General features: G+C 45.9%; 1 protein-coding gene across 1 annotated transcript; it reads left to right on the plus strand.

Moving 5' to 3' along the window:
- The first annotated feature begins 10,596 nt into the window (after window positions 1-10,596).
- TNFAIP8L3 (TNF alpha induced protein 8 like 3) lies at window positions 10,597-51,796 on the plus strand. The gene is made up of 2 exons (XM_084894646.1): window positions 10,597-10,875; window positions 50,097-51,796. The coding sequence occupies exons 1-2, from the start codon at window positions 10,824-10,826 to the stop codon at window positions 50,657-50,659; spliced, it is 615 nt and encodes a 204-aa protein (XP_084750772.1). The 5' UTR covers window positions 10,597-10,823; the 3' UTR covers window positions 50,660-51,796.
- Window positions 51,797-60,948: the final 9,152 nt, after the last annotated feature.

The raw sequence follows: 60,948 nt of genomic DNA on the forward strand, positions 1-60,948 counted from the left end.
ACTGTGACTGAAATATTGTATTGTAATGATGTTACCCAGAAGAGCTTAAATAAATATAACCACGTACGAATGTCTAGATAACAAATTTGGAAAGATCTAAAAACCAGCTAAGATTGATACTGACAGCCAAAGGAGAAAGTTGGAAACTCCCATGGGACAACATGTGTTAATGGTTTAAACTAAAATAAATGTTTTATTCTATAGAGGATTTCCCATCTCTATATACTGTTTGAGGTGTTATATGCTTACATTCACAGTGGAGAAATATGGGAAATAATAGAGATTGGCACAGGGATGACATTAATTTATGGCTTTTATCAGAGAATGATCAAAAGCTTTTGGCAACCAGAAATCAGATCCAGTGCGTGAAAGATTCCTCCCTGAAAGTGTTGATGGCTTCAACTAGACAGATGAGCTTGGAACACAGAAGAGAGGGATCAATTAAAGAACAATTCCAATCGAGTTCTGGGTGGGAAAGAAAATGTTGGCTAGAGAGGAGAGAGGAATGGAAATTTTGAGAATCCAGACGAGAAGAGGAGGGAGGGATGGGTGGAAGAGAAGGGAGTAGAAGAAAGTCGTTGATGAGATGAAGAAATTGAAAAGAGAGACTGGTTAAGTCCTGCTTTTGATAATTCCATTCGAGGTGAAATGAGTTACTGGAACATTGGTGTGCAGGAGGGGGAAAAAGGAGTGGGGAGGGATATCTATATTGAGGAAAGATATTGGGAGTAGAAGGCAGAAACAGAGTAAAGGGTCCATGAAGAAGCTGGGCAGTATGACGATTGTCCTGAACCAGACCTGGAGAGCCAGGTTCTAGTCTCACTTTTGCCCCTAACTTTTGGCAAGTTGTTCCATCTTTCTGGATTGTTTCTTTCTATCTAAAGTGATGGAGTCAGACTTAGGTAGCCTTGAACAGCCCTCTTCTCTTCTACAGCCCTCAATTCAACATAGATGCTATGAAATCAGAGACTTAGGTAAATGAAAGTTCCAGACAGGAACATGTATTTAGTTTTTCTTAGTAGCAGATGCTTTGAAGAGAGGGAAAAAGGTTCCACTCAACACTTGGCAAGCAGTATTTGTTCTATAAAATAATTAGAAAGTGACATTATTGAACTGGGTTGTCACATAATTCCAAGAGAATTAAATGAGAAAAATCATATAAGAGACTCACTTTTCCGTTTCATAGATAAGAAGAGTGTTTAAGACAAATCACAGGAGGATGGTTAATAAAGATATATGCAGGAGAGAAAAGAGTATTGACATAGGGGTCAGGAACCTTGAGTTTTTGTCCCAACTCTGCCACACTGAGGATTTGAGCATGTGCCCCAACTTCCAAAGGAATCCTACAGATCCTGGACTCTGGCCTCCCACAATATGGTCATCCACCTGTACTCATTAACATATTCCTTCCTCTTTCTATGTGTCTGTACTAATGGGTCCACCTAGGAAAGCAGAAGTTATATTTTTTTCAAAAGTGTAATAAAGAGAACTGGCTGTAGGAAAAAAAAAAAAAAAATAGACCAGAGCTAAGAACAGAGCTCTATGTCACTCCATTGAAGACTTCCCTCCACATTAACTAAATGATGAAAGAGCTGAGAAGCCAAACAGAAGACAGTGTGTCTACCTATTAGCAACAGCAAAAGGCCAATGCCACTCCAGGCTGGAGGGATGAAAGGGAAGAGGTACTGTGACTGGAACACAGAGGCTGTGGTCACCAGATGGATGCTGGAACCACAGTGGGTCCATCTGGTGGGAACTGGAACCTTAGAGGAGACGCAGCCATTGGGGGGGGGGGGAGGGGCAGGGGGGACACAACACTAAGATCTGAGGGACAGAGGATTGAGAATATTCTGACTCTTCTTTCCCCTGTTTTCCAATCTTCTGTCAGTGCCTCACACTGGCTGGATCCAGCTAGAGACCAGCTTCCAGGAGCCTGGCAAATGCAGCCTGCAGGGGTCAGGCCTCTTCCATACAGAGCAGAGAAAGGGAAAGGGATGGACAAGCAGGCCTGGACTGGCACTAGGTCCAAATTCTACTTTCTTATAACAACTACCCATTAGTCGTCCATCGGCCTAGAGTCTAGGTCTTCACACATTCTGTCATGCCTTGTTTTCTTTTTTAACCAGACTGACACTCAAACTTCCTCATACAAAATGCTTTCCAAATCTCCCTCATTATTCTGGTTCCACTCTTCCTGGAGCAACCTGAAACGGCTCCTTAAAATGTGTCACCAGCCCTAGCTGGTTTGACTTAGTGGATAGAGCATCAGCCTGTGGACTGAAGTGTCCCGGGTTCAATTCAAGTCAAAGGCACATTCCCCAGGTTGCAGGCTCGGTCTCCAATGGGGGGCATGCAGGAGGCAGCTGATCAATGATATTTCTATCACATCACTGATATTTCTACTTCTTTTTCCCTCTCCCTTCCCCTCTGAAGTCAATAAAAATAAATATTTTTTTTAAATGTGTCACCAGATGTTCATGAGACCCCAGATGTCCATAATACCAGCCCAAATACAGGATTAGTCCTGCTCTTCTTGGGGCAATGCACTGTTATCCCACTGTTAACTCGTATTGAGCTTATGGACAACAAGGACCTTGAAATTATATCTTCCTGATATAATTACATCTTCCTGATATATCTCCAAGTAATTCCCAGTCTTTCCTAACCTGTCCTAGCAGGGTAATCTACACATGTGATAAGTACAACCAAATCTGTCCTCTAAATCACTGGGGTTTTATATGTGTATGTTTTATATATATATATATTTACTGGTTTTTTAAAAAAATAAAATAGACCAGAGCCAACAATAGAGCTCCATGTCACTCCATTGGAGACTTCCCTCCACATTTACTAAGAATCATGAATCCAGGCTCCCTGGGTAGGGTTGTTCAGTCAGTTCCAAACCCACCTAATAACAAGAGAATTACATAAAACTTCATCAAGTGCTTTATGTACAATCATTTCCCTTCATGTTGTACCTGAAACACAGAGGGTGCTCCACTAATACCTGCTGCATTGAAGTTGAATAAAGTTATCTTGATTTATACACCTATTGATTCTATTTAAAGAAAGCTACCCGGTCATTTTAATGGGACATGATAATAAAGCCATGTTGGCTGCTGGTGATTACCATTTTCTTTTTTTCATGTTTAAAACCTGTTTGCTACAGACTTTTTGCTTGAGAGTGACAAAAATGCTACCAATGTTATGCCTGGAATCCAATCCTTTCTTCCTTTTAAAAGCTGTAGCTATATTGTCCCTATCCAGTCTTTGGATAGTCTCTTTTCTTTTCTTTTTTTTAAATTATTTATTTATTTATTTATTTATTTATTTATTTATTTATTCATTCATTTGTTTATTTATTTATTTATTTTTGCTGTTGTTATTTTTTTATTTAACAGTTTAAGGGAAAAGAGGTCAGTGCCCTGACTAAACAGTCATGTGTTTCATGTTTTAAAAATTCTTGTGGCTGCCAAAACCGGTTTGGCTCAGTGGATAGAGCGTCGGCCTGCGGACTGAAAGGTCCCAGGTTCGATTCCGGTCAAGGGCATGTACCTTGGTTGCGGGCACATCCCCGGTAGTGGGTGTGCAGGAGGCAGCTGGTCGATGTTTCTCTCTCATCGAACTTTCTAGCTCTCTATCCCTCTCTCCTCCTCTCTGTAAAAAATCAATAAAATATATTTTAAAAAAAATAAATAAATAAAAAAAAAAAAAAAAAAATTCTTGTGGCACACTGGTTGAAAATCGCTGCCATATACAGACAATGTATCATATAATTGTACAACTAAAACCTATATAGTTTTATTAACCAATATCACCCCAATAACCTAAATAACCTCTTTTTTCTAACAAACCTTTATTGTTCAGATTATTACATTTGTTCCTCTTCTCCCAATCCCCCCACCCCCACATTGCTCCCCTCCACATCTTTCCAAAAATCAAGACTTTTTAAAAATACCATGGGATGCAGGAAAAATTGTTAAAAATCTGGACTGTCCTGCCAAAAGCGGGACGATCTGGTCACCTTATTCTATGATGAACGAATTTCTGTGCTGGAGACACCCTTATGGGCAGGACTTTCTTCACTGGGGCTTTGGCGCCCCTGAGTGTGTCACTTATGGAAAGAGTTATAGTCTAGAGATGGTCTCTCTCGGACCACTGGGTACACTGGCTCTTGGATCTGCAAGGAGAGAGGCCACCCAGCAGGAGCTATAAAGAAATCTGCAGATTCCTTCTCTTCGTTTGGGGTTTGGGGGTGCCCAAATGAGGCCCAGCTATGAAGTAATGAAAGCTGTTATCGAGTCTTGGGCCTTCTTTTGGCAGGTCTGGGGCTCTCTAACCCAGCTGCAGTATGTTAGGTTTCAGATTGCAGAGGGCCAGGCCACTCATATGCAAAAGCTTCTGCACACAGCTTGGGTGGGGTTGTAAATTGGGTGGGGCAGGGTCTCAGGTTGGAGCAAACAGTAATGGCTGACTGTCAGCCCTGCCTGGAAGAGGTCCCATGTCTCTGTGTCCCATGGCACTGTGCAGGAACAATGATCGCTGCAAGCACCTCTGAGAAAAAAACACCCTCAAGTGCCACCCAATGCCAGACAGTCCAGTTTCTCTCCGTATGAGTCTGGGTCCCCAGAGTCTCACCCAGAACTAGAGTTCAAAGCAGTTGTGAGCTTGTATCTACCCTCCCAACTGAAAAAGACAACAGTGTACTCAGTTTGCCAGCCCTTTCCATGAGCATCTCCGTACCTCTGCACTTCACTTCTGCACCTCCGCACCTCCTCCGAGTCTCAGTGTGCCTTTCTCTTTCCTTCTAGTTGTGTAATTTCCACTCAGCCAGCCTCCCCATGGTTCTGGATGATACCCGTTTTGTCTTTTAGTTGTAGTTTTGAAGTGGTTGTGCAAGGCAGCAAATTCAGGTGTTTACCTATGCCGCCATCTTGGTTTCTCCTCTGGATACTCTTATCTTCCCTAAAAACTTTAGGGACTGTAGTGGTTGCTTAAGCCTCATGGACCTTGACTCCCTCTTCTCCCCAGTAGGAATAATGTTGACCCTTTCCATGTAACAGAGCTGTGTACGGATCCGGGAAGATGGACATAGCTAAAACAGTGGGTCCTTGTAAAACCAGCTCCATTATAGCAGTCTCAGCCCCAGAGTGAATGCCACAGTGGGACCAGGCACCATAAGCAACCAGGGAGTCTCCCAGCAGGACTGAACCTGTTATCCTGGTGCTGCTGTTTAAGAGGCTTCCAAACAACCCCACAGGAAGCTGAGCCAGAGCACATCAGAGACTGGAGCCATAGAGTGTTCTCTCTTCCTCTTTCCCTTCTTCCATCTCAATTTTCCTCTCCCTCTGAATCAGTGCTGTGGAGTCACTATAACTGCATTAGCTTCTCAGGCAGCTAAGGAGGCAGTTAAGGAGGGCAGAAGCGAAGAACCTGTGAGAACAGCTTGATGCCCAATTTGCCAGCCTCCCACAAGGTGTCTGGACTTGGATGGGCTGTGCCGCATATACAGTGCCCACAATAAAAATGTGGAAGGAAATTTTCCACTCATCTTAGAGGAACCCCCTGTAGGCTCAATCAGTGCTCGATAAATGCAAGAATAAACTAAAACAACCCACTCTCTGCTGAGAGGAGATCATGTCCATAAAAATTCTTTATAACCTTAAAGTCTCGGGATATTTACAATGATTACTTTGTTAGCTACCTTAGTGCAATTTTCTGTCTTGTTTCTCTCTCCCAAGACCAAATGCGGTTGGTGAAGGTTCATAGACAGTGATTGCAGATGTGTGCACAGATTTAGACATGATGATGTTCACTGATGCTGTCTTCTATTAACAGAAAATTAGAAACAGCCTATATGCCCAACAAAAGAGGAGTGTTTAAATACATTATGGTATACCCATACATGTGTACAATAGAATACTGTGAAGATATTAAAAATCATGTTGTCAGAGAGTGGATGGAATACTGTTCACAACATATTGTTAAAAGGAAAAAGCAAGTTACAAAAATAGAATGCTATACACCACAAAAAGAGAGATTTTGTTTTGTTTTGTTTTCAAAAAATATGTATGTTATTGTAACCGGTGGAATTATGAATGGATTTTAAATTTTTATTTTTCATTGTTTCTATGTGTTTTCTAGTTTTTCTACCATGTGTGAATTGCATTGGAAATCGGGGCAGGGGCAATAAAACTTATTTTTGCTAGCCGGAAAGAAATAGGAAAAGCCCACACTTTAAAGGCTGCCTTCTGGCACCTTGTTCTGTCAGACAGTAAGAAGCCAGCTCACACCCCACTGCCCAGCTTGCCTAGAGCTCCACGGAGGTGGCCTTGGCTCCGGGCAGAAGCTTCTTTGGTGCCAGCATCCACCTTGAGACACAAGTTATTAAAAATGGAGTTGTCTTGGCCAACCTCTCATCCTGAAGTGCCAAGGGCCACTTCAGCACAGAGACACGCAGTTCCGGAGCCATGTGGGTTTTTAAAGCAGAGCAGCAGCCCTAGCTGGTGAGAGGGACCTCCCTCGCTCCTCCCAGCCGCCTGCCGAAGGTCTGCAGACAGCTCCCTTTCCATCCCACCAGAGGAGACAGGCAGATGAGTCATAGCCCTGGCTAAGATTAAAGAAGTATGATTGTGCTCGCAAAACTTGATCTATTTTATTATCTGTTTCTTGACACCTTACAAATATTGGGTCGGCAGCTAAGTAATTGCGGATTTTTTAAAGAAAATCAAAGACAATTTTTTCATGGAACTAAATAACTTTATTCTTTAATGTATTGCCCATTTTGATCAATGACCTTTTGCCATCTTTCAGGCAGCATCATAATCCCACGTTAAAAAAACTTCTGTTTTTTATTAGCAAAAAACTGAATCAGGTACGATTTGACATCATCATCATTATTGAAATTTTTACCATTGAAGGAGTTTTGTAAAGATCGAAACAAAAAGTAATCAGATGGTGCAAGGTCAGGACTATATGGTGGATGTGGCAAAACATCCCAACCAAGCTCCATTAATTTTTGCCGAGTGACCAAAGATGTGTGTGGCCTTGCATTGTCATGATGGAATACAACACCTTTTCGATTTGTCAATTCGGGCCACTTTTCTTCAACTGCATTGTTTAATTTCATTAGTTGTTCAATGTAGACATCAGAATTGATCGTTCGGTTGGGTGGTAAGAGTTCAAAGTAGACAATTCCTTTGTAATCCCACCAAACTGATAACAAAACCTTCTTTTGATGAATATCAGCTTTTGATGTTGTTTGAGTTGGTTCACCTGGCCTGCTCCACGATCTTTTCCACTTGATATTGTTGTAAACAACCCATTTTTCATTGCCAGTTATCAGTCGTTTTAAAAATGGATCATTTTCATTACGTTTCTTTAGCAAATCGCAGCTGCTAATGCGTTGCGTTAACTGTGATTCTTTCAGTTCGTGAGGAATCCATGTATCGAGTTTTTGAACATAGCCAAGTTGTTTTAAGTGATTTTCAATGCATGTATGTGATACATGAAGCTTCTCTGCAATCTCACGTGTTGTACTGTGACAGTCCGAATTGATTATTGCTTTGATTAGGGCGTCATCAACTTCAACTGGACGACCAGAGCGTCTTTCATCTTTGAGTGAAAAATCACCAGAACGAAATTTGGCAAACCAATTTTGACACTGCCGTTCTTTTAAGGCTTCGTCACCATAAACAGCACATAACTTTTTATGAGCTTGTGATGCGTTTTTCCCTTGCGGAAATAAAAAAGCAAAATATGACGAAAATGTTCCTTTTGATTTTCCATTTTTCAACGAATGCCAAACAAAAACTACAAAACAGATCAAAAAACTTTTTTTACTGATTAACAGCTGAATAGCCAACTATCAAATACAAAATGTGTTTTACATTTGTACTACGTCTGCAAACCTAAAAATTTAACTGAAGCCATATATGTGTGAAACCCGCAATTACTTAGTTGCCGACCCAATAGATATGCTTTTCCCACCAGAGAGGCAAGTTCCTTAAAAAGCCAACAGTTTTCGTTGGGCTGAAGCTAAGACATGACCAATAAGAGCTACAAACTCGTGTCTGAAGAGCAGCCAGGCTGCAAAGATGTAGTGGAAACACTGAGGAAAGTGGTTTATAACCCTCAGATTCTAGATTCAAGTCTGCAAAGTGATGCCATTCTTCTAAAAATATACAGAGGAACTACGGAAACTCTTTCCTCTTTTTCTAAGAGCTTTTTCTCTCTTTCCTCTGGTAAAGAAATACATTAGGGCTGGTTTGTAAAGGAGCTTCACCACCGCAGGTTTCACTGTGTTCATGGCGGTGATGGTCGCGGGATACTATTTTAAGCACTTCCTTCTCTTATACAGATTTTTCCATGCTGGGAGAGGACAGATAAGGTATGTTCCACTAATGTTCCTCATTAAACACACATGCATGCCAGCAGTCGTTTCCTTTTGTCTTGCTATCCCATGACAACAGATTGCATATCGTCGGAAATTGGAATGGGGGCCTTATTTAGTTTGGATCTCTCTTCTCCATTGTTTAATTCCACATTCAATTTTTCACTCTACGTCTGCCTGCTTTGCAGAAATGCACTATGCCTGACTATAGGAACAGGTAAATGGATAATTGCTACTTATTGAAGACTCGCCTCATAGACTTTTCAGAATCACCTTGACCAGCAGCCCCCCAACCTCCACTTTATCTCTAGGCTGAAAAGTGCTAGGTACTTAGTGGGGATCTGATGACTGATGGGCATGCGTGTCATAAGCATGGGCTCCTGGTGCTTTGCTTAGCTCAGCAGTGAGCTTCCTTGTTTCCTTTATTGCTGGGATGCAGAGGTGTTTTGGTGGTATTTAGAGGAAGCTGGATGCCTTTCTCATCCAACATGCTCCGTTCTCTGATGCTATCGTTGTTTTGCCTTAAGACTGCAAAGCTCTGACGGCAAACTTTTGAAACCATCCCAGCTATTTGGTTTTTGAGTATCAACTTTTATCCAAATGCTGCTATGATTTTGTTCTTGTCCCTTAAGAATGTGACTTCAAATATTTGGTTTTCTAAACGGGATCGATTAGATCTAAGAATGAATGTTCTTTCTACCTACCAGACATCAACTGTGTGCCAGGCGTTGGGTAATAGCTTCTTCCACAGTCATTATTTCAGTTACTGCCTTACAGCCACCCTCTGAAGGAGACGCCAGCACAGGAGGACTCTGAGGGAGGTTGTGCCATTTGCCAAAGACCCCACATTTAGGATGGAGCTCTTCCCGCACCTCCATCAAAACCCATGTAACTTTTATCCAAGTCCATGTGATTGCTCACCCAGAAAACACTTTCTGAGAACACAAGGTAGGGCTGTATTTACAATCTGGGAAGCCCATATCTGACTAAAGGAAGCAGCCCACAAGAGGCCAAACCCACTTGTGACACTGAACCCTAAGGAGCTGTCCTGGGCATGGCATAGCCGACTTCAAGTCCCTGCTCACCCACTTACTGGACCTGAGACCACAGGAAAGTTGTCTAATGGAACAGGAGACCTCGTTCCCACATCTATACAATGGAGATGGCAGTATAGATCGAATTCTATAAACTTGTCAACTTGAAACAATTTTTGACTTCCAACAAAGCGTTTTCAAACGGCTTCACCTAAACTTTTCAGTGGATCCTTGTAGGAGTGCGCTTAGGAAGCACTCAATAAATGGTGCTTTTTAGTAGACTGCTCTTCCTGATTTCATTTTGCGCAAATACACTTCGTATGAAGAGAAGATGGCCTGAGGTTACACAGGTGCTGGAGCTGGTCATTCAGGGAGACAAAGAGATTGTGTGGATAGTCAAGAATTAACAACAACCTCCTGAGGCCCTACGGCTCCGTGTATTTTTCCCCTTAGTTTAGTCTTTTAATTACTGAATAAATTTATAAATGCTTTTTTTTTTTTTTTTTTAAGAAACTGGAAAGAGTATTGAGGAAGTTCAGCACACTCTGTGATAAAGACGAAAAAAAATGTTTTAAAATCCATTCTTGCCCGTCGAGCCTTGGCAGGGTGGAACCAGCGTCCCTCCGGCTGGCCACCCGGCCCGCCCACGCCTGAGGTCAGCTTTACCTGCCGGGCGTTGTTTTACTTCCCTCGAACCCTCCCTTGCATTATCCTATTAACTCCCCCAAAACATTCCTGACAAAAGGTTAACTCCTCTTTCCCCTTTCCCAAGTGAGGAAGAAGACCTAAGTTGAGTCACTCCGCCCCAGGGCTTGTAAGCAGCGGAGTCACACCGAACCCGCGCGTCCCGACACCCTCTCACTCCGAACTTCACATTTTCCTATTTGGCACCTTTTCACCTAAGGATCCTCCAAACTTGGCCACACCCAAGAAAAAGGGATCAGCCTCGCCCACCGCGCCCCTGCACGGCGCTCCCGGAGTCGGGACTCCGGGCTCCGGGGCTCGGGGCGCGGGCAGGAGGCGGGGCACCGCCCCCGGGTATTTAACCCCCGGCGGGACCCTGCGAGGCGCCGGCGGCTCCCGCTCCCAACCACTCGCGCCTCCCTCTCCCCTCCCCGCTCCCTCCGGGCGCGCCCCACCCTCCGCCCCGCGCGCCCCACCCTCCGCCCCGCGCTCCCCTCGCGCAGGCACCGGCCGGCGGGGAGCGGGCGGCGGGCATCTCTGCGGAGCCGCCTCCTGGCCGCGGCCGCCGCGCACAGCCCAGCCCGCGCCTCCCGGGCTGCGCCTCTGGGTGACCGCACCGCCCGCGCCGGACAGCCCGGGCCGGGACGCTCGCCGGCTCCCCGCGCCCCGCAGACGGGCAGGAGGCTGTGGACGCCCAGCCCGCAGCCCGCAGCATGGACTCGGATTCCGGCGAGCAGAGTGAGGGCGAGCCCACCGCCGCCGCAGGTACTGACTGAGGGGTCGCCGCAGCCCGGCCGGGGGGCTGGGGCCGGGAGGGGAGAGGCCGGGGCAGGAAATCGCGAGTGTTTCTCGGAGCTGCCAGGCGGGAGGCCAATCCCCAGCCGCTGGGTCCCTTCCAGGCGGGACTGGCCGCTGCTCGGCGCTGCGAGTTTGCTGGGGCTTCTCTCCCCTTTTGCACCCGGGCGCGCCGGAGGCTAAGGGTGCATCTGGGTGTAGCTCCCGGAGCGGCAGGTCTCCTGCAGCGGGCTGGGGTCTCCGGAGCTGGATGGGGTGGGGGAAGGTTTGGGAAATCCAAGACCTGTCTGTAGTTTGCTACGGGGAGGATTGCAACATATCTGCCTCTGAAATAACTTTCCGAGCTCTTGGCCCCGTCCCCGAGTCCGGGGCGACGCGGCCGCTGCGGAGCAGGTGACCCGGGACTCGGAGATGACTGGGGACTCGGGAAAGAAATACCCCGCGGGTGGACGTGCAGGGGTCAAGCCACAGCTAGCGGCTGCCGTGCAAAAGCATTTCTCCCACACACACCCCCACCCCGGCCCCCCGCCTGTCCCGCACGCGCGCAGGGGTTCCCGCGGGGGCGCGCCGGGGCCGGGCCTTGCCTGGAAGAGGCGCCGCCGCCGCCGGCTTTTCACAATCGATAGTTATTGAAGCAGTGGGTGGATGCTTAGGAAAAAATGAATGTCCTCCCCCGCCTCTCCCCGATACTGAGCAACAGGAGGAAACCACCCACAGCCTTGGGTGGACTTACTGCTGGGCTCTGCCCATCTCCTCTGGCTGGCTCTGCCCGCCGCCCTGGCATCCAGGCACCGGAGACAAGAACATCCGAGCCACGTGCCCTTTTTGCGCTCCCCCCTCCCCCCGTGTGACCCTGAAGGCCAGCTCTCGCCAGCAGACCTGCGACCTGAGCGCTGGGACCCACCTGGTATAGACCCGAGGCCCCGGACTAGTCCCCACTCTTCCCAATGTCAGACCAGTGTCCTAAGAATGGGGGGACCAAGTGACAAGAGGGCACCATGAGCCCCAGAGTGGGTGTAGGAAAGGCAGGCTCTGGAACCAGGCAGGACAGCGCCAGGCGCTGTGCCGAGGACCCTACGTGTATCATTCCCCTTCATCCTCACAGCCCCTGGCCAGGTGACCGCCGTAGTTTGCCCACGTCTCACAGCCAGGGAGTAGCCAAGGACAGAGTCCTTTTCCACTGGGTCACACCCCTCAGCCTCTCACAGGACGGCTGTGGCCAGCACCTTCAGGTGAGTGGGAAGAGGCTGCAGCAAGGAAAGGTGGCATCACCGAGATGCCTCTGTGTGAGGATTCCTGTGCGCGCGCCAGGGCTACCTGCTTGTGTAGGTATAGTGAATACACAGGAGCCCTTTGCCCGCCTGTATGTTTCTGTGACTGTGAAACATTAAGGTTTCATTTCACAAGTGATTTGTGGGTCTTCTCACATCATGTAAAAGTTGCAGTGGGTGTTTTGTGTGTATCTAAGTATATTTTCAAAAGTGAATGAGGGGGCCGAAACTGGTTTGGCTCAGTGGATAGAGCCTCGGCCTGTGGACTGAAGGATCCCAGGTTCGATTCCGGTCAAGGGCATGTACCTTGGTTGCGAGCACATACCCAGTGGGGGGTGTGCAAGAGGCAGCTGGTCGATGATTCTCTCTCATCAATGTTTCTAACTCTCTATCCCTCTCTCTTCCTCTCTGTGGAAAAAAAAAAAAAATTAAAAGTGAATGGGGGTGGGGGAGGGCGGTGACACTGACACTTTACTTTCTCAAAATCCCAGGAACTGACAAGCTCTCCAGGCCCACCCTGAGATGCCCTTTGGGGTGATGGGGAGAGGAGGAGAAGGTGGGGAGGAGGGAGACAGTCTAGAAAACTGAGTACTTAGGTAAAAGGGGCAAAAGGTATTCTTTTCTTTTTTTTTTTCTTTTTTTAATATTTTATTGATTTTCCACAGAGAGGAAGGGAGAGAGATAGAGAGCTAGAAACATCGATGAGAGAGAAACATCGACCAGCTGACTCCTGCACGCCCCCTACCGGGGATGTGCCCGCAACTAATGTACATGCCCCGGATTGGAATTGAACCTGGGACCCTTCAGTCCGAAGACCAACGCTCTATCCACTGAGCCAAACCGGTTTCGGTGGCAAAAGGTATTCTTAAGATTCTTAAGCTGTGGCTCCTTCCAGCCTGCCCAGCGCTGAGTACCTGAATGTGCTCACGTCCCTGTCAGAAGGCCTCTGCACAGCTGACAGCAGACATTGCCACGGAAGTCAGGCGGCCAGATGAAGATTGGGCAGCCAGCTCTTGTGAGCTGTCACCATTTGTTTGTGCCTCACTGTTTTCTACAGTCATTCCTTCTTTCTCCATGTGCTTGAATCTCACAAATTGAACATTTATTTGAATGCCATGAGCCATTCTGCTACACGGCATTCTGTCTCACTCACTAGTTATTTTCAGTCTTAAAGTATTCTTTGAGACAAAGCTTCAAAGCTTGATGTTAATTCACCACCTTGCAGTGGCTGCATCTTGTCAAACAGAAACTCTGTTGCAGCTTCAGATACAGGTTAAATGACGGGTATGTTCGCCATAGGGACTGACCTCTGTCCCTCTAAGGAGTGTGGACCGGTATCTGTGCAAGCTGGATGGGTTTTAATTCAGAAGGACAGGAAAACAAGTGGACCTCTTAGATATCTGTGTGTGTGTGTGTGTGTGTGTGTGTATGCACGCACATACCTACTTCATAGGGAGTTGCCATATAAAGGCTCCTTCCTCCTCCATGCCCTGCCCTTCCTGAGCTTGTGAAAAAGCCCTGCCCTAAATGGGCCTTATTAAGGTCAAGAGCCTGGATTGTGGAATCAGGAAGACCTAGATTTCAATCTCTACCTGATAGGCAAGTTACTTAGCCTCTCCAAACACCAGTTTCCCCCTCTGTAAAATGGAGGTTAGCCATAGTACCACAAGGGGCTGTGAGGATAAATAACACATGAAAAGTATTTCTGATAGTCATTCAATACATGGTAGCTGCTATTTTGATTACCACCTGGTTGGATTATATGGCATAAGAACACTGCTAAAGAATGCGCCCCCGTGGTTTGTAAAATGTAACCCATAAGCATTTGTAAGCCAATTAGTATTGTTGTCATTATTATCACATTAATGCAACTATCTGAGGAGATTTTTTTTTTTCTCTCCAAGGTGGTGTGTGTGTGTGTGTGTGTGTGTGTTTGCTTGTTTGTTTTGGGTAGATTATTTTTTTGGGGGGGGTGGTAGATTATTTTTAATTTACCTCTTTTCACCCTCATCTTCCAGCTCAAGGCATGAAGATGGGGATTTTAAATCTGCTTTCACCACCCTTTCTTCCAGCTCTAGGAAAAGTTGTAAAAAGCAGAGAACCCCTTGCCCAATACACCTGGGAACCTGGAGATTAGCCACTTCCATGCCACTTCAAATAGAAGGAGAGGGTGTAACTTCCTTACCCCCCCTCTTACCCATTCACACACACTCACACTCACACACACATACACACACACACATACACACACATATACACACACACACACTCTCTCTCTTCCCTTCAAGGTAGCAGGAGGCACAGGAGGTACTCACCTGATCTCTCTTCCATTTTTGCCCATCTCACCATCACGAATTGGCAGAGGAGTGAGGACACCTCCAAGGTCCACTTACTCTCTACCCCTTTCAAGAGACTTTTCCAAAGATCTCCTCAGCGCCAGCAGATCTCTCCTCTAGCGCCACCATGCATAGAAGGGCCAAGGGGGGTGAGATCTGTCTCAATCTGCATTTTCCGTTTTTCAGGAAGCGCAGGATGATGCTCTGTCGTTCTGCTGCCTGCAGCGCCTCTGCCCTTCTTGTTTTATGGTTCTTTCTATGATTAGGAGAGAAGCAGAGTTTATGGAACACTGGATTCATTCCAGAGACCCAACTTGGCAGTCTGTCCCTTGAAACTCTAGAGCTGGGTCTATTAACTCCGCAATGATTGAGTCTGTCCAAAGATGCAACAAGCGAGTAAACATTAGCTATGTCAGCTTTTTCTTTTTCTGGCTTGTTAAGACCAGGGTAGTCTACCCAGCTGAAGGCAGACAGCTAGCTGGTCCAGGGCAACCAAGCTGACGAGGCATCCTTGCTGCCGGGTAGGTCCTGCAGACAAGCATTTCCGTGCTGTGGAGTGCAGATGTGGAGCAGAACTGGAAGACAATACAGGAAGTGGAAAACAGCAGGCTCCTAACATTTCATCCCCTAGGTCCCAAGCTTGGTCCATGTGAGCAAAGTAGCAGGGAGTGCGTAGGACCGATTGGTGGCCAGGAGGAGAGAAAGTGTTTCCAAAGTCAGACCCCACCGGAGCAAAGGCACACACAAACAGGGAGGAGAGTGGAATGGAGGCAATATGCGAGGGAGTACTGGGGATAAAGTTAGAGGAGTGGAGGAAGGACCTCTTATAAGAGGGTCTTAGTAACTTGGTCCCGATGGTGAAGAGAGAATCCCTCTGGGCTTACTATTGAGCAGAGATGCGACCAACTGGGTGTGCAGAAGCCACATTTGACTGACCCGGGTTTCAGCCTCAGCTCCCAGGGTGTGGGCACAATATCAGAGGGAGTGGCCGTGCTGAGCGCTAAGGCGAGGCAGAGAGTCAGGGTGCAAATGCCATTTCAGAGGAACAAACTGAAGTTGGCAACAGGTTGTACAAAAGCAGTGAAAGGAGACTGCCGTGTTGACAGGGATGAGGGCGGGGAAATGCAGGAGATGCACTCCCAGCCGCTCCTTCCATCAGGAACTTCGTGACATCTGCCTTAAAGGTACTTTCCCCCTGTAGACAGTAAATCATGCCAGAGCATTCATTCTTGGTGAGGTTCTGGAGTTTGTTGATTCTCATTGTTAGGTTCCTGGAGGAGGCTGTACAGTAACCTTTGTCACTGACAGAAGATGATTAATTAACGGACCAGCTGAGGGCAGGGACTCCTGGGGATGACGTACCGCTTGGCTGTTAGTCCCAGTCCCGTGTTTCATTCCCGTTTGTGGACATACTCAGGGGCCTCTGCCTTGTCCTCCCAGTGGGCTGTAGCTGCTTTGAGAGTCAGGACCTTGTCTTGTGCTTTCATGTTCCCGAGATTTTTATGGACATAATAAATAAATGGATCCTGACGAGCCTCCTGAGAACTCTGCACTAAGAGGCCAGATAAACAGCCAGAAACCTGTCCAAGGAAGCGGAACTGCCAATGCTTCCTTCCATGTTTGGTTTTGCCTCATTGCTTTAAGACTCCTCGCACTGTCTAGGACACTGTGTTGGAAAGTAACGGGGAGCCAAGAGAGATAAGGACACAGCCCATCCTGTCCACAGGACTTGAGATCAGGCGGGAGGAGAGGACACATATGCTGATTACCACAAGCTAAGCCAGTGCATGACGACTCCTGATCTCTTTGCCTGGGATTACACCTCAGCCTCATCTCTGTTTATGTTCTTGCTTGACACCAGCCACTTTCCACTGTGCGCTTCATGGTTATTTCTGTATACGTCTCATCTCTTGCCTTGAACTATTCTAAGGCCAAGGTCTGGGTCTTTTTCACCTCTCACCAACCCCACTCAGGTGCCCTAAACACAGCGCTAGCTGGATGGGTAGGTACATATACAGGTGGATAAGTAGACGTTGTAGGTTGGTGCCCCAGGAAGCAGGCTCTGAGATGCAGGTTAAGATGCAGTAGGTTGGGGCGGGGGTAAAAAAAAAAAAAAAAAAAAAGATGCAGTAGGTTTATCTGAGACTGTTCTTGGGATCGATACCTGGGAAGAAAAGAGAAATAGAGGGACACTTGATTGTAACGCAGACCCAACAAGGCGCCATGCTCTGGAGCTGGAACAGCTCTTCGAACTGTTCTGAGTTGGGGTGACGGGCCAGGCCTTTATATATAACTAGAGGCCTGGTGCACGAATTCGTGCATGGCTGGGGTCCCTCGGGGTGGTCAGCAGGGATCAGGCCCCAGCTCTCTCCCTCAAGCTCGCAGCCAGCCCTGAAGCCCCACCTGGCACCCCACTGTGGCCTGGCACTGCCCCCTCACCTGCTCCACCATCCCACCGAGGTCCCGCTCTGGTTGGGGGCCCATCAGGGCTGGCAATACTCCACTGCCACCCGCTGCCAGAACAGCATCTCAGATGCCTGCCATGTTCCACACTGCCCCTTGGTGGTCAGCGCATGTTTGAACAATTTGCATATTAGGCTTTTATCATACTTCTGCTGAGGGCCGTCTGAAGACAGCACTCCAGCAGCTTGTGGAGTGTTTGGGCTCTGCAAGGCCGACGGCATCAGCAATAACTAGAGTATGATTTGGAGCATGGGGCATGGTGTCTGTGGTTCTAGTGGAAAGGCTTCATGGAAGGATGGGCCTTGAGGGTGGGGTCCCCCTGAGAGGCCACCTGGAAGAAGAGGGCTGTCTTCCTCAAAACATAAAACCGGGTGCTGTGCTGGTGGCTGTAGCCAACATGTAAGTTTCTAGAGGTGGTGAAAAAATGTTTATGAGTATGTAAACATAAAGCTCTATTTCCTGTTATATTTCTCTTTAAAAATATGGCACCTGCTTTTTTATTTGTCAACAAAACCAAATTATAGTCACACTTCCCATTAGCACGTTCTCTAACTGGTTATTTTCCTCCAAAGTTACCTTTGGCTCCCGCTTAAATTCACATATAAATCTCTAGAGAAAAAAAAAACAGACACTATATACATAATTGTGTTGTATTTTTCAGTCATTTGGCTTCCAACGCTTTATGTAAAATGCCTGTGTAGGTGGGTGTTTGGGCTATATTTTGTACAAGTATAGAAATAAAAAAGAGAGAAGAATTTTTTTCTTTTAAGTTTCCCCTAGCAACCCAATCCAAGAAAACATCAAAAGAGTGACTACCCTTTGCCCCACAAATATTAAGGCATGCCAAAAATACACATTATTTTTTTTTATACATCAAAAATACTCCTTTTAGGCTACTGCATGGCACAAATTCTGAGGCTGCCTTAGAACAATCTTCCCGTTCATATTGGGTTTCCTAAACATTACTGCCTGGGAATAAATTTGAGGCTGTCCATGGAAAATCTAGTGTGCAGTCTATAAAAAAATGGCAGGCTTGGCGGCACAGAAAGTGCTAGACACACCCTAATAGAAACCAGTATTTTGTAACTCAGTTCTCCAGGAAAAGAAGGACACGCTTTGGCAGTGTCCAAGCATTGGCTTCCACTGTTGAAAAGCTGCAGGAGCAGCCACCACTTCCAGGTTCTCTACTCAGAAGTCAAATACGCTTTCTTTCTGTGAAACCGTTGAAATGAAGCATTCTGGTTATACATAGCTTTATGGTGGCTCCCAGTTTTTTTTTGTTTTGTTTTGTTTTGTTTTGTTTATAGTAGAGGCATCTGATTTTACGTGCAGGAGGGAATTCTGTGAAGGACTGTGCTGGTGAGCACGCACGCCCCCCATTCCTGATCTGGGGCCTGTGATTATGCCGAGAAGATAAACTGATCTTTTCATGTAAAATAGGGGAGAGGGGTGATGGGGCCATCTGCAGGGCAGGCCTCTTTCTGACCACATTGGAGTCTGGTTCCTTGGTTTCCTTGGGATAACAGAAATTCATGGGGGCGGTGGGGGTGGGATTGGGGTTACAGGGTAAGAGAAACTAGGGTGCAAGACGTGGTTAATATCAAAGAAGATGAAAAGCTGTAAGGATAGTCTTCGTCAGCCAGAGTTCAGTTCCAGCGGGCTAGTACTGAGTGTAAAATAATAGTGATGTTTTGGATTTGTACTTATTCTTTTATATTAATTAAGCATGCAGAGTGTAGTTGAAACTGAGTTAACTATTTATATTTAACACTTATACTGGCTTTCTGGGCCCCATTTTATAGACCAGAAAAACTAAGGCACAGAGAGGCTGAGTGACTTGCTCAGGGATGTGCAGCTTGTGGGTGGATATGAAACCCAGGTAGACTATGTAGTTGGGTCAGTGGATGCCATCAGGCTTCTTTGCTTCTCCTACCAGCTCCCTTGAGACCCAGAACCTGACCATTAGGTTCTTTCATTTGGTTCCTTCTGTTTGGTTAGGACCCTATTTTAAGCTGCAGACATTACCTGCATTAACCCAGTAACACAGGGGCAAGGACGTTTGGCACTAGCTCCAGAACAGGGGCTGGTGAGGGGTAGTTTGGGAGGGAAGAAGGGGAGAGCAGCATAAAGCTGTTGCCATGGAAAGAAAGTCCTGGAAGGACCCTGCAGCCACTCTTATCTCTAGAGTGAGGGGAACCTGGTGGATGGTGAATGTGGCAAATGCTGAGGGGAGAGAAGGGTTGAAAAGCAGTCAAGAAAGGTGCTAAAGACAAACCAACATTCTCTTTGCCAGAGTGCATCTTAGCTGGGTCCTAAGCCACTTTTCCCCACTCCAGCATTTAGAATCTTTTCAGATATAACATCCCCAGGGCATGGTAACCAGTTGGATTCAAGAGGGAGAAAAACAAACAAACAAACAAAAAAAAACCTCAAATATGGGACTGAAGCACAGTGACAGGAACTTGAGATTCAGAGCCATACAACTTGGGTTTGGGTTTTCAGCGCTATCTCTTAATTACTGCTTTTTAGTAACATTATTTTCTGACCGAAAGAATGCATGCTCTTGGTAGAATATATGAAAACAATACAAAGACGACAATCCAATAGAGCCCTAAAAATAGATGTGCTTTTCCAAAGGAATGAGTGTAGTTCTAAGGCAGTTTTGAAAAGATGCAAGAGAGCTTTATTTTGGAAAGAAGAGGGCTTTATAAGAGAACTAGAGGCCTGGTGCACAAAATTCGTGCACAGTTAGGATCCCTAGGCCTGGCCAGCGATCCGGACCAATCTGTGGGGTGATCAAGGGACCCCAGCTGGCACCTGCCTTGGCCAGCCTGAGACCTGCCAGTTGGGGGCAGCTCCTATGTTGAGCATCTGCCCCCTGGTGGTCAGTGCATGTCATAGCGATTGGTCTTTCTGCCGTTGGGTCAATTTGCATATTAGGCTTTTGTTATATAGGATTGGAGTCCCCCTTTCTGAAATGTTTACTTGGGGACACTAAAAACATCTGGCTATACTGTCAGACAGTGTCAGAACCAGACCTGGAAGCCAGATCCTCTGGCTCCTCTATTCTTCTTCCAAAGCATATGTAATTTTTTTTTAAAGGAGTCGAGTTATTCTGGGTGTCAGGATATCAAACACATTGATATCCTGTTTCCTTCCAACACTTTCCACCAGGTTCTTGCTGCCCCTTCACTCTTATTCCTCTCCTGAGGCTTCTCCCTTCTGGGCACATCTGCCCAGAGGTCAGGCCACCACAGGCCCCTGCCAGGCCCTTCCCTTTGCCCCGTCCACACCTGTCTCTCAGTCAGAATTGCCCTACATGGAGCACTCGGAAGATTTTTACTCTTTTTTTTCTTTAATACCCAAGAGATATGTGGTAGGTTTTACAGATGCCCAGTGACTATTAATTGCAAAGGTTAACTTACTTTTAGTTTAATAGCTACCAGGCATCAGGAATAGGTTTATTCTTTTAGATTTTATCTTTTAGACTGATTTTTCCTTTTTGTAAAGAAATCTGTTCATTTGTCAGCCTCTCTACCCTTGGAATTTAACTGCATAACTTAGCGATTCAGTCTCAGCCAAACAAGGCAGGCAGGACTAAGTTAATACAGAGTCCGCTTTTAAAGAGCCCAGAGTTGTATCCAATAGGGATTAAACCTTAAATTTTTTTTTCCTGTTGGCCTCTCTGTATAGAATCCTGGTTTCCCTATACCTGTCCTCCATTGCTCCTGCGGCATCCTTCATTATTTTCCCTAAGACCATGCTCTTGGTTTGTTCTTGTCTGACAATACACCTTTATTTGGAAGAGATCATCCAGTCTTATAGCACAAAACTAAGGATTCCCAAAGCTGTGGCCTAGCCCAGTTCTCTCTCCAGAGCAAGAATCCTGCATTTCAGAGGCCTCTGGGCCCCTCCTTACTGTCTAGGGAACACCTCAGCTCGGCAGCTCCTTACCCAGATCATTGTCTTCCCTTCCCCTTTTCCCAGCTCTTCAGGTGGCCTCAACAGCCACCACGTTACACCGCTGTGAAGTCAAAAGAACAATGAAATACCCTATACACATGATCTCGTAGCACAAACAGGACATGGATAAAGCAGGTATTCTTCCTCCCAGCTTACAGATGAAGAAACAGATTCAGAAGTATTAAATTACCAAATCTATAAGAAATGGATGTGTCCATAGTATATAACCTCCCAAGGCTGAGCCAGGAAGAAATACAAAAGCAGAAAGTAAGCGGTGGATTTTTACTCTTTAAAACTCCTCTCCCCCACCCCATTAAAGGGGACAGAAACAAACATAAACATCCAGCCTAAACTATCTCAGTGTTCAGTGAGAGGAGGTCTAAGGTGGCAGCGGCATGGAAAACAGGGACTCTCCCTTCCCGAGCTTCCCTCTGAGCAAACCAAATAGAGAGCAATTACTCCTTGGAGACACCTGAGGGCTGAATGAACAGCTTCTGACAACAAATAAGCGAAGAGACCCAATGGGGAAAGCTGGGAGGCCTCCGGAGCCCTCAGAGAGCTGTGGGAGCACAGGAGCCCAGGATCCGCCTTTGTGTACATTCCCTCCACTTCTATCTGAGTGCTTTGGCCTACCTGCAAATCACCACTGCCCCCAGCTACGTTGGCTGGAGCCTTTTCCCTCTGGAGCAAGCAGGAACAATGGCACTTCACTGCTAAGCCTGCCCTCAGTGTCCAGAGCCTCGGGTGGGAAGCGCCTGTCCAGCTCTAAGCAGCTTCCCAAACCACCTGGCACATATTGCCTACGCTCTGATTACCTCTACACCCAACCACTCTCTGTCTAACAAACCAGGGGGGAGACTGAATAAAGAAGCTGAGGAGCCACGGGAGCTCTTTAAGAACTGTGGGAACGCCAAAACCGGTTTGGCTCAGTGGTAGAGCGTCTGTCTGCGGACTGAGGGGTCCCGGGTTCGATTCCGGTCAAGGACATGTACGTTGGTTGCGGGCACATCCCCGGTGGGGAGTGTGCAGGAGGCGGCTGGTCGATGTTTCTCTCTCATTGACATTTCTAGCTCTCTATCTTTCTTCCTTCCTCTCTGTAAAAAATCAATAAAATATATTCTTAAAAAAAGAACAACAACAAAAAAAAAAGAACTGCGGGAACTCTTTGGGGTTGGAGGGGCTGGTCAGGACCTTTGTTTATGACTCCCTCTGCCTCATATAGTGGGCAGGGGCTCTAGCCAGGTGCTCTGGCCTATCAGCAAGGTCACTGCATTGGGTTTCCAGACTCATTCCAGAGTCCATTTTGGCCCCAAACAAAGGGAGCAAGCAGGATCAATAAGGCATTGCTGTATGTACCAGGTCTCTCTACCCAGAGCCACTCTGGCTCAGTAGGCCAGTGCCCCTGAGGCCTGAGGCACCCATTTGGCTTCTATCAGCCTGCCAAACCATCCAGCACACACAGCTTACACAGAGGCCACTTCTACAAAAGGCCAAAATAGCTAGCAATAGCTATTTTTGCCTAATTCATATAAACAAACATTGAAAGACGAACAAAATGAGACAGAAGAATATCTCTCAAATAAAGGAACGAGAAAAATATTGGGGGGGTGGGACAAACAAGGGAAATGGAGGTAACTCCATTATGACTATTTAAAGAAATGGTCATAAGGATGATGACCAAACTTGAGGGTGGAGCAAAGGAACTTGGGGAGACCTTCAACAAAGAGTTGGAAAGTGTAATAAAGAACCAAGCAGACCTGAAGAATGCAATAACTGAAATGAAAAACACATTAGAAAGAACCAACAGCAAATTGAAAACTCATTAGAATGGATCAGAGACTTGGAAGACAGACTAGTAGAAATCAATCAATCAGAATAGCACAAAGAAAAAAAGGATGAAGAAGAAGAAGAAGAAGAAGAAGAAGAAGAGGAAGAAGAAGAAGAAATAAAAGAAACCAGGAGGAGGAGGAGGAGGAGGAGGAGGAGGAGGAGGAGGAGGAGGAGGAGGAGGAAGAAGAAGAAGAAGAAGAAGAAGAAGAAGAAGAAGAAGAAGAAGAAGAAGAAGAAGAAGGAGAAGAAGAAGAAGAAATAAAAGAAACCAGGATAGTTTAAGAAGAAGAAGAAGAAGAAGAAGAAGAAGAAGAAGAAGAAGAAGAAGAAGAAGAAGAAGAAGAAGAAGAAGAAGAAGAAATAAAAGAAACCAGGATAGTTTAAGGAACCTCTGGGAATAACGTCAAGTACTCAAACATTTGCATTATAGGGATCCCAGGCAGAGAAGAAAGAGAAAAAGGAACAGGAACTTTATTTAAAGAAATAATGGCTGATTTGCATCTCTTGGGTGAATAGTGACTTTGGGCATGTTTTCATAAGTCTATTGGCCTTCTTTATGTCCTCTTTTGTAAAAGGTCTATTTAGGACTTTTGCCCATTTTTTAAAAATATATTTTTATTTATTTCAGAGAGGAAGGGAGAGGGAGATAGAAACATCAATGACGAGACGGAATCACTGATCAGTTGCCTCCTGTATGCCCCCTACTGGGGGATCAAGCCTGAAATCCAGGTATGTGCCGTTGGCTGGAATCAAACCTGGGACCCTTCAGTCACAGGCCAACACTCTTATCTACTGAACCAAACCAGCTAGGCCTGCCAATTGTTTTTATTGGATTGTTTATCTTCCTTTTCTTAAGTTGTGTGGCAATGCAGTACCATCTCACACCTGTCAGAATGGCTATCATCAATAAATCAACAAACGACAAGTGCTGACGAGGATGCGGAGAAAAAGGAGCCCTCATGCACTGCTGGTGGGAATGCAGACTGGTACAGCCACTGTGGAGTTTCCTAAAAAAAATAAAAAATGGATCTTCTATTCGACACAGTGATCCCACTTCTAGGAATTTATCCCAAGAAACCAGAAACATCAGTCAGAAAGGATATACGCACCCCTATGTTCATAGTAGCACAATTTATAATAGCTAAGATTTGGAAACAGCCTAAGTGCCCATCAACAGATGACTGGATTTGAAAATTATGGAACATCTACACAATGGAATACTATGCTGCCATAAAAAAGAAAGAATCTTACCCATTTGCAACAGCATGGAAGGACCTGGAAAGCATTGTGCTAAGCAAAATAAGCCAGTTGGAGAAAGATAAATATCACATGATCTCACTCATTTATGGGATATAATGAACAGCATAAACTGATGAACAAAAATAGATACAGAGACATAGAAGCTTTGAACAAACCATCCAACCTCAGGGAAAGAGAGAGGTGAGGAAGGGGGTAGGTAAGAGAACAACCAAAGGACTTGTATGCATGCATACAAGCATAACCCATGGACAAAGTCAGTCGGGTGATGAGGGCATGTGCTGGGGGTTTGGGAACGAGTGGGGGGGAGGTCAATGGGGGAGAGGGAAGGATTCATATGTAATACTTTAAACAATAAAAAATTTAAAAAAAAAAAAGTATGGCTGAAAACTTCCTTAACCTGGGAAAGGAAACAGAAGGATAGAGTTCCAAACAAGACAAACCCAAAGAGATCCACACCAAGATTTATTATAATTAAAATGACAAAATTTAAAGAGAAGGAGACAATCTTGAAGGAAGCAAGAATGAAACAAGATAAATAAAAAATAACAAAAAAATAAATAAAATTGACAAGTCTTCAACCAAACTTACCAAGAAACAAGGAGAAAGAACCTAAATAAAATTATAAATGAGCCAAAACCGGTTTGGCTCAGTGGTAGAGCGTCGGTCTGCGGACTGAAAGGTCCCAGGTTCGATTCTGGTCAGGGGCATGTACATTGGTTGCAGACACATCCCTGGTAGGGGGTGTGCAAGAGGCAGCTGGTTGGTGTTTCTCTCTCATCGATGTTTCTAGCTCTCTATCTCTCTCCCTTCCTCTCTGTAAAAAATCAATAAAAATATATTTTAAAAAGAATTATAAATGAAAGAAGTTACAACCAACATCACAGAAATATAAAGAATCATTGCAGAATACAATTATATGCCAACAAATTTGACAATCTAGAAGAAATGGATAAATTTCTAGAATTACACAACCTTGCAAGACTGAGCAGGAAGAAATACGAAATCTAACCAGATCTATTACCAGCAATGAAGTAGATTCAGTAGTACAAAAACTTCCAACAAATAAAAGTCCAGAACCAGACTGCTTCACAGATGAATTCTACCATTCAAAGAAGAATTAATACTTATGCGTCTTATACTATTACAAAAAATTCAAGAGGAAAGAATGCTCCCAAACTCATCCTATGAAGCCAGCATTACTCTGATACCACAACCAGACAAAGACATTACAGAAAAAGAAAATTGAAGGCATATATCCTTAATGGACATAGATGCAGAAATTTGCAACAAAATATTAGCAAACTGGATTCAGCAATACAGTAAAAGGATTCTACACCATCATCAAGTGGGATCCATCCTTGTATAATTACCCAGGATGTTTCAACATTCATAAGTCAATCAACATGAAACAAAATAAAGGCTAAAAACCATATAATCATCTCAATAGATGCAGAAGAAGCATTTGATAAAATTCAAAGTCACTTTATGATTAAAAACTCTCAACAAAGTCAGTACAGAAGGAACATATCTCAAGATACTAAAGGCTATGACAAACCCATCGTACGGCTGAAAAGCTGAAAGCCTCTCCTGGAAGATCAGGAACAAGACAAGGATGCCTACTGTCACCACTTCTATTCAGCATAGTATCCGAAGTCCTAGCCACAGCAAACAAGAAAAGGAGAGAAGAGGCATTCAAATTGGAAAGGGAGAAGTATCTCTCTCTCTCTCTCTCTCTCTCTCTCTCTCTCTATATATATATATATATATATATATATATATTATAAATATAAATAAGTTATTAGTTTATTTGATAAAATTCAAAGTCACTTTATGATTAAAGACTCAACAAAGTCAGTACAGAATTTATATATAAGTTATTAGTACTTTATATATATAAGTTATTCTAATAGTTGTGCGTGTGTGTAATATATATATATATATATATATATATATATAGAGAGAGAGAGAGAGAGAGAGAGAGAGAGAGAGGTCAGTGATGGGCTGAGGGCTCATGGGTGGGTGAAGAAGTTAGGTTCCAGCCATCCTTGGGCTTTTGTTTCATTTTTATTAAAAAATAAACTTCTCCACATAAAAATAGCTCTGTCAAATGGTCATAACCCAATGAGAGGAGCTGAAGTCTAAGCAAAGTCTGAAGACAGGTGAAGGCTGCTGGTAATTAGGGGCTGAGACTGTCATATAGGCAGGAGGGAGAGCAGACAAGGATTAAGCACAGCTGGTCAGGTGATCTGGCGGTCAGGTCAGGTGGCAGAGAAGTCAGAGGGGCAGAGGGCTGGCGGACAGGATCATTCTCTTGAGAGTCACTGACCTGCAGCGGGTCTGCCACTCATGGCTGTGCTAGCCTTCTTGGGCCTCTCCACCTGGAAGGTAACTGTTCTTAACCTTAAAGAGGCCAAAACTTAGAAATACTGGCTCCAAAGCAAGCGGCCTACTGACCTCTCACCTCAGCAGCAAGTCCTGACTTCTCCGCTTTTGCCCTGTCTCCCTGGCCCCAGATCTCTGCCTCATCCTTGATGCTCCCTTTCCTTACAGCCCCTCAGACCGGTGCTCCTCTCCATTTATTCTGCCTCTGGCCCCCCACCCACCCACTAGCCCTCCTGGGCAATAGAGAGACTAAGGCAGTGGGAACTCTGAGACCTGTGGCCATGACTGGAGACTAGTCATGAAGCAAAGATCTTAAAAGCTTCCAGAGAGAAAACCAGGCCTTTGGGAATGTTACTAGTTTTCTAAATAGCAACACCAAGAGCTAAACAACAAGTGGCACAGTGCCTTCAAATTCTCCAGGTGAGTGATTTCTGACCGAGTTCTGAGTCCAGTCTAAGCATCAGTCAAGTGTGCGGGAGGAATAGAGACATGTTAGGACTCAACATGTTCCAGTCGTTAGGCAGCTGTGAGGTCAGGAGTCGGCCAGCTGAGGCTACCCCAGGCCAAGTCCAGCCTGCTACCTGTATTTTATAACCCACAAACTAAAGCATTCATACTTTTCTTAATGGTTACATTTTAGATTTCTCTAATAATTAAAGTGTAATATGCTAATTAGACCAGACATCCTTCCGGATGAAGCCGGGGCTTCGAGGGAACCCGGGTCCCAAGTGCCTGCTGGCAGCTGGAGAGAAGCCCGGGTCCCAGGTGCCAGAGGAAAGCTGGTGCCGGCAGCCAGGGGAAGGAAGGCCTACTTTTGCATGAATTTCATGCATCAGGCCTCTAGAAGTTACATGAATACCTTGATCTGTTTTGCTTTTGGCCCTTTATTCTCTAGCCCTTGAAGGTGGTTTGCTGGCACCTGTGTTAGACAAAACGGCCCACTGAAAGGGGGAATATGTGAAGAAAGAGGAAGCCAGGAGAGGTGGACACAGGAGCGGAGGGACAAGTTTGCAGGGAGAGCTGGGAGGACAGCCCGGAGCAGGCTTAGCGGGAAACGCACCCAGACGGGGCCAGGGCAGAGTGGGCCTCCCAGAGGACTCTCCCGGAAAGAAAGGTGAAGTGGGCCATTGGTTCACATTCTGCTAGGAAGTTTGGGAGTGGATTCATGACAGAGAAAACTTACCAAAATAAGGCAGTGTTTAACTCTGGGAAAACAAGATGAAAATGAAAGGAAGTGCAGTCATGGAAGTGATGGGGCATCCGTGACTCAGCTATGAATGGTGTCTAAATGACAGGAAGTTTGATGGAAAATAGAACCAAATGGGAAGGTAGAAACACATGGAGAAGAGATTTAAATCCTCACCTTTCATCACAGGAAGTTAAAAGCAAATAAAATCAGGAGCTAACAGTATCAGTATTAAATATAGAAAGGTAAATGTAGAAAAGCCAGTTCTCACCAAGTAGTACCATCAAAGCCAGCTCTCAGCCCAGCGGAATACAGAATGGAAGCTGGAGTAGAGAGAGGAGTGAGGAGACCATCGTTTGGGTGAGAAATGAGGAGAGTCTGTCCTAAGGGAAACGCCACACTTCAGGCATGGACAGAGGCAAAGGAGCCCTGGAGAGGCTGAGAAGGACCAAGGGGTGGGGTCCTAAGGTGGTGCCAGTGAGGCAGAGAAAGGCAGATGCATTTGAAGATACCAAGGAAGCTCAGTCGACAATGTGATGCACCATTAGATGTGGGAGGTGAGGGTGAAAAAGAAGGCAAGGATGGCCCCCAGGTTCTTGTCTGGTCACTTGGCAGGCAGCCAAGCCACTTATAATACAAGGAGGAGGGCTGCAAAGGTTTGGAGAAAGGAGATGAGTCACGTTTTGAATGTGTGGAGAGGGGTGGGTCTGTGGAACTCTAGTAGAGGGGTCTGGTAAGAAGTCATATATGTGGGGGTGGGCCTCAGGGGAGACTCCTGGGCTGGGGACACAGCAGGAAGTGATCAACATCTGGACAAGGGTGACATCTGACTCGGGGAGTGTATGTGGCAGGAGAGAAGAGAGCCCTGAGTGAACTCAGGGGAACGCCACACTTCAGGCATGGACAGAGGCAAAGGAGCCCTGGAGAGGCTGAGAAGGACCAAGGGGTGGGGTGGTCAGGAAAGCAGAGACCGACTGAGGTCCCCGGCTACAGAGGTCAGGTAAGACTAGGGCTGAGGGGTGTGTCAGGGTGCCACTGGCTTACAGAGTTGTTTGTATGTTGCAGAATAGTTAGTATATCTGGCCCCACCCACTAATAGCCTCTAGAACCCTCCACTCACATCCTGTGACAACAAAAATGTCCTTCCATGTGTCCAAACACTCCTCAGGGATAACCAGAGGCCACTGGATAAAGTTGGTGAGAGCAGTTGCCATTGAGTTTGGGGTGAAGCAAGGGAAGGAGACCACAGCTCCTCTGGCTCCCTACCCCCTACCCTGGCCATTCTCCCTCAGGCCTCTCCTCTCAGCAACCCCATCCTAGGGTTATGAAATCACTTCCTGGGCTGACCATTCGCTGTTGGTTTTCTGAGGTTTAAATGTATTATTGAGTTCCTACTATGTGCCAGGGATACCACAGTGAATACAGCAGTCCAGGCCTCCCCTGCTCAGCAGGAGCTTGCAGGGATCAAACAAGTACAGCCCCGTGGGAGGTGCTGGAATAGGCCATGTGGGGGGTCAAGAAAGGGAGGAGGGGCACTTGGATCTGAGGAGAAGGTGCACAGAGTCTGAGAAAGGTGAGGCACTTTCTCCTTGGGGCAGAGAGGTGGGAAGAGAGGGATGTGAGGCTCTGGGATTTTGGACGTGACTCCACGCCAGGTGTGGCAGCACAGGGCAGCCTGCGGGAGCTGGCAGTCTGCAAGGTGGTGTGTGGGCCTCGAGACCAGCCCGGGAGGCCTGCTCTGTAGCAAGCACAGGCTGGCGTCTCACAGAGCAGTCGGGGCCCCATGAAATTGGGGGAGGGAGAAGCATTTTAGAGGGAAGCCACAGAAAGGGAAAGCCGGAGGCTCTGAGACCAGTGCCCCATGAGCTTGAGGGGGAAAGAAAGGCAGGAGCCATTCTTCTGCAGGAGCACCACAGTGGCAGAGCCGGGAGCCAGCTACGAGGATGGAGAGGAGCCGGAGACAGGAGGGAACACTAATAAGCCGTTGGCTCACGTCTCATATGGGCCAGGGTTGTTTTCTTCATGGATTTAAAATCTCAATTTCTGACTCCGAAGAAGTTACTATTATACCAAGGCGATGAAAGAAGTTAGAATCATCTAGCTCAGTTCCCTCGTTACACAGACCTAGAAACCAGGAAGGTGAAAACTTGAGCCCAAGGCACACGCGGAATGCACTGTGGGGCCAGGCTCTCACCTCCATGCCTTGCTACGCCCCAGATGGCTTGAGACATCTCCCGTTCTCTCTGTGGGGTCTGCCCTGTATTTGGGGAGGGACTCCGTGGCCCCGGCGCTGGCATCCTGACTCCACAGGGCAGTTACTGTCCGCATCTTGGAGTGACCATATCCAGTGACTTGATCTGAAACTTTTTGGTGGCACTATCTCATATTATCACAAAATGTAATTTTATTTGGAGACTAGAGGCCCAGTGCACAAGATTCATGTACTTGTGGGGGGAATCCTCAGCCCAGCCTGCACCCTTTTGCAGTCCAGGAGCCGGAGCTGTCAGGGGATGTCCAACTGATCCTTAGTGGTGCCACAGAGGCTAGAGAGGCTCTCGCCACCGCCACTGCACTCGCCAGCTATGAAGCAAGCCCTGTGAGCTGTGAGCCGTGAGCCCTGCTTCTGGCTGTGGGAGTACACTGACCACCAGGGGGCAGCTCCTGCATTGAGCGTCTGCCCTTCGGTGGTCAGTGCCCGTCAATAGCAATCAGTCAATTTGCATACTACCCGTTTATTATATAGGACTAGGGGCCCGGTGCACGAGTTTGTGCACCTTTAAAGGTACTGTGGGCTCGCCGAAACCGGTTTGGCTCAGTGGATAGAGTGTCGGGTTCAATTCCGGTCAGGGGCATGTACCTTGGTTGCGGGCACATGCCCAGTAGGGGGTGTGCAAGAGGAAGCTGATCAATGATTCTCTCTCATCGATGTTTCTAACTCTCTATCCCTCTCTCTTCCTCTCTGTAAAAAATCAATAAAAATATATTTTTAAAAGTACTGTGGGCCCAAGGCTGTAGTGGGCACATCCTCCGCACCCCCATCCTCTGCACCCCTGCCCTGCCCCTCCCGCCATGGCTCCTGGCCCCCTGTCTACAAGCAGCCTCACTCCCACCACCATCGCTCCCACACACTGACAGTGCCAGCCCCACTCACACCTGCTGATGGTGCGGAGCCATTGGGGTCGGCACCAGCAATGAGTACAAGTGGGGCCGGCGCCATCAGTGGGTGCGAGCAGTGGCTGCTGCCCTGATCACCCCTCAGGAGCAGAGGGAGGTGGGAAAGTTCGCAGGGATGATCTGGGCCAGCAGCCACCACTTGTACCCACTGATGGTACCAAGCATTCGGAGCCAGCTCTGGGAACTGGCAGCGGGTGCAAGCACCGGGCAGGACCACAGCGCATAGGAGCAAAGAATTTTCAGTAACCACCAGAGGCTTACCCCGATGACAGCAACCAGCACCCCACCTCTGCTCACCGGCTCCACCATCCCACTGCAGCCTGATGCCCACCATGTTCCACGCTCTGCCACCTGCTGCAAAAGCCCACCATGTTCCACGCGTGCCCCCTGGTGGTCATAGCGACCGGTAATTCGGTTGTTCCACTGTTTGGTCTATTTGCATATTAGGGTTTTATATATATAGTTATTTACTGCCCTTGAGGCAAGTACGGGGAAAGTGTAATTTAAAAAGGAAGGCTCAGAGAAAGATGCATTTCTGAGTAACTTCCAGGAAGGCAGGTCGCTGCAGCCATTTGAATGTTGCAGAATAGTTGGTGAGGGATGTGACTGGGATTCCGGGGGTCAGCGTAGGGTCCCCCCAGAGCATAGGAGCTCAACCTCAGAGCTTGAGGTACTCACCTCCCATCTGCAGACTGGGCTAGATACTGACCCTGGCACCATAGATATCCAAAATGAGACTTGATTCATGTCTCAGATCTCAAACTCATGAACAATAAAATGACGACGACAGAATATGCATAAGGGGTATTAAAAGTGATCTATGACGTGTCCCTTTCCTGCTGCTCCACTTTCAAATTGACTGAAATCCAAAAATGTCATTGCACAAAATTGATATTTCACTAAAAGAAGTTGAGTAGAACATTGAGCGAGTCACAGTGCTGTCTGCCAAATCGTCTCCCGTCCAGAAGTACCTTCTGGTTTCTTCTCCCTCGGGTGTTCTGACCCCTCTAAGACAGCTAGCCGTTTATCTTCTTTTCTTTTTTTAAGCTGAAGGTTAATGCATTACTATCTTTATCTAACGCCAGCACTTTCCAAAAGCCTCCATTTATAAGCTGAAATACACACTAAGCTGAAATACACACTGTCTCAGGCCATATTTTATTTTCCAATAAAGATGAGAGTCTTTTCCACTTTGTTGCCTGCTTTTTAACATTTTAGGTTTTACACCTGCACTCCAAAAATGAAGACTTCCAAAGACTGACATTTCTATTGCATCGATGTATTTGCTGATTTCACATATTACCAAGTTGGCCTCCTCCCCCAGTTCTGAATTCAGCATCCCACTGCTCTCCTTGTTAGCAGCCTGATGGCCTAAGCCTGGATTTTTGGGCGCCTGCTGTGGTGAACAGTTTGAGCACTAACAGCAGAGAGAGAGGATCACCAGAGACAGACGTGGCCTGTGCTATCTGGATCCCCAACAGCTCCTGAGTATTAAAATAGCTGGTGAGCGTGAATGAGGAGGCTCCGGGGGTGGCAGGAGGGTGGGGGCTGCTGTCAGGGAGGGAGGGTTCCTGCAGGATGTGAGCTCTGAGGGTGTGGCACTGATGCTTATAGGAGTGCAGACAGCAGCCTTTTGGGGCCAGGAAGGAGGCTCCGTATGAAAGACAACGGCTGGACCTTGTGCTGAATTCAGACAGCATGTGAGTGCCTTCAGTTCAGCCTGTACTCATGAATACACACCTCATTCCAGGGAACACCCTGAATAGATAGAATCTGGGCCATAAAGAAGGAGGAAGGACATGCTGAATCATTCATTCATTCATTTAACACACATTTATTGAACAACTTGTACATGGCAGACACAGCCCAAACTGTGAGCATACACCAGGCCCCTGAGCATCAGTGAAAGAGTGTTTGTGAATATTAAATCATATGTGCCTGGGAGAATGTTTGGAAAAATACAGACACGCTAATCATGATGCATGGTGGGATTGGGGGGACTCGTTTTCTTCCTTTAGCTCATCTGTCTTTTCTGACTTTCTCAGTGCTCATGTAGCATTTTTTGTAGGTAAATGATTGAAAAAAAAATATTTTGAGAAATAGCTCCTCAGTCTCTCTTCTCAAAACAAAACAAGATAGCATTGAAAATTATGCCAGTGATGGTGTTTACCACTTTATTCCTGAGAATGCTCTCCCATTCAGACAGACTGCCTACTTTGTGGATGCTCTAGAGCCGCTGTTTGCGGCTCGGTTGACTAATGAGTTTGCCGACCACTGACCTAGACTCTCGATTCCAATAATTACAGGTTGTTGTTGTTCCTTGTGATTAAGTCCCTATCCCAGTGGTCGGCAAACTCATTAGTCAATAGAGCGGCAAACCACGGCTCGAGAGCCACATGTGGCTCTTGAGCCGCAGTTTGCTGACCACTGCTCTAGAGAAAGAAAAGAAAAAGCCAGAGAGCTTAAAATAGTTGTTAAATCAAAAATTGAAACTTTTTGTTGTTTTGGGGATTATTGCTCTCCCACACATGAATAAACATTACTAAAATTGATTCTCCACACTTAGATTACACACTACTCACAGTGGCTTTGTGGACAAGTTTTACTAAACCTTCAGAAAACAGTTAACCTTAACCTTACACAGTCTCGGAGAACAGAAAAAGAGAGCCACTTGATCCATTGCCTGAGGATAGTTTACTCTGACATCAAAATCAGACAAGGACTGTACTAGGAAAAAGTTATAGACCCATCTCATCTTTTATCATATTTACAATATGCTAAATACAATATTTGCTAATAGAATCCTTCAGTATATTAAATTCATATGCATCATGACCAAGTACGGCTTATCTTTGGAAAGCAAAGATAACTTTGATCAAAGGGTCTTTTGATAATTGGTTAAATTCACTTATTAAAAGGGATAAACCATATGATCATCTCAGTAGGTACAAAGAAAGTGTTTGATAAAATTAGATATATAGTCCTACTTTGAAACAAAGCTTTAGCAAAACAGGAACAGAAGAAAGATTACTTAATTGGATAAGTGATACCCATCAAAAGCCCACAGCAGGTGTCATTTTTTAGAGACAATTTTGTTAAAGTCGGGAACAAGACAGTGATCCCAAATAACATCCTTACTATTCAGCATTGTACTAGAGGTTACCACCAGTTCAATAAGGTAAGAAAAAGAAATAGAAGGAAGAAAAAAAACAATCATTTTCTACAGGCAATGTAGTTGTTCACATAAAAAACACACACACACAACATGTGCTACATAAAATCTATTAGAATTAATAACAGAACTCAGCAGAATCTCTCAATTGGAGATAAATATATAGGAATCAGTTGGGTTCCTATATATCCTTAATAACCATTTAGAAACTATAATAGAAAAAAATTACTCTTATAGTAGCAACCAAAACTATATGGTACCTAGAAGTAAATCTAATGAAAGATATGCAATAGCTTTATTGAAATAACTATAAAACATTATTGAAGGACACAGAAGACCCAACTAAATGAAGAGATACATCATGTTGGATGGGAGACTTAATATAAAGATTCTAGTTTACCCCATATTAAATACAGGGTATTCATGGCATTTGGTCAAATGATCGATCCTAAAATTCATATGAAAAAGGCAAAAATAGTCAAGATAATTTCTAAGAAGAACAAAATGAGAACTTCCCTTTGGCTTATCAAGATTTATTATGAGTATAGTAATTTTATAGCAACCAAGACAATGTGATATTGGTACTGAAGTGGATATTGCTCAATGGAACAGAGTAAAAAACTCAGACTCTTGATTTATTTAAACTTGATAAACAAAAGATGGCCTAAAAGATCAGCAGCAGAAGGTTGAACTATTCAATAAATTGAATAAGTTGTGAGAAGAAAAAGGTACCTCATACAATATGCACAAATAAGTTCCAGGTGGATTAAAGACCTAAATGTGAAAAAGCAAAACCTTAAAATTTGGGGGAAATCTGTAAGATTCACTTATCACCTAATGGCAGGAATAATTTTTTTAAAAACAATGCAGCCCTAGCTGGTTTGGCTCAATGGATAGAGAGTCGGCCTTCAGGCTGAAGGGTCTCAAGTTCAATTCCAGGCAAGGGTGCATGCCCAGGTTGCAGGCTAGAGCCCCAGTAGGGGGCATGCAGGAGGCAGCCAATCAATGATTCTCTCTCATCATTGATGTTTCTATCTCTCTTTCTCTCCCTTCCTCTCTGAAGTCAATAAAAATATATTTTTAAAAAACAATGCAAAATTATCACAGACTATAAAGGAAAATATTGATAAATATGACTATGTTAAACTTTTTAATTTCTGTACGACTGAAGATACCAGATAAGTTAAAAGATAATGTTACAGCCTGAGAGGCAATAGTGTGATCAGCAGAGGATTAGCATCCATAAGGTATTAAAAGCTCTGACAAATTAGCTGGGAAAAGACATACAATCAAATTGGGAGGGAATAAAAATGAGTAAATTATATGAATGAACAGCTCACAGATAAAAGGCCTGAATGTTCAATATACACAGAAAAAATATTGAATCTTACTAGGAATCAAAGAAGTTTATATTAAAACAAGATACTATTCTGTACTTATCAGATTGGCAGAATATTGAGAGGTGGACTATTTGAAGTGTTGATGAGGAAGTGGGACTGTGGGAAGTCACACACTGCTGCTGGGAGTGAAAATTAGTGCAATCTTGCTGGAAATCAATTGGCAGCCTCTCGGGTACAGAGCCTGGCAGTTGCATTCTAGGTACACTGTTGTGTATGTGCACAAAGAGACACGTCTGTAGGCTTTTTTCTTGCAGAAAGAGGGAGAAGTTTAAATGTCCATCAGCAGGAAACATGGTGGGTTATATAACATGTTCGTATAAACAACTAAATGACTAAATTAGGTAAATTAGAAAGCATGATGTTGAATAAAGAGTTGCAAACGATTCTGTAGTATGACACCTTATCCAAAGTTTAAGAACACTGAGCAATAGAATGTGGATGATGCATACTCATCAGCAAAAGTATAAAAACATAGATAAGACAAAGACAAAATTAACTTCTGAAATTCAATTCAGCCTGGGGAGATAGAAGGGAAAGAGAGGGAGTTGAAAACAAAGAGGGCTTTACCTCACTGTCTTTGGGGACAAAATCTAAGATTTGTTCTAAATGGGTGGTGGCCACCCAAGAGGAGTTTGTTACATTATTTTCTGTTTTATCTGTACATTTGAAATGCATCTGAGGAAAAACACCGGCTCCATCTCCATTTTAAAGTGAGCAATAACTCAAAAACCATTTAAAACGACTGGTGTTTGTCACCTCATGAATGGCCGTTCAGTGGGGGAGTGGGGGGGGAGCACAGGGCCCTGGGGCAGTCTGCCTTGGTCTGACCTAGCTCTGCCTCTCTGAAGTGGCAGCTTTAAACACGCTACGTAGTCTCTCTTGGCTGTGGTTTCCTTGGACTTAAATGCTGCTGATGGGGATGCTCTGCAGTGCCTACTCATGGAGCTGCGGCAGGGATATGATGAGTTACTGTTCACACATAGGTGGACTCTGTTACTGTTATGCCTGAGTGTGACTTACCTCACTCTGTCACTGAGGACAAAATGTTAAGATTTGTTCCAACTGGATGGAAAGACACTGGTTATTTGTTAGATACAAAAAGAGTAGGGGAGGAATGAATAAGTGCTGTTTAATATATATATCCTATATAATAAAGGCCTAATATGCTAAGTATCCAGTCACCTGTTAAACCAATCAAAGCATAACATGCTAATGATATGCTAAGGCAGCTCAATTGCTCACTGTGATGTGCACTGACCACCAGGGGGAAGTCAACTGATCTACCAGTCGCTATGTTGTACACTGGCCAATAGGGGACAGACACTCAGACAGCTAGGTTAGCTTGCTGTTGGGGTCTGGGTGATTGGGACTGAGTGAGACAGATCAGACACGCCCTGGGTCCCTCCCATGGCCCCTCCCCAGATAGCCAACCACCCGTGTCCCTCCCCAGCCCTAATCGTGCACCAGTGGGGTCCTTTGGCCGGGTCTATGCCCTCTCGCAATCTGGGACCCCCCAGGGAATGTTGGAGAGCCAGTTTCAGCCAGATCCCACAGGCCAGGCCAAGGGACCCCACTGGTGCATAAATTCATGCACCAGGCCTCTAGTGAGAGTGAGAGAGAGAGAGAGAGAAAGAGAGAAAAAGAGAGAGAGAGAGTGTGTGTTTATATATTTATACTAGCAGCCCAGTGCACAAAATTTGTGCACAGATAGGGTCTCTAGGCCTGGCCAGCAATCAGGGCCAATGGGGCTTTCTGGCTGCCAGCCAGAGCCTTCCTTCATTCCAGGCCACCCCCTGTTGGTTAGTGCATGTCATAGCCAGTGATCAAACTCCCAAGGGGACACTTTGCATATTAGCCTATATATATAATTTTTTTAATTTCAGAGAAAAGGGGAGAGGGAGAGATAGAAACATCAGTGATGAGAGAATCATTCAACAGCTACCTCCTGCATGCCCCACACTGGGGATAGAGTCTGAAACCCGGGCATGTGCCTTGACCAGGAATAGAAACATGACCTCCTGTTTTATAGGTTAATGTTCAACCACTGTGCAACACTGGCTGGGCATTAAGTGTGTTTAAAGAAATCATGTAATTAGACGTTTCTAATGATGGTTGCTCTTCTGCGGCAGTGAGACAAAAATATCTCTTAGATCTCCAAAATTAACCTGTTGAGTTGGAGATGATTCACCCCCCAGTGACTTCACAGTTAGCTCTCATAAGTAAAATTATCACTCATTCATTTTTCAGAGCCATCTGTATGATCAATATGAAAAACAAAATCAATGTGTACCTCTGTTGAAATATATAAAATTCCCTTTAAAAATGAAAGCTTCATGTATCTTGATGAATATGTGGTATTATTCCATTGTATAGTAAGACTGGCTTTTTGTATGTATATAAAAAAAAAAAGGATGAAATCTAAATCTCCTTGTTAGATGGGGATTTAATTGAGGTCTATCTAAGGTCTCAAATAAGTGTGAAATCACAGTCATTAGGGAGCCAAGGACAATTTTCTGAAAGCAGATGCATGAAAGCAAAGATTGCAGGCTTTGTCTGAACTACAGCGCTGCTACTTCCTATCCTCTTAGCTTTGAGTGAATTACTTAGACCTGCGGTGCCTCAGTTTCCTCCTTTATAAAACAGAACTCCCATCCCTTTCTTGCAGAACTCCTGTGAGGATCCAATCCATGGTGTACACTGTCTCGGGCACAGAATCTATGCTCAAAACATTATCTCTGACATGGTTATTATTAATTGGTTACAGATTCCTCTATGCTGATAGATGGGTGGGAAACTAAGACAAGATGAAATAAGGAGCTAGTAGGGTTTACACCTGCCCCTGCCTTTTTTTTTTTTAGTTTTGTTTCAGTTTTCTAAACATATATTTTATTGTAGATAGTATTACAGATATCTCCCATTTCACCTGAAACAATGTTACTTCAAGGCCCAGGAATTTATTTTTTTTAAAAAACAACAAAATGATCTTCATCTTGAAGATGGTCAAATGTTGCTTTAATGTGTAATTAAATAATTTGAGGTATTGTAATAATCTGAACCTGCTTTCCTATAAGGAGCGCCCTGTTTGACTACCATTGCTTTTGTATATCCTTGCTCAGCACCCTCAAATATCCAATACATCCAAGAAATTTCATCATGCATGGTCTCCCCAAAACATTTAATCCTCTCTACAGACCACTGGGTGAGTGAATCTCTGTGCCTGCTCCCAGGCCTGAGCCAAAGGCAAGATTTCAGGGACCCCAAGCCGGAGGAGGGATGACTGGCCACATGGCAGAGGAAGTGGAGACTGGCTAATGCAACACCCCCTCTCTGCATTTAGTAGTCTCTGGCAACTCAGTCCTTTCTCCCTCCATCTGCCAACTGCCAACCCACTGTACCCAAGCCTACCTTTCACTTCCAACCCTTATTTTTAAACTAGTGGCCTGGTGCACAAATTTCACGCACATTAAAAGGGAATTAGCCGAAACCGATTTGGCTCAGTGGATGGAGTGTTGGCCTGTGGACTGAAAGGTCATAGGTTCGATTCCGGTCAAGGGCATGTACCTTGGTTGCGGGCACATCCCCAGTGGGGGTGGGTGCAGGAGGCAGCTGATTGATGTTTCTCTCTCATCAATGTTTCTAACTCTCTATCCCTCTCTCTTCCTTTCTGTGACAAATCAATAAAATATATTTTTTAAAGGAATTAGAGGAAATGCTTTAATATTGCTTTTGCCCTTTCTCTATATAGACATCTCAGAGATGAAAGGAAATTAGTAAAATGTATATGAAAATATTCCTCCTGTCAGAGTCTGGGTTGCGATGCAGGACCCCAAGTCAAGTCCCCACCCACCTGTGCACACCTCGAAATCGCACAAGACCCAGACTGACCAGCCCCACCTCCAAAAAGCCCCGATAGGCAGGGGACACAGCCTGAGGTCCCCTGGCCTGGCACCAGGGAGGGGGGTGCGGCCTGAAGTCCCCTCTCAAGCCCCACCAGGCAGGGGGTGCGCAGCCTCAGGCCCCCCACCCCAGCTTGGTGCCATGCAGCCTCAGGTCCCTGCTGATCACTTGTTATGGGAACCCCACCTCCGCTGTGGGTGCAGCCATCTTGTGATGGCGTTACAGTGTGAGAGTCAATTTGCATATTATCTCTTTATTATATAGGATAATTCATTCTCTTGGTGAGGGAAAAGGGATGGTTTGGTGGTGGACCACTCAGGGAAGAATCTGCCTAGGAAGGATAAAGTGTAGCTCTGGCACAGTGATCTACAGTGATGCCCAGCAAGCTGTGAACAGAGAGTAGCTTACACCAGCAAGATAGATATTTGCATTATCCCTCAGGATCCCTAATTGGCTAATTATTTAGGGAAGAAGGGTCTTTTCACCGTGTCTTGCTTTTATGGGAAGAGACAGGGTTTGGATGGGAAAATGGGAAGCCAAGACAAGTTTAGTTGGAGGTGCCCACTACACACACAGTCTTAGGTGGCCCACATGACCGCCCCCTCAACTCCCTCTCCCCCCTCGCCCACCCCTTAACCCCCTAAACACAGCGCGCTCAGGACTGGAGAAGTCATCTTCCCCCCACGTTCCCAGATGCCTGTTGCCTTTGGGGGTGCCTTAATGGCCCCCACCCCACCCGTCTCACAAGCTGGAAGGAGCACCACCCTCGTCCTTGATTCATCGCTCTTCCCCAACAGTCTGCTGAGCTCATTGCCTGCCCACAGGCCAGGCCAGCATCAGAACCCTCATTTGTCTGTCTTACTAATTGCCATGGCTGCTTACTGCCTCTGGGAATGTCTCAAGGCAAGTGAAAGTGTTTAAAATCCATATTTCAAATCACCTTTTTCGAACTTTTGAAACTTTCATGGCCCATTTCTTGTCAGATCTGATGAGATCATTACTTTTACCTTATGAGCAGAGTGCAGAAAGGTGCTTGGGCTGAGGATAAACGTCCGCTCGGCCATGTTCTTGCTGTTCACTTATGTTGCCACGATCAGCATAACATCTTCAGTCCTCAGTTGTGTTTCTTGCAGAAATCTTTACAAGTCACTGGTACATTTTGTGACAGATTAGTTAGAACTAAATAATCAGTGAGTCTGTTTAACCAAGCACACATACACATATGCCGAAATAATTCAAAATTGCGGAAAGGGAACAAACAAGTGAGGGATACGCTAACTACCCGATGCCCGGGTGAGGGTTCCCTAGGATAACACATACCAGTGGGAAAGGCACCAGATGTGATATCTCGATTTTTGAGTTTGGCTAAGAAAAGAATTCAGAGCCAAGGAACTCAAATACAAGCAGAAAGTTCATTTAGAAAGCCACGGGGGTAGAAGTGACTCAGGAAATGAGTTACTGAGGCAAAAGAAGGGCCTTGGAGCTTAGGAGCTTAGGAGAAAGGAAGCAAAGGTGCATACCTTGAGGGAAGAAAGGGGGAGGAAAGGCATTGCTGTGCTAGAGGGAGGGAAGGAGGGCGGGAGGAAGGGAGGGAAGGAATGGTTTAGAGAGAGCCGCCTGAGGAAGGAAGAGGTGGGAAAAGGCACGAGCTTGCTCACCAGAGAAAGCTCGCAATGCACTTGCTGGGTCCTTAGCTTTAAGGGGTTTCATCTGTTTCCGAAGGTGAGGCTTTTAGGGGCGGTCTCAGGGGATGATCTCAATAGAATATTCATCAGCTCTTCCAGGTGTGTCCTTTCAGGGTCATGGTCTCTACTGATTTATCCGCATTCAGATAGGAGGTCATTCGTCATTGCAGCTGGTCCTGAGGTAGCCATGGTGTCAGTTTTGCCTGGTTTTGTTACTTTTCTGAGCCTGGAGCTGAAACACAACTGAGGCCTGGATATTATCTCTAGTTTGACCAGAACTCTGTCTCTGTGGTCATTAGACCTGACGCTTTGTTCCTAAGATTATTTGATGGGGGTCAGAACCTCGTTATCTTGAGGCCTTAATGCTTAGGGGAGTGGTCCTTGTTCCTCCTCTAAGGCAGTGTTTCCCAACCTTCTCTCATGATGAGAATCACCTGGTGGAGCTGTTAAAACACAGATTCCTGAATCCCAACTAAGAAGTGCTAAACTAGAATTTTTGGGAACATATAGGTAAAATTGTATACTTAACTAGTGCTCTAACACAGATGTTATATACAGAGCACTAAGTTAGGTATGCAATTTTACCTATATGTTCTCAAAAATTCTAGTTTAGCACTTCTTAGTTGGGATTCAGGAATCTGTGTTTTAACAGCTCCACCAGGTGATTCTCATCATGAGAGAAGGTTGGGAAACACTGCTCTAAGGGGGTCTGCCACGGGAAGAAGGTCACCTTGGGGGTGGGGTCCCACCCAACAATACTTGCCCTCCCAGTTTTACCCATAGGCACCTGGGACTTCTCACCCTGGTGACCTTCCCTTACCTGGCTTATTGTTTCTACTCTGCTCATGGGTGTCTAATTGCCTGCTCCAGGTCCTGGGGCCAGCCTGTGTGTTAAATATTAGAAAAGCTTAATTTACCCCATTAGAGAACAAGAAAACAGAATAATGTTTTCATGGTGCACACCCTCTAATGGTGCCTGGTACGGGCTGCTGCCCTCCGAGTCTTGGTGAGCCCGTCCACAGGACCAGTGCCACTTCTTACTGCAAGTGGTGGAGACTTGGGGAGCTCAGGAAGGTAGGGTAGGGGCCAAACCTAAGAAGGCCTCAAGAATGTGCTGGATTAACCCTCCACTCGGAAAAATCCATTTCCTAACCCTCCCAGGCCATCTAAATTGCACTGTGATGCCTTTTAAAGTATTCCAAAATATCTTCCTTAATGCCTTAAAAAGCCCATCTCACTCAAGTATGAAAGGGCATTTTTTATGAGCTTCTCAGCTTTGATCATTTCGAGAGGGGGTGGGGGAGAGTGGAGGAGGCCAAAGTTTCGGCGCGTCCCTAACTCACAGGTTCCTTGATGATTTCATCTCATCGTACCACCACCAGAGCTGTGTTTTTTCTTTAATATCCCAGCAGTATACGAACCACACTTTGACACAAGAAGAGGAAAATGTTTTCCAGTTTGACTCCACTGGAGATGCAACAACTCAATTAGCTTTTCTGGGAACCATAGCTGCGTCAGGTTCGTATTTCAGAGCGCTACTTAGTCGTTCCTCAGCAGTGTTGTTCCCACAGCTGCAAAGGGGCAACCCAGAACTAAAGCAGAGCAGTGTCTTCTCTGGAAGATGCTGTATCATCGCCATGGAGATGCCATCCCGCAGACCACCTCACCCCACGGTCAACCCCTCCCCTCTTCCTCCTCATTCAGCCCGGGAACAACAAAGAGCAGGAAGGGATCGGTCTCTCCATGGCTCCTGGCCCCTTGTCATTAGTGAAGGATGGACCCTGGAGGGCGTGACTGGTCTAATCCGCTTCTCTGAGAGCACGTGCAGCTAAGCAGAAAGTTCCAAATTCGAAGTCATTTGTGAGGCTGCTCCATCTCAAGAAGGCTTTCCTGGACTTTTCTTCCAACACTGACGTGAGAGTGATTGAGAGCCAGCAACGTGGACCGCCACAAAGCCCTCTCTGCCCGGCCTTTCCCCTCCCCTCCCCATGCCCTGGGAACTCCCCGCTTTGTACCTTGGACCCTGGGTCTCATGTTTGATGGACGGTGCTTGTTAAGCGCCACAGATTGATTTCCTCTGGGTACTAACTCCGCTCCTAATTTCTACTAAATGCTTCTAGCTGGCTCTGCCTCGCCATCATCTTAAGCTTTTGTTAGAAATGAAGTGATACTAGGGGAGTCCATACTGGCTGCTTCACACAATTTCCAGTTTTACAATTTTGACACAGGCAACCATAGTCATGGACGAGTTTCCCCCACCTTGACCGTAGGTAGGAAGTTACCTCGTCCTGTGAGTATGGAGAGAAGAGTTGAGTCTGCACCCCAGGTCCCCTTGACCAGGACACAGTCCCGGGTGATGCTCAAGGCTCTTTTCTGGGCTGTGGCTGGCAGCTCAGAGACGTCCTCTCTCCTCACCACCACTTATTCTCCCCAGAACGTAGTACCTTGTTCTTACCATGCAAATGAAGCTCATCTGCCTCTTTTCTGCCCACTCTCCCAGCTTCCCGCTGTGTATCACTACCAGCCTGGCATTTCACCATCTGGGAGAGCTCGGTGTTTTCTAGAAACGTAACAACATACATCGCTTGTACGATGGCTGAGCATCATTTATAGAAACATCAACTCAGAATGGCCCCGGCACTTTTCCATGCAGCAAAGGGTCCACGTAAATGATGTTTTGCTTTCTTTCGCCAAACAAGTCCATAACCATTATTATGCCGCTCTCCCTACATAGTTCTGGTGCTTATTCTCAGAGCACTGACTTCATAATTCTCTCGCTTGAGCTCCTCCATCGGTCTTGGTTTAAGGAAGCCCCTGATTTTTTTTTAAATATATTTTATTGATTTTACACAGAGAGGAATTGAGAGGGACAGAGAGTTAGAAACGTCAATGAGAGAGAAACATCGACCAGCTGCCTCTTGCACACCCCCCACTGGGGATATGCCCGCAACCAAGGTACATGCCCTTGACCGGAATCGAACCCAGGACCTTTCAGTCCACAGGCCGACGCTCTATCCACTGAGCCAAACCGGTCCCGGCTGATTTTTTTTTTTTTTTTTTTTTTTTTGTCAAGGAAGAATTTTGTAGCTTCATCAATCTTGTCTCATTGTGCCAGTCAGGTGAGATATACGATAGCTGCATAATCAAGTTTTCAGTCTCCATTCTCAGAGATTCTGAGCTACTTAAACAATCCATTACTTTTTATGGCTGGGGAATGGGAACTTTTGTTCAAATATGGGAAAGAGAATCATCCCTGGCTGGAAGAGCCTTCTTAAGCCTTATACACGGAAATAAGCCTTACACCCAGGAATAAGAGGACAGGTTTATTCTAGATCTCGTGGTCTTTCCACAGACAACCCTGTGCCCCTAGCTAGGCCCGTCTCCCCAGATATCCCAAGTGTGCTCCTGACCTTGGCTCCAGAGGCTCACTCTCTTCTTCTCAGTGTTAATCTAAGAAACATTCAGACCTGCAAAGAAGTTTTGTGAGTTTATTTGAGTCAAACTGTTGACAATTGCCGAGAAGCAGAATCTCCAAGTATTGAGATGGTGCTCCAGAGAACGGCGGGTTTTCATCTTGTTTTATACATTACCATCAAAAGAGGAAACGTGGGCCGAAACCGGTCTGGCTCAGTGGATAGAGCATCGGCCTGTGGCTGAGGAGTCCCGGGTTCGATTCCGGTCAAGGGCATGTACATTGGTTGCGGGCACATCCTCAATACGGGGTGTGTAGGAGGCAGCTGATCAATGATTCTCTCTCATTGATGTTTCTAACTCTCTATCCCTCTCTCTTCCTCTCTCTGAAAAAAAATCAATAAAATATATATATATTTTTTTAAAGAGGAAACGTGGGGTGGGGATTGGTAAGGTATGTACACTTATAATACCTTAATAAAAAATGAGGAAAAATTAAATATATATATATAAAGAGGAAACGTAAGTGGGTTACATGCACTCCACTGGTGACAGATGAAGGAGGTGGGAGAAAGCAAAATGGGGAAACCTCTAGGATTGGATAAAATTTATAGACACATACTTATTTTAATTAGGTGGGTGCAGGATAGTTAACAGTCAACAGTTAATTCAATAACAGCACGGGGATTTGTGGTCCCTGCAGAGTGGTGCCTATGCTTAGAGGGGTCCAGAAAAAAGGAAAATTACTTTGACATTTCAGTGATATGTTATCGTAGATGCAAAAAGACAATAGGCTCTGTTAAGGTAAAGATTAACCTTTGTCAGGGAAGATACCGGCCTAGGACCTGACTACCACTATAAACTGCTTTTAAATTAAAACGGTTTTCATTTCAGGCCATCCTTTGCGATGACTTTAGGATTTAAGGTGACCAGACGTCCAGCTTTTGGCGGGACAGTCCCGACTTTTAATAATTTGTCCCATGTCCCACAACATTTTTAAAAAGTCCTGATTTTTTCCCGAAAAATCGGGACTTTTTTTAATTTTTTTTTATTTTATTGATTTTTTACAGAGAGGAAGGGAGAGAGATAGAGAGCTAGAAACATCAATGAGAGAGAAACACCGACCAGTTGCCTCTTGCACACCCCCTAATGGGGATGTGCCCGCAACCAACGTACATGCCCCTGACCGGAATCGAACCCGGGACCTTTCAGTCCGCAGACCGACGCTCTACCACTGAGCCAAACTGGTTTCCGGCAAAAATCGGGACTTTTTTAAACCGCCGAGGGACAAATTGTTAAAAATTGGGATGTCTGGTCACCTTACTAGGTCTCTGAGTTTGCAAGGCCGCCATCCAGGCCTTCCCTGAGCTGGTCAGGTCAGCATGTGGCCCCTTTTCCTCCACATCGGCCTGCAGTGTTTCTCCTGAGGGCGGGTCACCAGCAGGGTTCCCCTGCAGAAAGCTGAGACACAAGGGTGGATAGTAGGAAACAAGCCTAAGATTTCCATGTGCAAGAAGTATTTTGAGCAGGACTGCCCCTCCCCGCTCTCCCCCAGGGCACACACCCTCCTCAAATCATGCCATCAGGCATGTACGCTGGAAGCAGCAGCACCTCCTCTCCACTCCCCTCAGGTCCCCGGGAGTCGTAAATGTTGACCAGAGTGCTATCTTGAGGTTATTTCTGTCAGTCCTTTCCCCACATTTCCCATAATGTGTGCCGCAGGATATTGTTGTCGGGATATATAATTTTCTAAGGCCCAGTAAGTTAGAGAAGTGGTAGGCTAAATAAAACTACACAGACATCTCTACTGCAGCACTTCTCAAGGCCTTTCATAAGCTACCTGGTGTGACGAATCGCCAAAAGCCAGTCACAATATAGAGTCATCTACAAAGTCTCGGACCTGACCACAGAACCTTCCTTCCAGGAAGATCTAATAAGACATATTCCGAAGGATCCTCACTGGGGCGTGTCATGATGGGCGGGCCCTGCGTCCAGCACGTCAGAATCACCCAGGGAGCCTGGGGTACTGGCCCTGCTCCTTAAGGATGCTAACTCTGGCGGTCTGGGGCAGAGTGTGGGGATCTGCCTTTTTTTTTTTTATTGATTTTTTTACAGAGAGGAAGGAGAGGGATAGAGAGTTAGAAACATCAATGAGAGAGAGACATCCATCAGCTGCCTCCTGCACACCTCCCACTGGAGATGTGCCTGCAACCAACGTACATGCCCTTGACCGGAATCGAACCTGGGACCCCTCAGTCCGCAGGCTGACGCTCTATCCACTGAGCCAAACCGGTTTCGGCGGGAATCTGCTTATTAGTTGCTGTCTGTGGTTTTCTTCTTAAATCTTTCCTTGTGGTTTGGATGGTGACTATTGATCGTTAGGGCTTCTGAGACGCTATACCTGGGACCCTCCTGGGCCCTCACCAAAGAACTTGTACTCAAGTCCCCTTTGTAGGTGAAAAACACACGTTTATGCGAGAGAGATGCTGCACACCGATGAGGGCCTTTGTAATTTGGGGGAAATTGCTGGCCTGTTTCTGTGCCTTTAGAAACCACCTCGTATGTAGCCACCCTCACCTACCCACATGGAAGTCCCCCTTCACAGCCCTCAGAGCTTTGTCACTCATGCCACTTTGGCTATTTCGCATGTTTCTCTATTTTGCTTAATTTGTCTGTATCTCACCCTCCTGTGGGACCATATTCAGAGTGGAACCCAATTAAGTATTTGGGAGTTCAATGTCATACAGGGTTGAACAAGTAATGGGTGTTTTATCATTGTGATATGTTTGTTACAACAACACATTTAAAGGAATTATTTCAGAGGTTAATTTTTAGCCCGACTGGTGTGGCTCATTGGTTGAGCTTCGACCTCTAAATCAGGAGGTCAAGGTTTATCCCAGTCAGGACACATGCCCAGGTTGCAGGCTCCATCCCCATATAACTATTTAACCATAAGGGGAAAATACTTGCTGTCAAGTTAAAATAATAATGCAGCCAAAACCGGTTTGGCTCAGCGGTAGAGCGTTGGTCTGCGGACTGAAAGGTCCCAGGTTCGATTCCGGTCAGGGGCATGTACCTTGGTTGCGGGCACCTCCCCGGTAGGGGGTGTCCAAGAGGCAGCTGGTTGATGTTTCTCGCTCATCGATGTTTCTAGCTCTCTCTCCCTTCCTCTCTGTAAAAAATCAATAAAATATATTTTAAAAAATAATAATAATAATAATGCAGGGTTAACACCGGGCAGTGCCTGGCACAGAGCCAGCGCTCCCCTCGTCCAGCCACTGGCTGCCGCGTGCCGCCAACACACTGGGCTCTGGACGGACAGACAGACAGGAGCACTTAGACACCAGTCCCTGCTCCCACAGAGCTTACACTCTGGTGAACACACATTCAGTTGATTCGTGCTTCTGTGTAAACGCACATTTGCCGCATTTTTGAGAGCCTCTAAGAGCACTTCATTCTCAGGCAGTTTTTAGGAACTGTTCCTACAGAAAAAGGATTGTTTTTTGATATTCCAGAACGGATCTATCCTCATATCACTTCATTGTTCCCGTCAGAATAATCACCTGAGGAGGCATATACTTATTTCAATAACAAAGTCTTCGAGCTTCTCCTGTGGAATTGACTTCCGAGCACAGCACCATCTTTTGCACAGCCTACGTGCTTGTAAATATTTGTCTTTGGAGGACCGATTTGATGTTTTTGGAACAAAGGTTATTCACACAAAGGTCTGGTGACTGTGGTGGATCATGAGACAGGGCAGGAATTATTATTTGTCTCAAACTCTGAAAGGGCTCAAATCAGAAGTCAGCTTTCTCATGGGACGGAAGAGTTCCCAAGGCTGAAGGGACATCTTGGCCACGTCAGGGCTACTTGGCTGTGAAGTTGCTTGCAATTGCCGTGTCTCAAACGTCATGGAGAGAGCTTCCTGGGGCTGTGAGAGGCCGTGGCACCCACCGCTTCAGATCTGGGTGGGGTCCCCTGAGCCCTGCAGCTGGAAGAGCCTGCGAGCTGCATTCACTTTCCTGGAAGGACCCTGGGCTGAGGGAGTGAGGCCTGGCCAGTCGTGGTGGAAGCACCAGGGCCTGTGTCTACATTGGGTCTGAGTGTTTATTGAGTCTGTGTCTGCAAGACCTGAGTGTCCAGGGATTAATCACTGAGGGAATGAGTCCAGCTGGGCAGAGGGGGTGGACTATGAGATGGGGACGGGCCAGACAAGGACTACAGAAGCTGGCAGTCCACTGCATATCACATCTGTCACTTCAGGGTGGCCACAGAGCACTGGGCAAAAGCTGTAGGGACCTAGAGGGCCCTTGGTTTTCAAAGGAAAATTGTTGGGGTTTGTGTTTCCAGTATAAGTTCACACCGTATTTTACTACTTTCTTATTCTTCTGCAATATTTCTCTGGTACTTAACAGACACCATCTCATCGCTGTAACCAGAACTGACCCCCAGGACCCACGGGCACATGGGTGTAGGTGCTATGGCAACTCGAAACTCTTGTCTCTGTCTTCAGGCAACTTGAGTCTCCTTGGGAAGATAGTGATGATGAGTAGGGCTGGCCAGGGGGCTTCATTCCAAATGTCAGCTCCAGCTAATTGGTGGCTTCACAGGGGATTTCATCAGATCTAAGGCACCATGGATTGCAAGGTGCTGCTCTTAAGAAAGATAAAGGTGCTGCCAATTAAATAGTGATTGCTTTTTCAGTTAAAATTTTTATTCATGCCTTTTTAGACCTACTTAGATACATTATTTTTAACATGTATTTCTCTCGTTCACAAAGTGGAGACTAAGTGGGCTTTGTTTTTCTGAGCTCCTTCACAGTCAGAGTAGTACCGGCTAAAGCACCTTTGACTTGGTGTTGTCGATGTGTTACTTCCCACACAGTGCGGCTCTCTGTGCATTGGCGAGGCAGTATTTCTTACAAAAGTACTCTGGGCTTTTCTCCCAAATTTCTGGCTCCTGTTGTGTAAGGTGATATGCACACAAGTAATGACAACCACAGCCCAACCGCCACCTGCAACAGTGACTGTAAATGCATCTTGATTTCTAAGATATCAAACTGGAAAAATACATCTTAGACTCTATGAAGTATGAATTCTGAGATTCAGCCAAAAAAAGACTACATTCCTGCTCTGACCAGGTGGCACAGTTAGACCATCATCCTGTACACCAAAAGGTTTTGGGTTTGATTCCCGGTAGGTTTCAGGTTCGAATCTCAGGTGGGGTACTTATGGGAGGCAACCAATGGATGGTTTTCTCTCACATTGATGTTTCTCTCTCTCCCTTCCTCTTTCTCTAAAATCAGTAAAAACATATCCTTGGGTGAGGATTTAAAAAAAAAAAAAAAAAACTACATTCTTGTCATTAAGCTATAATTTCCTCCTGTATAATTTGCAAAACTGAATGGTTTTCAGTGCAACAGCCACAACAGGGAGTCCTCTGTGATCTAACAGAGTCTGGGAGGCTGTATGCGTGAAGTGGGTGTAAAAAGGTGAGATTTGGTCTAAACACGAGGAGACCCCCCCGCCCCCCTTCCAGAGAGGGAAGAGCACAATTGAGAAGGTTCAAAGAGTAAACAAGCTTGTCATGTGGACCGGACAGCGTGGCTCCCAGCATGGATGAGGTTTAGTTAGGGATAGTGGACTCTAAAAGCATGAATTTTTGCTGTAAGAACATAAGTTCAAATTAGTGTGCTTCACTTGTAGGAAAATAATAAATGGTTCTCATATTTCCCTAACTTTCATTTCTTTTCTTATCGTAGGTCCCGATGTTTTTAGTTCAAAGAGTTTTGCCCTTCAGGCCCAGAAGAAGATTCTGAGCAAAATAGCCAGCAAGACCGTGGCCAACATGCTGATCGATGACACCAGCAGTGAGATCTTTGATGAGCTCTACAAAGTCACCAAGGAGCACACCCACAACAAGAAGGAAGCCCACAAGATCATGAAAGACTTGATCAAGGTGGCCATCAAAATCGGGATCCTCTACCGGAACAACCAGTTCAACCAGGAGGAGGTGGCTATCGTGGAGAAGTTCAGGAAGAAGCTGAACCAGACGGCCATGACCATCGTCAGCTTCTATGAGGTGGACTACACCTTCGACAGGAACGTGCTCTCCAAGCTCCTGCACGAGTGCAAGGACCTGGTGCACGAACTGGTGCAGCGACACCTGACCCCCAGGACCCACGGGCGCATCAACCACGTCTTCAACCACTTTGCCGATGTGGAGTTCCTCTCCACCCTTTATAGTCCGGGTGGAAACTGTAGACCCAGCCTCAAGAGGATGTGTGAAGGAATCAATAAATTGCTAGACGAGAAAGTCCTCTGAGTATCCTCCCTCCTCCTGGACTTTGCTGCATTCCGGGTACAGCCCCCAGTGTGGTCTGGGTGAGAGTCAAGAAAATGGGAAGAAACCCTCATCGAAGACGCCCATGTTCTGTCCTTTTCATCCCTCTGATGTGGATGCCGAATTGAGCTCAGGTGTGTTTGTCCCCTGAGCTTGCTGACGAGGTCTGTACTCTAAATCACCTTTGTTGGAGAGCCCAAAGGACATGTCTTCTAGGCCAGTGGTCGGCAAACTCATGAGTCAACAGAGCCAAATATCAGCAGTACAACGATTGAAATTTCTCTTGAGAGCCGAAAACCAACTTCGGCGCATGGGCCACGAAGTTTCAATCGCACTGTACGTGCGCGCCCACACGTGCTATTTTGTGGAAGAGCCACACTCAAGGGGCCAAAGGGCCGCATGCAGCTGGAGCTGCAGTTTGCCGACCACTGTTCTATGCTAAGCAGAAAGGCTGCCCTGCTCATCAAGGAGAGCTCAGTTCACCTGTGGAGTGGAAGGAGCCCTGGCCCGGAAGGCAGAGGACATGGTTTGGTTCCCAGCTCTACCGGTTACAACTCCATCCTCTGGATCCTGCCTGCCTGCCTGCCTGCCTGCCTGCCTGGGCTGCTGTGAGGATCAAATGAAACAATGTATGTTCACAACTTTGAAGACGCCAATGTAGGGTTTTCTCTTCTCTTCAGAGTGTAAGAGGGAGCCACTTGGATCTAGACTATTAAGCAGCAAAGAACAGAACAATAGTCTCTGGTGGGCTGGGTTTGCAATCCATCTCTAGATGTGCTATTTCAAACAAATTGAAAATGAATCTAAAGGTGTGAAAAAGTATAATCGCAAATTGGGAAAAGAGCTCTGTTTTCTGGATCTTAGATGTGCGGGTCTATGATCCTCCAGTGGGCGGGTAGAGTCCCACCCGTCACAGTCACACAGAAGCGGAGGACTGTGCTCCCTGCAGGACCCCCTTCCCTCCTCGAAGGGGCACAGTCTGTGAGGCCCCGGAGGGTTTATTCGGCTGCACAGGAGAGTCAGGCAAAGTGAACCCCCACCCATCTTTCTTGGCCTCTCGTAGTCCTTGTGTGCTGTTTTCTCTAGTTTGTTAATAAATTGAAACTACCCTTCCAACAAGAGGTTTTGGAATTGTGATTCAAAAGTAAAATCCCTGCGCTGGCCGGCTTGCGCAGTCGGTTGGAACGCCATCCCATGCACCAAAAGGTTGCAGGTTGGATCCCCGGTTGGGGCCGTACTGGAGGCAACTTATCAATGTTTCTCTTTCACATCGATGTTTCTCTCTCTTTTACTCTTCCTCTCTCTCTAAAATCAATAAACATCCTCAGGTGAGGATAAAAAGTAAAATCCCTTGGAGTTAGATACAGAGCTAAGGATAATGGGATTTAAAGGAAGAAAATGAAGAGTGAGGCCTCTGCACTTAGACGCTGTGGGGAAGAGCCCAGCGGAAACCAGGTGGGGTGTGTGTCCCTGGTCCAGGGAGAGCCAACCCCCAGACATGGTGACTGCCTCTTCTGAATGTCTCACAGCCTCACTCTCACACTGGCTTCGGATATCTTTTCATCAGAGTCTTAATAAACATCAGGACACTGTATTGTCTTATACTGTTGTCTAAAGGACACCACATTAAAAGACGTGCTCTTGCCCTGGCTGGTGTGGCTCAGTTGGTTGAGTGTGTCACCCTGTGCACCAAAAGGTCACTGGTTCAATTCCCAGTCAGGATACATGCCCGGAGTTGGGCTCAATCCCCAGTAGAAGGCCTGCAAGAGGCAGCCAGTCAATGTTTCTCTCTTCCTCTTTCTGTCTCTCTAAAAATCAATAAAAATGGGTGTTGTTTTTTTTTTTTTTTCTTTTACAAAAAAGATGTGCTCTTCCCACATCATCTCCTGTCCCACTATGCTTCTCTTATAGAACACATTAGCTCAGCCCCATGGTCTCTCTCTAGCAGGAACATCAAGATGGTTTGTGGGAACATGTGAAACAAACCTACAGTGTCCTTTTAGCCTCCACTGGCTCCCATGGCAATCAATATCAGTGGCATCAATATCCCATGGCAATCAATATTAGCCTCCACTGGCTCCCATGGCAAACCATTCAGCTCTTCAGCTACCAGCACTCGAAATTAGTTTATCGGAAGGATGTCCAGGGAGGAATAGGGAATAGTTAAGTCAGCCCCTGTTCTCCATATTTGACAGGCATGGCCTGGTGCCTCCTTGTAGACATAAGACTAACAATGATACCTTGTGCACATCTGGGCTGGAGTCACTGGTCATTGGGGCAAAGCTGGTGGGAATTACAGGCAGACTTCTCACCCACCCAGTCGGCAGCAAGCAGCCCAGCAGTCGCCACACGAATTTTCACAGGCAGAGCCCTCCGTGCCTGCCTTGGTGTACTCATCCGATTAAGGGCTGCGTGCTAGTTTGAGGGCTGGTTCTTTTTTCACTAAGCAGGTGGACCAATCCAGAGGACTGAGACCCAAAAAGAATGGATGGAGCTGTCATCTGTCCATCTGAGACACAGCAGGACAGAAGACGGGAACCCCAGCCAAAGAGGACTGATTGCAGGTACTCCCTGCTCCACAGCCATGGCACACAGCAAAGGAGGGACGAGCAGCTTCTGACAGCCCATGAGTCTCTGCGGGAACTGGGTCCTCCTTGCCCTGCTCAGAGAAGGAGCAGCACTTCCAGCAGCGGGTCTCAGCAGGGGCAACAGCAGAGTGTAGACCAAGACATCTAGAGCCTCAGGCCTCCCCACTGCGGCAGCCAGGCAGCTCTCTCTACTGCAGGCCAGCTGGGTGTATTTCAAGCTTATCCACAGCAGTCCTAGGGAGCTGGGCTAGCCAGGTGCAGGAGACCCACCATTCCTCTAACCCAGTGGTGGGCAAACCGCTGCTCACGAGCCACATGCAGCTCGCAAACCTCAGTTTGCCGCTCTGTTGACTAATGAGTTTGCCGACCACTGCTCTACCCCAACCTTATGTATACATTTCAACATGCCATTGGCATATAAATTCAAGGGACTGTCAAGTTTCCTCAGCCAAATGAAATGGTTACAAATTTCAAGTACTTTACATAATAATGCAGTGACCAAAGAAAGGATCTAATTATTGGTTTATTCCCAGAGTTTTAACTATATCACTTAGTTGCCCTGAAACCTGTTTTGGCTGGGGAAAAATAAAAAATGTGACAGGCTAGCAGAGGCTTTCAAAAACAGGACTCTGTGGATGTGCATTTTGCTCAGAATCCTGTACAAGTTTTTCAATAATGAGAACCCACAAAAGCAAGGTTAGCGTGTCTACATGTAAGTGGCACCTGAAATAAAACTGATTTCAAAACAATTAACAGTACAAAATCACTCAGTTGACCAAGCCCCACACAAACCAGGATTGCCTGGCTGAGCAATTCCAAGGCAGAGAAAGGACTCATTCTTTAAGGTGGATGAGAGGGCGGCAGAGCAGCTTGTCTGTCATCTGGAAACATCACCGAGTCTCTGAGCATCCCTGAGCACGCGGCGCTGTCCCCACGGTAGGACACGAGGGATGCATGCCGAAGTCCCCACCCTACCCTGACTAGGTGCCCTCTGTGAATCAACCCCGCAGGAACACATTCCCTGCCGGCTGTGCCTGCCATACATCTGTGTCACTCTTCCTCCGTGTTTGCATCTGTGAGTCTTGACACCCTCAGCAACTCCAGGCCTCTGCTCAGTGACAAATGAAAATGAAAAGACTTCTCCATCTGTGCGGCTCTCCAAACTCCCATCTCCCCCATCTGTACATTTCTCAGAAGCAAATCGGTACACTCACTGGCTGCTCCAATGAACTTCTTGTATTCATTTATATAAAAGAAGAAAACTCAAATCAGGCTTCCATGTCCTCCATCCCAATGTCTGGGAATTTTTTATTTTATTTATTATTATTATTATTATTATTATTATTATTATTATTATTATTATATGGTCCCAGATGTCAAGAGCAAAACCATCAGTAAAAATTCTAGAGCAGCCAACTGGCTGCCAAGTCACTGCGTTAGCAGGACACTGCAATGTCCAGTAATGGGCTGGGACGTTGACAAGAGTCATGAGTCAGATAGCCGGGAAGGAGAGGGTTGCAAGGCGCGCCCAACCCAGAACTCTGTGGTCAGTAGGTTTCCCTTATTTAGTCCGACCCTGCTCTAGGGGCTTCAACCAGGCCACACCCACCTCCTGCTCTTTCCCTAGAAGGTTGCCTTGCTTGTTAGAGAAAAAACTTTTCTATAATCGCTCCTCAAAATGGCACCTAGGAATCCTGTGGTGGGTGAGCTGGAAGGTGCAAGAGTCCATGAGTTCTAAAAGGAGTTTTAAGATTTTTGTTTCATCCTAACTTAAAAAAAAAAAAAAAAAAAATCAAGATCAACATCAGTAGCTTTTGAATCATGTGGAAATGATTATCTTATAACCAGTTGGTGCCATCTGGCTTCAGGATTTGAGTTACTCTTTGTGTTTACAATGTCATTCATGCTGATTGATCAACTCAAATGAGAGGAAATTATTTAACTTAATACGTTTCTCTACCAAGGCCTGGGCATCCCCTAGGGGTCTGCAGGCCTAGTTGCGCATCTCTGAGTTCTCAATTTTGAGAAATGTTGCTACTACATATGGAAGTATAGGCTGGTAGAGAATGTGTGTCACCCTGCCCTTGATGGTGACTCGGTTGTGGGCCTCACAGGTTGAAGGGTAAGCCTGTGTCTGAGGGACACAGAGGCCTGCTGCAGAAGGGGCAGGCTCCCACATGAAAACGGGCCAGGCAGAGCTACCACATATAAATCAAAGGACTGACAAACCTGTCCTGGCAATCCTAACAAGAAATCTCAAAGGTACAAGAGAGGCCATCGCCAGACATGCCAGGCACTGCTGCTCCCGAGGAGGGGAATAGTGGAGAAAGCTTGCAAAGCTTCCTTGCAAAGAGAAGTGACCTGGACCTGCCCACACCGTCCCAGTCCCAGATGCACCTGCAGCATGCAGATTCCCAGGTGTCGGGAGTGTGTGTGGATCCAGGATCCCAACAGCTTAATCTTTGGATGAATGGAAGAATAAGGCATGTGGCACTCAGAATGCCTCCCAGTCCCCGGGGGAGGAGGGGGTTAACCAGAGCAAGCCATTCTCACACCCCACCCTGATTAGCATCTCAGTGCCACACTAACCTGTCCTTTCCCTTTCTGTCCTTTTTTTTTTTTTTTTTTTTTTCTGCTGAGTTGGGGCAGGTCTCTACAGAGGAGGCGTGCTGGCCGCCCACCCAGGCAGCTGGAGTTTGGGCCACCGGACCCCCCAGGCCGTGGTATAGGACTCTTCCTTGCTGACTGCTAAGGCCTTTCTGGACCAGTTCCTGGGAAAAGGGAGTCTGGGGATTGGCTCCACCTCAAGGAGGGGCTGGGTGGGAGCCAGGGCTTGGCACAAAGCGAATGCTGAATGCCCAGGCTCATGGGGACGCAGCAATTAGGTTATGTTAGGAGGGAAAGAGCGCTCTTCCAGCCTCTGGCTTGTGAAGGAAGAGCTTGCGAGCTAGGTCCCCAGGGTGACTGGGCTCCTCTGTCAGAGCAACGTCTTCCCTGCCAAGAGGGTCATATTTCCTTAGGGATGGGAATGGGCTGCCCTGGTCTGTGTAAGCAGCAGCTACAATTTGACCTTAGAAATTGATCGCTGGGTTTGGGAGACAGAGAGCTGCACAGGCCCCTAAGAACACGGCAGTTCCATGCTCCGTATTCTGCGCATCACAGGAGAGCGGCTTTGGACGTTTCTTCATTGCAGGTTGCTTAGAGGGGAGCTAGTCATTGTTTAAATGGAGGAATAGCTTCCAAACAGACTGAGGAATGACTCCTCGATGATCCCCGCCAGGACTTCTGACCGTAGGTCTAAGTTCATGATTTCAAAAGGGGAAAGCTTTAAGCCAGAAAATGAAGGATAAAATCAATCCATGAAGACAGTGAGCTGCAATGTGGGCCCAGATAGTCAGCCAGGCACCAGCTTAGCAGGTGCTCGCTAGGATCCAACATTAGGACTGACCCTCTACGGAGATACACTTTTCAAATCAAAATGTGTCAGACTCCAGCAACACAAACACATCTTTGTAGAGATAATAGGATGATGATAAGCCAAGTCATGAATAAGTCATTACTGATTTGAGTCAAATACCATAGTAAATTATCAGAATTAGGTTTAAATCCTATTAAATAAAAGACTAATATGCAAATTGACTGAACGGCAGAACAACCAGTCACTATGATGTGCACTGACCACCTGGGGGCAGATGCTCAACTCAGAAGCTGCCCCCTGGTGGTCAGTGTGCTCCCACAAGGAGAGTACTACTCAGCCAGAAGCCTTGAGCCAGGCCCGTGGCTGGCGAGCACAGCAGTGGTGGTGGGAGCAGGGCTAAGGATATCCAACTGCCGTCTTAGGCCCGCTTTCTGGGGGCAGTGGGCCTAAGCTAGCAGTCAGACACCCCCCAAGGACTCCCAGACTGTGAGCGGGCACAGGCTGAGTTAAGGGACCCCCCGAGTGCACAAATTTTGTACACTGGGCCTCTAGTATATTAATAGGGCCATTCTCCCAATAAATGGAACATTTATGAAGTTCTCAGAACTTCTCCCCCCACTGTTTGAAACATTTTTAGTACATGTCATTACAGCCCAAAAGCTCTTCCTTCACAAGTCAGGGGATGGAAGAGTGCACTTTCCCTCCTAACATAACCCTAATACATTCAGCATTCTCTCTGTGCCAATGACATGCACCCCAGTGTATTCCATGCACCCAGTATGGGAAACTCATTCTCTCATTGAAATAACACTATCCTTATTCATATATACAACTAGTGTTCTTTGAAATATCTCTAACATGCATCTTTATGCTGCATTCCATGTATCCCAGTGTTGTGAACGCACCTTTTTTAATGAACGCTTTTATTGAGATATAACTCACATAGCATACAATCCACTCATTTAAAGCATGCAATTCAGCAGCTTTTGGTATATTCACAGATATGTGCAACCATAACCACAGTTTTAGAATATTTTTATCATCTCAAAAAGAAACCTAGTACCCTTTAGCTATCATTTCCCTCTGCCTATTCATAACTTACTAGCAATATAAAAGTTGCTCTTTTATATTGCTGTACATCACACATAATAATTTTTCAATATTGGAATTGCACTACGGAATTGTAGATTCAGAACAAACAAATCCCAATGACATGCACAACTAAGACTCATTGTGTGGATTCAGGTTGAGTCTTAAACATCCTCTGCATCATTCCTGGGGGGACAAGCCTCACCACCCTCTTAAAGGGTGGCCTCTGCAAGGAGGTGGATTCGTCTAAGTCTAAGGATGACAGGATATTAAAGTATCCAATTATTATTATAGAATCATCTAGTTCTCTCTTTACTTCTATCAGTTTTTGCTTCCTATCATTAAGTGCATACATGTTTATAATTGTCGTGTCAACTTGTTGTATTGAACCTTTTATTAATATGTAACACTAGAGGCCCAGTGCACGAAATTCGTGCATTGGGGGGATGGTGGCACCTCAGCCTGGCCTGTGCCCTCTTGCAGTGCAGGAGCCCTGGGGGGATGTCCAACTGACAGTTTAGTGGGTCTAAGCTGTCAGTCGGACATCCTTAGCATTGCCACGGAGACAGGAGAGGCTCCCACCACTGCCACTGAGCTCGCCAGCTGTGAGCCTGGCTTCTGGCTGAGCCACGCTCCCCTTGTGGGAGCACCCTGACCACCAGGGGGCAGTTCCTGCGAGTATATGCCCCCTAGTGGTCAGTGTGAATCATAGTGACCACTCATTCCACCGTTTGGTCATTTGCATATTAGCCTTTTATTATGTAGGATTCTTCTTTGCCTCTTGTGACCTTTTTTGGATTTAAAGTCTATTTTGTCTGATATTAGTACAGCCAATCCTGCCCTCTTTTTGTTACTATTTGCATAAAGTATCTTTTTCCATCCTTTCACTTTCAATCTATTTGTGTCTTTGGATCTAGAGTGAGTCTCCTGTCAATGGCATATAGTTGGATCATGTGTGTTCTTTCCATTTTGCCAATCTCTGTGTTTTGATTGGATAGTTTAATCCATTTACATTTGAAGTAATTACTGATAAGAAAGGACTTCTGTCATTTTACTATTTGTTCTCTACCTGCCTATAGCTTGTTGTTCCTGCATTTCTTCCTAATTTTGTGTAGATATTTTGAAGTGAAATGCTAAAATCTCACTTCCTTTTGTGTGTATTCTACAGTTGTTTCCTTTGTGGTTACCATGTGGAATACATTTAATGTCCCCAAGTTAAACACTCTCATTTGAATTTATACCAGTGTAACTTCAGTAGCATACAAAAACTGCTCCTTTACAGCTCTGTCCCACCCTTTCTGCTGCTGTCACACAGTATATCCTTCTATGTTGTGGTCCAAAAGCATAAATTAATAATTATTTAAATGTATTTGTCCTCCAAGTGTGATAATGGACATTAGAAGTGTCGATGCCCACACCCTCCACAGTCTCTGCTCTGTTACCTTGGGAGCTGGCACTGGTCATAGAGCCCAGACAGAAAGTAGAGTGACCTGGTGAGCAGCACAGATAATTTGTTTGGATTCTGATTCTAGCACTTGGTTGTAAGAAGCTGAGCAAGTTAACTGGCCTCTCTATGTCTCAGTTTCCTAATCTGTAAAATGGGCACCATAATATCATCTCCCTTACAGAATTATTGGAAAGATTATTAGAAACATGCAGATAAAATACTCAGACACTGGCTCATAAGCGTAATAAAAGTTGAATGCTGGTGGCAGTGATGCCTAAAAAAATAAAATAAAATAAATGTATTTGTCCTGTAAATCATGTACAAAACAAAAAGTGGAGTTATTACAATAATGCTAGCCTGTGTATTTACCTTTATTGTGATCTTTATTTCTTCATCCTTTCATTTCATCTTATAGGACTCCCTTGAGCTTTTGTTTTTACAGGCTAGGCCTAGTGATACCAAACTCTCTCAACTGTTGTTTTTCTGAGAATGTCTTAATTTCTCCCTCACTTTTGAAAGTCAGTTTTGCTAGACATAGGATTCTTGATTGACAATTTTTGTTGTTGTTGAAAACTGGACATTTGGATCTAAAAATGTGGTAACTCTGGATATCAGCTTCTCCTCTTTCTCAGGGTTTTTTAGGTATTTTTGTTTGTTTGTTTTGTATTTTTGTTTTTGTTTTTGGTTGTTGTTGTTCTTGCTTTATTGTTGTAGGCTGTTCCTGTGATAAGGATCAACTTAAGATATAAATGTAAGGTCTTTTCAGGTCTTTTCTGAGCCTTCGCCTTTCCCTGGGCATGCACAGTCACTTTCTAATTATTCCCATATATGAAGTTGTTTTCAAATGTCCTGGTCTTTAATATCTGGCTCCCAGAAAGCAAAAAATGAAGGGGAAAAGGGGCTGGTGAGGAGATAGAAGGTAGCTAGGCAGTTAGGGGTGGGTCCTGGAGAAGGGAAACTAAATAGATAAATCCAAGAATATCAGAAGATTGCAGACATAGCAGGATAGAGTTTGCTGGTTATGCCCTGATCTAAAAAAAACCCGCAGAAATAAACAAGATGACCCAGGGCCAAACCCAGTTGAGCGAGGAAAAGACAGTGACATCACCTCAGACCTGATATGGCAATCCTCAATCAGGTCCGTCCCACCGGTGGGAACTTGAGCTTTAAAATGTATGGATGTTACTAAAGCAGAATTCTTTGAATGATCAATCAGAAGCTAAAAAAACAAATATCTTCCCCTGGACAAAGAAGCTTTACCGGCAACCAACTCGGGCCCCCTCCCCCCTGCGGGGAGTCTCTCTCAATAAAATTTTATTTTCACTTACCTCCATGTCCATGAATTCATTGTTCAACTTCACAAGACAACAAACTCAGACCCATACAGAAAAACTGGTATCACCAGCTCTTTAAGTTCCCTGGAAATCACAACAGCTGGAAGGTAAAACACTTAAAATTATAGGAAGTGCAGCAATAATGACCACCTGCCTCTTTGCATCTTTGTGATCAGAAGTGACAATCAGTGATCAGAACCCATATTTGGAAGACAGAATCCTTTTTGACCAACCTGATACCTGCAATTGTGTGCAAGCTGCTCAAAACTGAACATGCGCACAGCTGCCTGCCACACGACTGGAAATAAGGAGTAAGTAGCTGCTACTGTGCTAAGAGCTGAAATTGACCAAAATTAACCATCCAAGCCTTCTCATAAAAAGTAGTAAGCCTTATT

This window comes from Pipistrellus hanaki (assembly GCF_964339955.1).
Source record: "Pipistrellus hanaki genome assembly, chromosome: 1".
NCBI lineage: Eukaryota > Metazoa > Chordata > Mammalia > Chiroptera > Vespertilionidae > Pipistrellus > Pipistrellus hanaki.

Bases quoted from the DNA above. Each gene is read 5' to 3' on its own strand.
- TNFAIP8L3 (XM_084894646.1), top strand. From the start codon at position 10,824: ATGGACTCGGATTCCGGCGAGCAGAGTGAGGGCGAGCCCACCGCCGCC. The intron at 10,876-50,096 runs GTACTGACTGAG...TTCTTATCGTAG, and splicing joins CGAGCCCACCGCCGCCGCAG to GTCCCGATGTTTTTAGTTCA.